The 66256-nt window shown below is 42.0% G+C and overlaps 5 protein-coding genes and 1 long non-coding RNA gene across 9 annotated transcripts in view; 4 read left to right on the forward strand and 2 right to left on the reverse strand.

The window, feature by feature from the left end:
• The first annotated feature begins 987 nt into the window (after window positions 1-987).
• On the forward strand, window positions 988-8139 carry LOC121709491 (proteasome maturation protein). Its single transcript, XM_042092918.1, has 6 exons — window positions 988-1101; window positions 1802-1902; window positions 2994-3054; window positions 6375-6476; window positions 7394-7487; window positions 7939-8139. Exons 1-6 carry the CDS (start codon window positions 1099-1101, stop codon window positions 8004-8006), a joined length of 429 nt encoding a protein of 142 aa, XP_041948852.1. The 5' UTR covers window positions 988-1098; the 3' UTR covers window positions 8007-8139.
• A 107-nt stretch (window positions 8140-8246) lies between these two features.
• LOC121709489 (aristaless-related homeobox protein) lies at window positions 8247-14164 on the forward strand. 2 transcript variants are annotated; one of them, XM_042092917.1, is made up of 6 exons: window positions 8247-8448; window positions 12200-12653; window positions 13062-13107; window positions 13226-13530; window positions 13832-13886; window positions 13987-14164. In XM_042092917.1, the coding sequence occupies exons 1-6, from the start codon at window positions 8379-8381 to the stop codon at window positions 14125-14127; spliced, it is 1071 nt and encodes a 356-aa protein (XP_041948851.1). In that variant the 5' UTR covers window positions 8247-8378; the 3' UTR covers window positions 14128-14164. The 2 variants fall into 2 exon arrangements, with proteins under 2 accessions (XP_041948851.1, XP_041948850.1); XM_042092916.1 differs by lacking the exon at window positions 8247-8448 and adding an exon at window positions 10949-11958.
• On the reverse strand, window positions 8352-10606 carry LOC121709488 (sperm-associated antigen 16 protein). Its single transcript, XM_042092915.1, has one exon. It carries the CDS (start codon window positions 10536-10538, stop codon window positions 8715-8717), a length of 1824 nt encoding a protein of 607 aa, XP_041948849.1. The 5' UTR covers window positions 10539-10606; the 3' UTR covers window positions 8352-8714.
• A 9557-nt stretch (window positions 14165-23721) lies between the features above and the next one.
• pcyt1bb (phosphate cytidylyltransferase 1B, choline b) lies at window positions 23722-32362 on the forward strand. 2 transcript variants are annotated; one of them, XM_042093712.1, is made up of 9 exons: window positions 23722-23908; window positions 24420-24592; window positions 27688-27787; window positions 28340-28456; window positions 28731-28882; window positions 29276-29354; window positions 29545-29687; window positions 29898-30086; window positions 30674-32362. In XM_042093712.1, the coding sequence occupies exons 2-9, from the start codon at window positions 24452-24454 to the stop codon at window positions 30887-30889; spliced, it is 1137 nt and encodes a 378-aa protein (XP_041949646.1). In that variant the 5' UTR covers window positions 23722-23908; window positions 24420-24451; the 3' UTR covers window positions 30890-32362. The 2 variants fall into 2 exon arrangements, with proteins under 2 accessions (XP_041949646.1, XP_041949645.1); XM_042093711.1 differs by lacking the exon at window positions 23722-23908 and having other exon boundaries at window positions 24365-24592.
• A 2892-nt stretch (window positions 32363-35254) lies between these two features.
• Window positions 35255-36802, forward strand: LOC121709440. The gene is made up of 4 exons (XR_006031954.1): window positions 35255-35292; window positions 35703-35770; window positions 36221-36287; window positions 36566-36802. It is a non-coding gene; the product is annotated as an uncharacterized LOC121709440 (long non-coding RNA).
• A 23911-nt stretch (window positions 36803-60713) lies between these two features.
• The window catches only part of LOC121708438 (neuronal migration protein doublecortin-like), a 32498-nt gene continuing 26955 nt past the window's right edge, over window positions 60714-66256 (reverse strand). For both annotated transcript variants that reach the window (XM_042091077.1, XM_042091076.1), the window contains 2 exons: window positions 65546-65643; window positions 60714-65236 (listed from right to left, as the gene is read on the reverse strand). In XM_042091077.1, coding sequence (XP_041947011.1) covers window positions 65180-65236; window positions 65546-65643 — 155 coding nt within the window. In that variant the 3' untranslated portion in view covers window positions 60714-65179. The remainder of the gene's footprint in view (window positions 65237-65545; window positions 65644-66256) is intronic.

A 66256-nucleotide genomic window follows, 5' to 3' on the forward strand; every position in this document is an offset into this window, starting at 1 on the left:
GTCAAAATGACACGATAAGCATGTGTGAGTAATAGCCTACGAGTGATTTTTATCGAGGGAGCTCCAATAGATAAGGCTATTTAACCATAAGTAATGACCCATCGGTGAACCTGAACAACTTTAGGTAAAACTTACGATTGGTGTAGCTACTTTCATCTAAACAAAAACTTTTCAAATGACTGGCACTTGCCTGCCCAATGTTCTTTCTGTTATTTTTTTGTTTTGTTTTATTGGCTGTGCACCTCTGCATTTTAATCATTCGCAATGACATTCATGACGCCCCCTCAAATTGAGCTACACTGCCCACACAGCGTGTTGAATGCGTGTAAATCCTGCTTTTGCTATTGTTATTGCCATGTTTTACGTGTGGTAATGAATGAAGCCTTGGCCTTACGCACCTAAGTATGTGGAGGTGCGAGTGTGACAATTTTTGCAATGATGTCATTAAAATAGCGTCCCCCCACTTTAAAAATCCCCGCTACACCACTGCAGTTTAGGCCTACTCAAAATGAGTAAAACCAAATTTGGCGAAATCTCGCCAAAGCTGCATACGAGCCACCAATTATAGCTTGACGAGCCGCGCAGTGACTAACACTGCTAGGACCTGGCTGCAGGCATGAACTGCAAATAATAGTGAATTGTCCTGTGAATAATCCTGAATTTGGTGTCGCATCTATCTGGGTATAATGTCAGCTGATATTAGACATGTCAAGTGTGTGTCAGTCAGTAGTCAATATTGCAAACAAAATTTTGGAAAAAGAGGGGGCACCCGGATTTGAACCGGGGACCTCTTGATCTGCAGTCAAATGCTCTACCACTGAGCTATACCCCCATCTGCAGTCATAGGGAACATTTTATATATTTATAGCTTGTACTCTAGTATTCTCTATCTTTATATTTTAATGTATCTTTGTATTCATGTAACAAAATATGCATATGTCTTGCGAGAACATAAATTCGAGGGTGAAATACACAATTCTACACTATTCTTCAAAACACAGAAACAGAGCCTGTTTAGCATGAACGGATGTGACTGTTTGAACCGGAAGCATTTACTATTCCCGTTTCATTTTGTATCCATCACACAGTTTAGGAAACATGGTAGGTGTTGTTACAGTTATTAGTTCTTTAATGTGATTTCTCTTTTAATGTTTAAACCCCATGTTGTTGGCATAAGTTCTGTATTTCAATGCCTTTTGATTGTTTGGTTCATTTGAATGGCAATGCATTCTTATTGGAGCAGGCTTAAGTCAGCTACGTAGTTAGCATAGCTACCTAGTGATGCGTCATTGTGTCTTGCTAGCCTTGTGTTGTTTGACGTTATCATTAGCTGATATTATCTGGTGTTTGCAATGTTTTTTTCCGCAAATATATATATTCATTAGCTAACCGTAAATGCGACATTTTGGATGAAGCCAGCCCTACTACTCTGGCATTTCTTCATGCCTTGTCACGACAGTCATGTTAGCCAGTGATGGCCATTAAGCGCGAGCCAGGTAAAGTTGTATTAAGCGCGAGCCAGGTAAAGTTGTATCAACGAACTAAGGAGATGGCTGTGTGTGGTAATTCTTTAATTGATCTCCCTGGTCTTTACTGTATTATCTTACGCATGGTTTTTACATGGTAATATCTATTACTAAATGTGTAGCTAAAATGGCAAGGAACGTTAATGAGTGAAACTGAAACTGCGTATAATACGTGACATAACTAATAGTTTAACTTTCTAGTGTCCTGTATTGTCATGTACGTACTTAAATAAAACTAAATCCTTACCATTTTAAACTCTTCCTACGTTACTTAGAACACTCGTGGGCTTCGCTCTCAACTGAAAGACAGTGTCCCTGTCACGGGGCTTGCTCCTCAAGCAGGAGCCTATGGGGTCCAGGACACAATGCGCAGGGGGTAAGTTTTGGAATACTGTCTTACATTTGCAATCTGTGATGTCTTGTATGTTGGCAGCAGTAGTGACTGGTGATTTATAAAGTTGAGGATAATAAGGCAAACTCATTTACCAATGTGCATTCACCAGGTAGGCAAAACAAATAGGTCCAAATTATTTGGTGAAATAACCAATGAAAGGAGCAAAGTGTTCTATAGGAAGATTTTATGTCGCATTTATGTCAATAATATGTCACAAAATCAAAATGATTAAATCAAGCAGTAAACACAATGTGTGGGCTACTACAGAATGTCAGAGACCCGTCTGACCTGTCTGATTATGAACAGCTGCTTATATACAAGGATTTGTTTTATTTGTATGCACCATTAAAAGCTACTCACATCTTGATTTTATAGAAGCCCCCACCCTCTCTCCGATAGTGCTCAACAGTGACCAACTGCTCTATTTCTGCAATTGAACACCTAATGAATTTTCTCCATTGAGAATTTGATTATAAGCCATACATACAGACTTTTTGAAATCTCAAAAGAGAAAATGAATGGGAAATTAACTTAGTTAGTTTAGGAGACACTTTTATCCAAAGCAACCTGGACTTGCTGCGGTGGGTTTAGGTTTTTTAAACCCAGGCTGACCCCCACTGAACACAACATTCTCTACTTCCTTGATGAGGAGAACAATCCCCTTTGTATCTTCTCAAGCTGCTATGAAGCACTGCTGAGAGAGTCATTGAAATATAATGTTTCACAAATTATTTTTTAGAAAGAAAATGAAAGGTTTAATGCAACATGTGAACGTGGTATCGATTGTATCAAGAGAAAGACTGCAACATTGGTACACTTGTTTTGAGGAGAACAATTTTCCATATCCTCCTCTGATGGACCACCTCTGGTTTGCATGCTATGCCAACATTACTTTTACAGCATATTACACATTTTGAGTTATTTGTGTGATGTGAACTACTATTATTTGTGAAGCGAGCAACACTGAGTTTGTGTTGTACATGACATTGTATGTTTTGCAATAATTCTCAGATGGTTATGCACATTTTTGTCTGAAATGTTTCGCTGTACTGAAAGCTATGTCACGGTTTCAGATTCTCCAGTGTGAAGAATGAACTGCTCCCTAGTCATCAGCTGGAACTTTCAGAGAAGAATGTGAGTTTCTCTGTATTATATATTATTATTGTTATTATGTATTCTGTTGCCTACAAAATATGTAAGATCCATGTAACAGAGCATCCACAAACCAATAAGTTTGGTGAAGTTTATAGAGTTGAGCTCAGAGGAATAAAAAATCATCTTTTGGAAATTGATCTAATGCCTTAAGTAAAAAATGAGGAAATATCCAGCCTTTAAGAACAGCAATTTTCTTTTTGTGAATGAATAACGTATAGTAAATAAATAAATGTTCTTCCTTAAAATACAGGGAGCATAAGTATTCACAGCCCTTTGTTAAATTCCCATAGAGGCAGGCAGATTTTTATTTTTAAAGGCCAGTTTCATGGATCCAGGGTACTATACATCCTGATAAAGTTCCCTTGGCCTTTGGAATTAAAATAGCCCCACATCATCACATACCCTTCACCATACCTAGAGATTGGCATGGTTTTATTTCAGTTAGCCTAATAGCTGGTTTGATTGCATTGAGAGATGATCTTATGGAAAGTACCCCATGCCAATCGTGAGACATGGTGAAGGTTATGTGATGATCTGGGGCTATTTTAATTCCAAAGGCCAAGAGAACTTTTATCAGGATGTAAATTCCCAATTTTTTTTATTTTTTTTATTCCTCTTTTTAGTCAATGGATTCATAAACGTATGAGCTCAACTGTATAGTTCTGAGCATAATTATTATTGCACACATAATTGTGTGTTACAGTACCCTCCAGAATTATTGGCACCCCATGCTAAAGTTGACTAAAATCTGGTATAAAAAAATAATCTGTTGGTGATTTATTGTAATCTCACAATGAAAACAAATAGGAAAAATCCAACCTTGAAGGGAAGCAAATTTGTTTTGAGGAAAAGGAAAATCTCATAAAGAAATGAATATTTTTAACAAAAACATGTTGCTTACAATTATTGGCACCCCTGCTTATAATACTTTCTTAAGCCTCCCCTTTCCAATAAATATATTAATGTAATATTCACCTATGACACCCCATAGAGTTGGAGAACACAAAGCAAGAGATTCAAGACTGTTGGTCTTTACAAAAGATGTATTCTCCTCTTTGACTCACCCCACTGTTTTTCTATGGAGTTTAAATCAGGCCACTAGATGGCAATAGTCGAAGCCTGATTTTGCGTTCATTAAACCATATTTGTTTTGATCTGGACATTTGTTGTGGTTCAGTGACCTGATGAATGATCCAATCATGACCAAAGTTTATTATCTTGGCAGAGATTGACAGATTTCCTTTAAAAATGTTCAGGTTTTTCATGTTGTTCGTGATGCCATGCACCTTAATTAGATTCCCAAGGTCTTTGGGAATAAAACAGCCCCACAATAGCACAGCCTCTCCATCATAATTGATTGACCCTTTCTTTTACTGTCTATGGTCGCTAAGCGCCGCCCTTAGAACGCTGATGAGCCAATGACAGTCCAGCCTAAACGGGACTCGGACATCAGCTCGGACAACTCCATAGGAAACAACGGGGAGGAGGCATAAAATGACAAATTAATAGTTATTTATGAAGTTTATTAACTCAAAAAACCCCGACGGATAACCATGCTCAAACGTTTTGCAGGGGGACGTGTAATACTGATAGCGGTACCCCGAGAGGCTAGAAAACGGGGTATATTTTCATCAACAGTAGCCTAGAGGACGTCTCTCGCGTTGGCAATAGCTCGACGTAATGTAGGCTACTAAGCCAACAACGTGGGCACAGGTTCCCTGTTAAATCCCAAGATGAAAATGCTCATTAACCAACTACTATATTCTTACTACATGAAATATTAACGTAACCTAACATATCTTAGTATAAATCTTCCACTAGCTAGCTAGCTAGCATTAACGTCAGTGTTTTTTGCACAGTGATTTGCATGGCTACTCGCCACAACTGCTTGTCACCTTGTATGTATTCTAAAGTTTTTAATACACCCTTCCATTGCATAATTAAGTCCCTTTTGATAGCTTCTGGAGGAAAGTAAATCCTTTTTCGACCAAAATGTCCCCAAAGCCTGCTTTCATATACTGTCAGCTGCCATTGTCCACAATGTATTTCTAATCAAGTCTGGTTTGTTTGTCCGAGTTTTCACACGGTAACAATGGGGTGCGGGGCTTAGCGACAGGTCAAATATTAGGTATGGGGTTCTTTTCAGTATAGTCATTCTTCTATGTACGCCAAACACACCTAAAGTGTTCCTAGCCAAAGAGCGCAATTTTCATGTCGTCTGACAATAGACCACACTTCCAGACAAAGTCACTGTACCATTCAGTAACTCCTGCCGTTTACATTGGTAATTAAATGACTGGACAAGCGTTTACCTAGCATTCCCTCTAAATAAGCTATTTGCAGTGAGGTCACTTTTGAAGATTGTTTGGGAGACTTGGTGACCCCAAGATGACACCTTTGTCTGTAACTCTCCAATAGTGGTCCTTAGGCAAAAAATTACATATCTTACCATCCTCCATACTGTACGTGGGGGCGAGATAACCATGGGTCTTCGTCCAAGCATGTTTGTTACATTTCCAGTTGATTAGAACCTTTTAATCATTGTTTTAACTGTAGGCCTACATATTGGCATTTTCAACAAAGTACCTAGTTTGTATAGACATTCACTGACTTACAAATGTCAACACACTTTCTTTTTATTTAAATTTAGTGTATTCTCTTGTCTTTCTGATGTTGGAAAACGACGGAGGATTTAGCTTCTGTGTCACTTTATTTTCATACCTTAGTGAAAAACAAAGTAATGAACTACCTCTGAAAGTTCACAGACACTCTGATTAACGGCTTCTTCACACAGTTGCGTTCCGTCAACGCATGCCAGTGGGTGTTCCCGACGCTAGCTATGCAAATTACTTGAAGTATAACCGTAATTTGATTGGTTGGTGCCGTCCGTCGATTGGCTTGATTGGCCGGTGCCATCTGTTAGTGCTGTTAGGTTTTGTATGTAAGATTTTCTAGGGGTTCCAATAATTGTGAGCAACATGTTTTTGTTAAAAATATTTATGAGATTTTCTTTTTTCTCAGAATACATTTCCTTCCCTTCAATGGAGGATTTTTCCTTGTTGTTTTCATTGTGAGACTACAATGAATCATCAAAAGATTATTTTTTATGCCTGTTTTTAGTCAACATTACCAAAGGTGCCAATAATTCTGGAGGGTACTGTATGTATCTCCGAGACACTGATCTCTTTGGACTATTCTACACATGATGGTTGTCCACTAATATTTTTAATGTTTATTTCCTATTATTGAAATAATAATTATGCTGTCAGGCCTGATGGTTGAGCACTTTGTCTTCACAGTTCCAGCTCAACCAAGACAAGATGAACTTCAGCACTCTCAGAAACATTCAGGGTCTCCACGCACCACTTAAACTGCAGATGGAATACAGAGCAGCCAGACAGGTATGGACTATCTGGGGTAGTTTGTCCAAACTATCGCACCAAATGTTAGTACTGAACCAAAAAAAGATTCCCTAATTTTTCATCACACTTAGGCCCCCTAAAGAGTTTTTTTAACATCGTTTCCATAATCATTTTGATGGCTCATAAACTCTTAATAGGACGAACGGCACTTCTGAAAAGATTGTCAATGGCCTGGCTCTGATCCCTGATCAGCTATTTGAGTCATTATATGGCTGATATCTGTATTATATTAGTATTATATATTGCATCCCTAGACCACATTTACATTGTTTTTAAATGTCAATTCAAACTCCAAGTTAACTTTATTATCCCAAAAAGGGATATTCAGGTGGTCACGGTGCAGAGACACGTAAGCGTATCCCGATTATTATACGGCTACTTGCCAAAACGAAAAATGAACTCCATGATAAGTCTTTTTACACTTATTTTGTTACCGTTTCGTCGTGGCTTTTGCTGAGAAACAAATAGTTCGCAACACACGCTGAACTTGAATCAAACATTCTTTAGAACACAGCTGATCAACCGTCTGCTTTCACTTTTGAATGAAGTTCCAAGCACAAACTCTGTTGCCATTGTCAGCGGTCATTCTTGTTTTCAATGGTCCTTTCCCAAGAAATAATGACCGCTAGAACTTTCGGAAATTCCATTCAAGTCAATGGAGCATTCTACTTGCATTGTGAAGAGCCGTATAATAAAGATGGATAAATACACAAATATGCTGTCCCCAACCCCACCTTCCGCACACATTCTCTGCAGACAATAAATTAGCCTAAAATGTGTCCAGTGTAATAATGAGATTTAAGAATTCAGTGCAGTTTACCATTAAATGGATGTATGAAGTAATCACACACCCCTGCTGGATATAAAATTGATATGTTTCTGCTTCTCTTGATTAGATCCAGCGCTTACCATTCCTGCAAAGCTCCAACCTGGCCCTTGACACATTGCGTGGTAGTGATGATAGCATTGGCTTTGAGGACATCCTCAACGGTAAGAGACTTGGGTGGGGCAAAGACATTTGAGGGGGTAAATGCATGAAGTTGTTTTCTGAACATTTGTTTTGTACACCCCTTATTTTTTATAAAGCTAAGGTTCTGTTAACCCTAATCCTTACCAAGTGAATGGGTGAAATTACAAACAGCCAATCATGTTTGAAGTCTCACTTCACTGCTAGCCAGTGTTGCATACACAGTAGCTCTGTTAAATTGGCCTGAAATCTAACTAAACTAAAACATCTGGTCTGACTGTATTAACCAATCAGGAAGTATTCAGGAGTGGGGCATCCCTGGCTGCCATTGTGCTTCTCTGCTTACAGCACATTGAAACGTCTGATGGATGTTAACATGGGCAATATCACTTACAGCAGCCTTAATGACTTATTTAGTGACTCAGCTTTTTCTCTAATTTCCTTAAAATGTGGTGTTTTTCTTTTTTCTTGCAGATCCTGCAACAAGTGAAGTGATGGGAGAGCCTCACATGATGGTGGAGTATAAATTAGGCCTGCTGTAATTGGAAATGGATAGCATTTGAGTGATTGGCTATTTGAACTAATTGGAATAAATTGTACTTACATCCCCATAGACGTCACTGTGTACACAAACTTGAAGTATGTATTTGTAATAAAACTGTTCCATATCTATTATATTTTGTGGGGGAATATTTTTGTTTCTCTTGTTTGTCAGTCCTAGCATTAAGCTCCCACTGTAATTACTGTAGAAGAGAATGGAGAAATTGGGAAACACTGTGGAAGTGAACACTGTTTAACACACACACCAAACGTATTTGATCTGTCTCATTTCTACTACTGTTCTCTGGCGGAATGGTCTGATGGTGTTAAATGAAACATTGTCAAGAGACCTTTGATAATAGCTTTAATAGAAAATGAACAGAAGCCAGCAAAAACATCTTCAAACTTCACAAGAAGTGTGCCTTCATACAGTGCAGTACCCAGGTAATTTGAGTGAGCTTCACATGCATGTTTCCAGAGAAATAAAATTGTATTTATTGTTTGTAAAACTCAAAATCGTAGAAAATTGTCACCTTCAGCAATATAACAGTCTTAAATATACTAACTGCTTGCTCATTTATGATGAAGCATAGAGAATAAACACAAGGAGCGAGGTTGACTTCCAAATGTGTTGTGTTGCCATAGCCATCATGGTAAACACAATTTCAAACACCTTTACTGATATTGTACTTTATTATTAGGTATGATTTTTATGACCAAACTAGAATGGAACCATCAGATCCTGCAGACATTAAAATATTTCCTTTGTGATCAAAAATTACACACTGCACTGCATCCTCATGTCCAGTCAGACTTGTCACCTGCGACGAGGCGAGGTCAACCAGCTTTACTGTGCTGTCGTTACTGGCCACAGCCAGGCTTCGCCCACACGGACTGAATGTCACCTGGTTGCTGGGGTGAGGTCCGGTGTCCACGCTAAGCATCGCAGAGACCTTTCTCACGTCCCAAAGCTTCACCACCCCATAGGAGTCGCAGGAGGCTATGGTGTCCCCAAGGCTGGTGAAAACGGCATGGTTGCAAGAGTGCTGGTGGCCGTAGAGGGTTTGGGCACACAGGCCTGTGCGCGCGTCCCACAGTGACAAGGTCTTGTCAGCAGAACAGGTCAGGAGCGTGTTGGAGAATGGCAGGAACGCCACGCTGTTGACCGAGTCGACGTGGCCACGCAAAGTGTAGCGGCACCTCTCGCTGTTCAGGTCCCACACCTTGGTAGTGTTATCCATGGAGCAGGAGGCCACAAAGTCTCCGCAGGAGTGGAAGGAACAGCCCCAGGTGGCGTGGGTGTGTCCCTCTAGCGTTAGAACGCAGCGGCCCTGGGCGAAATCCCAGATCTTCACAGTGGTGTCACCGCTGGTAGTGGCCAGACCTCCACCGTTGGGATGGAAACAGCAACTGGAGAGCCAATCACTGTGGCCCTCCCCTGTCATGATCATCTCCCCAGCAGGCAGTCCCCACAGGCGCCAGCGGTGGTCATCACTCGAGGTGGCCACAATCATCTTGCGGGGGTGAAGTGCAAGGCAGCTGATTGGCATACTGTGGGCCTTCACACAAGTGGTCAATGAGCAGCATGGGCTCTTGTTTCCCTGCATTAGAGCCTTGATCTGGTGAAGGTAAGGGTTCACACGGCTACTGGCAGGGAACTCTGAATCCTTGGGGTGTTTAGTGTTTGGGCTTAGATCTGTTGCAGGGTTGCAAGGACTTCCAGTGTTCTGAGGCTTTGTTCCTTTCTCTACATTCTGCTGAGTTTTGTCATTTCCTTGCTTAGCTACACAACGTAACGCTGGAGATGAGTGCGCGTTGCGCAAAGTGGCCTCCAAATTGTGCACGTGGCCAAGAACTCGATCCCTCTCCAAACTGACAAGCATCTTTTGTTTCAAGGACACTTGGTACTTGTCGGTTAGCTGCCGAAGAGCAGGTTCATAGGATGCGTAGTGTTTTTTCAGTCGTTTGATGTCTTCTATTAGTCGGTTTTTTTCCTGAACCACTCGCTTGTGTTGCAAACGATGGAAGTCCCTCTCTTTGTTAAGTTTAACGAGCGTTTCAGCTGCTTTAAGGGCTGCTTGCTTGTAGCTGTCTCGTTCTTTCTGAACATTTCTGAGCTCGTTGTCTAGGAGCTGGTTGTGAGAGTAGGCATCAGGAACAAAATCCACCTGGCCTATTTTCAACAAGCCTTTTTGCTGCATTTCGTACCACTCTGTTTGGAAGCAATCTAAAGTCCTTGGCATGCCCATTTTCACCAGGAAGTTACGGAAAAAGTCGTCAACTGCCTCGGGAATATGAGAAACTGGGTGTTTTGCCGAGCTAACCCTCTGTATAATCAAGTCATCAGCGCGATCTCTCACAGCTTTCACAGCAGCTTCTAGATCTTCATCGCCTTCGGTCATGCTGATCATGTCGTCATCAGCCAGAATTTCTTCGTATTGATAGTCATCCTCAGAGTCCAAGGGTATATAGACCTTTTCGAGATAATATGGCCCATCGACCGATTCTTCTGCAGTTTCATGTTTTGTTTCCATTTTCACACCGCACGCCCAACAAGTCAGTGATACTTGTTGTGTACTGTTACCATGGTTACATTTTCCTGATCCTAAACAGAGAGCATTCAGGAACTCTTTTGGCAAAAAAGTATAATGGTTGTCCTATAAAATGAAAGCCTAATAGCACTTTTCAAGCACAAGGTGCTTTAAAGACAACACATATAGGCTATAGCTAGCGCTTTTCAATGCACAGACTGTAACCCAAAGCGCTCCAAAGACATTAAGCACTGTTCTTTGTGCTTGAAAAAGTGCTATGTATTATTATTATTATTATTATTATTATTATTATAGGCTATTAAAAAGTAAAAGATAAAATAAGTAGGCTAAGGAATAATGTATAGAACGCCGGTCATTATTGGGAAAATAAGTCCCGACAGGGCGAACCGGACCCCGACGCGCAGCGGAGGTTCTAACCGGCTGAAAAATGTCCTAGGTAGCCTAAATGATAACGACTTGCGTGAAACTGCTCACAGCTGTATCTTTAACACAGACCAACCAGGAAGATTTACTGGCGGTCCTGTGAGTCTTTCTTACAGATGGCCTCAGAATTTATGAATAATTGTTCCCAGATATTTACTACTGGTCATCAAATTCAATGAAAATCCCATCAATGCAGGTTTCTATTGTTAAAATAATTTATTGCCATTATTATTATTATTATTATTATTATTATTATTATTATTATTTCACGAAGCCAATATGACTAATTGGGACTGTTCATTTTTAACGATAATGTTGTCATTGTTGTAGGCCTACAGTAGGCCTACAACAATGGACAAAAGCATCAGCCAACCATGACCATAACTTAAAGTCCACAAGGTGGCGAGATTTGACGAGAGGCGAAAAAGCACTAGAAAGCTTGCACAGCTCGCTCATTCACGGACCCAGTGCTGAATTTTTGTACTTGCAAACTGTAGGCCAAGCCTATATCTGTGCTAGCATCTGTCGTGAGAGCCCGGTTGGGGCGTGCGTATACTCTACCTGGAAAGTCTGCGGGCCTTTATGAGTTCCATGGAAGCGTGGCCATTAGGATTTAGTGACATGATTACTGATATGGTGTTGGAGTGGCGCTAGAGATGCTCATGGCAACCAATCGGAGGCGCCTGAGTATGGGTACACATCCCTTTTGACAGTTGGTAATATCCACACAGTGGCATTGGCGGACTACTCGGAACACTAACGTGCGTCTCTTCAGGATTAAGTGCATCACTGTTTAAATTGGAATACATGAGTTGCGCAGGTGAGGGCGACACGCCCGAGGGTAATGCCGACAAGTGCAGGCCCCCTGGCCCGGTTTCATCCTACTGTATAGACAGCTTACTCGGTCGAAGAAGTCTCCCTTATTCCCACGCCAGGAAAAATCCTCCATCGCGCTCTGGGACAGGGGAACGACCTTATGGTAGGAAAAACTCCCTCGAGACCGAACAGGCCTGGGTGTGCTTTGTTTTTACGATATCAACTGATTAGGCTACTTTTTGAATTGTTATGCTTGGCAATTAATTCCCTCCTTTTTTTCCTTTCGATGTGTTCTATGTTAATTAGGGGTTTTCGGTTATAGAGCATCACGATATGATTTTGGAACTTTTGGCTATGAAGTAGCCTATAGCTGCATCTTCTTATAGGCTGTGTTTTCACTTCAGACCACACACATCATGACAAAGAAAGTCTTCAGCAACTGCATGGTTCAGGATCTCTTGCCGAACTCTCTGAATCCGACAAAGGTGTCCTTGACACGGGACGAATACATGATGAACACATTCCGAGCAAACCTTGTGGGTGCCAGAAGTCGTCCGTTCGTCGTCAGTCCTACCTAGAAAGCGCCCCAACGAACCCTGAGCTGATGCAGATGGGGCACAGCGTAACAGACGGAGTGTACAGGGACTCGAAATTGTCTCTCGGGGATGAGGATGCCCTGTGCACTGCTGGAGGTCTCAGAGAAGATGGGGACTGTGTCTGTATGTCAGCAGGCAGTGATTCCGAAGAGGGAGTGCCGAAGCGCAAGCAGAGGAGATACAGGACTACATTCACCAATTTTCAACTGGAGGAATTAGAGAGAGCTTTCCAAAAAACACACTACCCAGACGTGTTCACCAGGTAGTCGGATGATGATAAATATTGTCAAATGTAGATCTATTTAATATGGGGTAGATTTTTGATTAGAATGTGGAATAAGTCAAGACATTCCGCTCAGCTTTCAGGATAATCTACATTCTACATTCCTCTTGGTCTTGTCTTGCTTTAATATGTGAATGATTACACAATGCATTTGGTTTTCACAATATGTATTTGGCTCCATCATACAGAGACTATAAGCAGATCAGGAAATGTGTAAAATCGTTGGCTGGGGTTGAGTAAAGAACACAATACCTCCCATTAAATATATTCATCCAACTAATTCCCCTATAAGAAATTTGAATTATCCAGTACCTTGTGACCATATTTATGCAAATTAAATACCTCCAAGAAGTTATTGAGTTTTAACTCTTTTTCTTTTCTGTTGAGGGAGGAACTAGCAATGCGACTGGACCTCACAGAATCACGTGTGCAGGTAAACAGTTCTGTAGTCTTGTAAGTGCGTTGATTATCTTTGAATGAACTATACTCTCTACTATATTTATATAAAGATAAAATGATCTGAACTGTGGCTAATCCTCCCTCATCTCCAGGTCTGGTTTCAGAACCGTCGAGCCAAGTGGAGAAAGCGAGAGAAAGCTGGTGTGCAACCCCTGTCTCTAAACTTCCCTTTCCTGGGGCCTACACCCTCAATACATCCCATGGGTCACTATTTAGGTCGCGGACCGTTCCCGACCCATCTTTTCCCACTTTTGGACTCAGCATGGACTGACGGAACCACCTCTTTCCCTTTATTTGGCCAGTCTCTCGCCAGTTCCATCTCCTCCCTCAACCTTGGTTCTTTCCCAGTGGTATCCACGTCCAGACACCCCGCTGTCATCGGCCCCTCGTTTGGTCGGTAAGTGCCACCAACCCAGACGAACAGAACTGCTTCCACAAAGAAGACAGCATTACAATATAAGGAATGAACGTATTGAAATGGAATTGTTTTGCTCAGATTGCTTTACTGAATTTACAGTAACTGCTGTTAAATCTAACTATTGTTCCAACAAAAAAACAAGATTTTGAAAGACATGCTCTACTAAATGTCTGTATATCTGCACAGACATTAATGTCTCAGAGCCAATGAATTCATTAACAGTGTGCTGCATATGGTATATTTGAACATAATGTGCTATTTTATTTCTCTTCTAACTCAGTTTTTGGCTTTGCACGCATGTTTCTTCATACGGAGTGAACTTACCTGTTTTATGGGTATGTTGATAACCACCACCATAACCACACGTTAAACACCAAATGCCTGCCCTTTTTGTGTATTATTCTGGCGTTCTTCTCACTCCCTTCTTCTCTATAGGATATTCTCCATGCGACCACTGAGCTATCCAAGGCTACCCATACCTGCAGCAGTGGGCAGTCCTGTCCCTACCCAGGACAGCCTGTCCAGCTCTCGCTCCTCCTCAACACCTCCCTCCATGTCCACCTCCTCTCCTGCTGACCGGCGGGCCTCGAGTATCGCTGCCCTGCGCCTCAAAGCCAAAGAGCACTCTGCCCAGCTGACACAGCTCAGCGCAGCAGCCTCTTGCACAACCAGAAGGGAACCATGTTGAAAATTCCTCAATTTGCAGGCAAATTTTGCAGGTTTTAGAGTTGATAACTCATAAAAACCTTTGTTTGCGTGGTTATATTACACCTAATGCTTTCAGCAGATAATGACAGACATCTGAGACTGTAACATGAAAAGTGTGACTGTTATAGTTGTATGATTTGGGCCTTCTTATGATTACAAATCAACATGGTACATAATATTATTAATAACATAATATTGATTGAGCTCAGCCTTTTTTTGTGCTTATGGGGGTGGGGTTACATGAAAACACACCAACCACCTTAAACATGATGTAAGATAGTAAAGGCTGTACAGTATTTTGTCACTGGTCCATTTTCATCCCATATACTGTATATTTTGGTTTTCAAATACTTCAGGTCATGTATGTCCTTCAATGTTTTAGCAAATTCATTGTCAATGAAATTGTTGATGGATGCTAATTTAATATTTAACTGTGATAGAAGTGGTCTCCCAAAATATCCAGCTTGGGCCTATTATATACAATACTTCTTGTTTTTTAGTGATTGAAAATGTAGATGGCATACGGTGCAGTTCAGTAGCCTTCACAAGATATACATAAGGATCAGCATTCTATGATATAAAAAATTATGAGATGTCAAGGAACATTCAAACAAGGAAGTACAGTAGCTACTTGCACATTTGTATTTAAACTAACTTTATTCAACTGAAGTCCTCATCATTTTCAGATATAAAAACAACGACTAATACGGCTTAAAATGTCAATGAATTGAAATAATTATGAAGCAATTTTGGAACACCAGTCTGGTTGAATGGCTTTTGATATGGATGACGATTGATTTCTCAGTCAGTACCAAATGCATTTCCTCTCTGTTTATATATTGTAAAATGAATATTCAACTGTAATTATTTTGAAAAAGTGATTATTCTCTTTTCATCCTTTATTGTTTCACACCTATAATATGGCTTTAATAGTTCTGTTGTGTTCAGTTTATTGACCTAACTGAAGCCTAAATTGGTCAGAAAAGCAACAATCACTTAAATATGATATTTTAGCCAATCAACATTATGCAAATGAAATACATTACAGAAACAGAGAGAGCGAGAGAGAGATTGAGTGAGAAAGAGAGTTTGTGTGTGCGTGAGAGAGAGAGAGAGTTTGTGTGTGAGTGTGAGTGTGATGGAGAGGGACACACAGAGATATTGCTGCTGACAGAACACAGAGGGGTTGTGCCTGTGTTTGCAAGACTCAGATTAGCACCACAAGTTTGAGACTCTCATTACCCACCTGTCCAGATCCCTCCACCGAGAGGTCACCCTCAGTGCACACAAAGGAATCCAAACACAATGAGGTGTAAATACAGTGACCTTGGACAATGGACGTCCAAACTGGACATTTTCACTGAAAGAAAGTACCATCTTTTGACACATGGCTGTGTTATTTACAGAAGATAGATCATGTAAAAATCACTTTAAATCATAACTGGCCATGGGTACGCATAATCTGGGTCTTAACTATACATATGTTTATATATTGCACAAGGACTGTTGTCCAGTGATATAATCGAGAGATTTATTTCGTCAAAGGCAACCATTCTTTATTAGAAAATGTGACCAATGTGTATATTCAAACAAACAATACTCTCTCTTTCTCTCTCTCTCTGATTCTATATCTATATCTCTTTCATTCCCATCTGATTCAAGGGCATAGTGGTACTATTTCAAAAACATCACAGACTAAAGGCTAGGCGAAGGATATCCATTACCAAGTGACAAAACATGACAAGCTTCCTATATCTGTCTGTGTGTGTGTGTGTGAGAGAGAGAGAGAGAGAGAGAGAGATGGAGAGGGAAAGATGAATTAGCCCAGCTAATTATTTCACTGAGCCTAGGATTTTACAACTTAAAACTCACGACCAAACTCTGCCAGTCTGCGTACCAGAATACTTTAGTCTGTATTTCTCTACTTAAGTTGTCAGTTGGCTAGAGAGCACAACCAAATAACTCGATTCCTATCAAGCCATGCTAAGAAACAATGTCCCTGCTCACATATGTGACCATTCGTACACTCTTAAAACAAATGTGTTGTCCCTATCTGGACACAGAGATGTGTTAAAAAACAACGCAAGTTGTGTTATTTTCAACAAATATTGTGTAACAAATAAAAAAGGGAACAACACAAACTGTGTTGTCCCCATCTGGACACAGAGAAAAACACATTTGTTTTAAGAGTGTAGCCATCATATAATGACAAGTATATATAGATAGAGATTGAGATAGAGAGAACTATGGAGGACTTGATGACTGATGTTTTTACTCAGCAGAACTGAGTGGGATGGAGCACGTAGCGAGGACAGTGGCTCAACCTTTATTCTTGTCTAATGGGGATTCTCACTACAGTCTGCTTTGTCCCATTAAACACAGGCCTCATTAACCTCTGACCGTGTATATCTGGCCGCAAAGCCTGCTGAAGGTCTGACACCACCACAAAGGGGAGAAGAGAGGGAGAGAGAGCGAGAGAGAGAGAGAGTTTTTGTAGGTGTGTGTGTGTGTGTGTGGGTGGGGGGGGGGGGGGGGGTTATGGAAAGAGAGAGACGGTGAAAGACAAGCAGTTTGACCATGGCCTAGGAATGCTCCCCCACTGTGACAAGGCCCCTCTGTGCACACAACATGCCAGCAGACACACTATGATCTCATCACAAACATGTAGAGTGGAGAGTGGCAGAAAGGTCGCTGTTGCCAGATCAAAGTGAAACTAATGATTGTCTTTATTCTTCAGATCCATTTTACACATTTTCTCTCTCTCCCTCTCTCTTTTTCTCTTTCTCTCTCAATCCAAATTAAATGAGATATTACATGTTAAGGCAACATTGGTTACATAGTGTATTGTACAATCACATTTGCAGCGCATTTATCAACTGCACTATTTCTCTCTCTCTCTCTCTCTCTCTGTGACCCTGTCCATACCACACTGATGGCTGTGACACACGGACGTCGCCACATGCTTGAGCAGTGCTGTAATGGAACCCTAAACTTGCCCTGAGCCCACAAATCCCTGGTGATGCCGCTCTTATTTAACACAGCCGCCTGGGAGAGCTTTAGTGGTGGGATAAGCATTCAGGCCCTGACACCTTCGTAAATCAGGAGTCCCGGCCCTCCACACCCAGCCAGCCTACTCCCCCAGCTCCTAAAATGAGGGGGTTATCTGCAATAGTCACAAGGCGTTCAGAGCCATGTACTGCTTCTGACTATAATAACTACTATACATAAGAGTGCCATAGTTCAAGGCTTAAAAGTTTCCCTCAAGCACAAAATTTGATTTGCAATTGATCAGACTTCCTCATAGTGTTTCCTCAAATTTCATGTATTACAGTTTTTTTTCCAAGACAAATATTGTTGGAATAATTTTTAGGCAGGGCCACGGACAATCCCAAGGACCCCTTTATTGTAGGGCGGGGGATGAGGTGGTTTGGGGTGGAGTTGAAATTGATATTCTTATTGGAGACAAAATATCTATATTTCTTAATCTCAGTATCAATCAATCTATCAATCTATCTATCTATCTATCTATCTATCTATCTAGCAGCACTTCTCAAATTGATCAGGTTATCTTCATGCTGTGTCCTGAAAAGTAACTACCTGAAGTGATCCTTACAAGAAAGACCCTTTGTGTTGGATACCCTTTGTCCTCTCCCTGATAAACAAAGTATGGTCGTGTGCCAGTCACCAATGTAACGTACGTTAGCAATAATCCTGTGAGTGCTTTTCACTGCACCCATGCTGCCAGTCATATTACAGCTCTCAAAGTATTCTTTCGTGGAAGTAAAACATTTTGATGCACCAGATGATAGCTTGACCCAATTCTTCCTCCATGGCAGTTTCTTAGAAGAGCCCCACTCGACCCCACACAAAGCACTGACTTTCCACAGATATCCCATGGACCCCCGACAGACAGATGGAGGTTCCTGTGGAGGTCGAAGGCTTGTCACAATGTAACATATGTCTATCCTCATTATGTCTCCTTCCTAGAAATTCAAAGGCCACATTGTGTGGTTCTGAAAATTGCCAGCACACCATCTCAGACACTAGGTGACCATGTAACTGTTGGGAATGCTCATCCAAATTGTATTTCCACTGACCTATCAGGCCCAGCTATCAGTCACCGCACAACGTCGCCACTGCACTGTCTGTCCCAGGTTCCTCCGTGATCTGAGTTATGAGCCCAGGCGGGGTCGACATTTTCATTACCAGCCCAGTGATAAACAGATAATGGAGGTAATTAAACACTTGGAGCGCATGGCTAACTGGGCAGAGGTCAGACTGTACCTCTAGAAATCTGTGGCAGGAGGCCAGTAGTCATAAAGTTAACTCAATTATTCTCTGTCATTACTCCTAACATGATTCCAGTAAGACCCCAATGCATCTCGTGTTTGATTAAAACATCTAAATGGCAAAATTGTACTTTGACAGCATATTGCGTGTAATGTCGTCTAAGATATTTTGTGAAAGCGGAGATTACAGTGCTATAGCACAAATGCAAATACACAGAATTTAACCATTAAGAAATTGGTGGGACACTTGTGTGACATGTTGATTAATTACCTTTCAAGCCACCCCCTCCCGCACACACACACACACACACACACACACACACACACATGCACACAGACACAGACACACACACACACACACACCAGTTCAAATAAAATCTTGACATCTTCACTATTAGAAAGCAGGCCAATTGGCTTTTTGAATGAGGCCATGTCACAAAGGCCCGTAACAGTTCTGGGGAAGACCTCTTTATTCTGGGAAGCTCCAGCACTCCTTCTGAGCACAAAAGCACAGGTGCTCCCCCTCCATGTCAGCCACCTGCCAACATGATAGAGAGCCACTCAATTTACTCTGCAGACAGAAAGACAGACAGCAGACTGCCACTAAAATGGTTTCCCAGAAGCCAACGGTGGCTCCCGCTGGTGTGAATATGGCTGAGAGCCACAGGCTAAATGTGGCCCATGAACAGTGTAGCGTAGTGCTGGCAGGTAATTGTGATAATCTGCCCACCGGCATGCTAAGCAATCCCCGCGAGCCCAAGGGGCACAGCAGCCAAATGTCCACACTCACTGGACCACACTGACCCAGAGAGCTGTTCCCATCATCGGGGCAGTGGCAGTGTGGTGGTTAAGGAGCCTGAAAGTTATTGGTCCAATTCCTGGCTTCAACCGTGGTGCCCTTGAGCAAGGCACTTAACCCCAAGCTGACCCAGAGACAATGTAATCCCTTGTAATATAGTTGATATATGTAAGTCACTTTGGACAAAAAAAGTGTCTGCTAAATGTAATGTAATCATAGGAAAACCCTTCAGCATTCAGTGTGTAAACCCCTAAAATGTAAAAAAAAAAATTGATAAAACATGTTGATAACCTAAAGCCTAATGTTTTACTCATAGAGAGAGAGAGAGAGAGAGAGAGAGAGAGAGAGAGAGAGAGTGAATAAAGTCGCTATTAATTTTATTGCCTTCCTAGCAGCCAGAATTAAATTCAAATCCCTCAGTCTGGCCACAGGACTCTTATTAGATATGCACCTGATGCATATGATTCCTCACTAGTAGGATGATTTAATACTCTTAATTTTAGGATCTTCAAAAAGACTGTATACCTTGTATCTAACTAAGTAAATATAAAAAACAATCATCACTATACTAGTGTCAGTTTAACCACTGGGTTTAAGTGAAGAAGATTTGCCCTCAGGGTCCCCCTACTGTTGAGAAGTGTAATAATAAACAAACTAAATATGTGCCTTTGCAACAAAGTGTGAACATTACTCCAATATAATATAGAGGGAATGCATAGACAACAGTCTGTAGAAAGAGATCTCCGAATCCCTGTAGCATAGCAGCTCCTTTACATTTTGATTTCAGAGGGGTGGCACAGTTCCTATCCGAACAAAGAAAGTTGCTAGTCGCCTATAGGACGGCTCAGAGAATGGCAGAGGTGCTGTTCGTCCTGTTTTGAGGTTATGTGCCATCAAAATGATTTTGAAAATGTTTGAAAACTCTTAAGGGTGCCTTTAAATAGCATCACTAGGAGTTGGGGTTTCAAGAAAGAATTCACAGGCCTCTGGTGTTCAAATACTCCAATGTGATGTTTCTGTTTAACTCTCACAGTGTAACATTTTAACACCTTGTTAGTGTTGTAACTTCTAACACTTTTATGGTAGTCCCCATATATACTCAGTGGTTATTGTTATTATCCTGTTAAATTAAATGTAATCATTTTTTTTAAATTGTGCAGTGTGCAGCCTCAAACCCAGCTTGGATGTACATGAGTTGGTGTTGAGTGTAGTGGTAGCTAGCTGGTACGTAGCTGTGCAGTAGGCCTATGTATGTGTGTTAGGTAACCCCCCCTCCTGGTGCCTTAAAGGAAAACTTTTTCACATAGATCTCTGTTTTCCAGTCACTGAGTACTGTCGGTACTGTGCTACCTACTGTAGCTCGAGTTGCTGCAGCCAACACGTAGAGCAGCCAGGCAGCTACAGTCTGGGGGGCATGATTTTTAAGATGCCCCCAGAGTGTAGCACTGTAGCTGCCTCGCTGCTCTAGCTGTTGGCAGGGATGGGCAAAAATACATCAAAATGTATTTTAAAATAGAATATCAAATACCATAAGTTTAAGTGTATCAAAATAAACTACAAAATACATTAGCCACACCATGTATCAAAAATAAAATACTGTAGTTTTGTATTTTGAAAGTACTAAAAATACTCTTTAAATGGATCATGATATCACTTTACAAACCTTCCCTATCTGTCTATTTAATCTATTCCTTCATCAGTACACTGACTGTGTTGATTAAAGGTGCTCTAAGCGATGTCACGCGTTTTTTAGGCTAAAACATTCTATGTCACTTACTCTAAACATCACCTAACCAACCGCTAGCTGTCTGTGTCCTGAATACACTGTAAAAAAACACAATCTCTGTGGACAGCTTAGGCTCCAAAAACGGCAACAAAAACAACCTGGACAAACCTAGCCCATAAAAACATAACAAACTGTTCCAGCAAATCAAAGACGAGATGCGCATTTAGGAGAGTTTCAATTGCACAGGAGGGAGGGGGAGGAAGTAGCGAGCTAGCTCTCTGTTTTGTTTGAAGGTCAACAGAAGTGACGTTACCCAGCATCGCTTAGAGCAGTGTTTTTCAACCACTGTGCCAGGGCACCCAAATGTCTCTCACTGGTCCAGAAAAGCAACTGTTGCATCAAAGAATTTATAACCACATGCTCTCATTGATTGTATGATTGCACTATTTGTGGTATGCAGGCATTGTACAACGGGGGCCCCATATCCAGTATTCACAGAATCATCACATATCCAGTTCATAACAACAATTAAATTAGATATAGTCACCTACAAATGAAACAGAGGGCGCTTGTTTAATTGAGCAGGTCTTGCATAGAAGGCATAATAAAGCCATATCTGTGTATTATTTGATTTTAGGCTATGGTATGTTTATTTTTTCTTTACACAGGATGTTAGTGTGATGTGGGACATTTTAAGTGTCAAAAGTGTGCTGTGGCACAAAAAAGGTTGAAAAACACTGGCTTAGAGCACCTTTAAGTGGACAGTGTTTGAAAGCAACAGCTTTTCTCTACCTACGAGACATGCCATAAACTGCAAAAAGTCAACAGATCAACTATGCTGACCTGCCTGTTACATCTCATAGCCTAAATACAGTATCAGAGATGCACTCAAGAAGTCACAACTGAACTTGTCAAGCGGTACAAAGTGGAGACAAGTCTCTGGCATTGTCAATGCATGCCCAGATTGAGCAATGTTGCAGGGCGACCACATAACCAGTTCCATATGTTTTGATTGGATGACTAAAGTTCTCAAAAAAAGTTGACAAAATACTATTTTGTATTCGTAATATTTATTTTAAATACATGTATCAGAAATACTGTCCATCCTGGTTGTTGGCTGCAGCAACTCGAGCTAGGTAGTACTGATTTTTTTGTGTTTGTGTTTTGTGTTTATAATCCAATTTGAACTTTAAACATGAACATAAAATGAAAAAAAAATAATACATTCTTTGTTACTTTTCTATTTAGTGTGCGTAAACTTGTCCCTTTTCTCAAAAGTAAATCTCTGTAGCTAGCTACACAGTGAATGGGGAGTTGGAAAGTTGATCCTCTGATTCTTCTTAGCAGAGAAGAGGCCTTATTTGATTTCTCATTAGTCTTACCAGAGTCCCTGTCATCAGTGTGTCCTACTGTTCGCATGCCTTACCAGCCTATGGTGTCAGGGTGCTGTCTGATCACAAGCAAGTGCTTATCCTACTTCATTTGTTTGGATTGCTTTCCTTGTGACTTTCCTTTGATAGAAATGTGAAAGCAACGTTTACACATGTTTTCCACTCTTACAGTAAAACCGTTATTGGTTTGATTGTGATTGACAAAGCATTTGCGCTTTACTTTTTGTTAAATTGTTTAATATGCTAGCTCATGGTCACTTAATGGTGATACAGTAAGACTGTATGGCCTGAAAGTGCCCTTGCTTACAACAAAATGTTGTTAAGTGTTAAGTAGCTTTCTGACCCATTATGGTCAATTAATATATAGCCAAATGTGATTGAAACCAGCTTGTAAGGAGACATCAAGATCAAAACAGAGCAACAACTGGAAATCCCAGTGGCTTTACTGAGAGTTATAGTGATCCGCACATCTCTTCCAACAAGAGAGTGCCATTAGTCAGGACCTCGTGCTCAGCTGTTCTAAGTAACCACAAGGCCCAATAGAAGAGATCCTTTATGGCATTAACACCCACACTGAAATAATCAGCCTCCTCAGCTCACAGCCATTCCCAACACAACGGTCTCAGCATATACACTCACGCCTTAGGCCAACATAACACATGTTATTGCTGTTGGGGTTTAGTTTAGTGATTGGTTGATTTAATTAATTTATATTTCACTTTGGTTTCTTAAGAAATATGAAAACTAAACAGAAAGATGAATGGATCAGTATGCAGACCTTTTGGCCCAAATTGGATGTTAACTTGGCCACCAGTAAATTGAAGTGATTAAGGCTTGAAGGCTTACTTGACAAGCATTTTCAGTCATAATATACTGACCGAGCACCCTTGTGAAGTGACATAATGAATAGTAAGGTTTTTTTTTTTTCTTCAGACAAATAAAAACACGTTTGTGCATGTTATAGGGTTGCCACATTTGATTTGTGAAAAGCCATTTCATTTGAAACTAGCAGAAATTATAATCAGAAGTTAATTTTCACCAAAAACCGGGACAATTCGTGTCCCGGAAAATATTATTAATTATCCTGGACAGTCACTCAAGTAGCCTACATGTGGCAAGATGAGAAAGGATCCATTATGGATTCTATCAGTAGCCTACTTCTTAGAGATAAGAGCTCTACTGACCTCTTCTGGTTGTCATCGTGTCCGTCTGAACTGAAATATCAGACCACTCACTCATAACCAGCGGCACCACCAAAGCACCTGTTTGGAGGCTATAGGGGCGCTTAATGTAATTTTAATAATGTGTCCCCTTGGATCATTTACCTTGTTTCATTTAACTTTGAATTTTATTTTGCTCTACGTTTTCAGGCTGACTGTAGGCTAACACCAGCTCTGAAAACGTCCACATCCAAATTCCAATCAGATTACATAGGCTAATCGAGGTAGGCTGCTTTTGTTCTGAGATGTTCTTTGGGTGGCTTCACAGTTTGTTTAGGTCCAAAGTCCAAAACTGAGTTTACCATAGTCTCTATATTATAAGCGTTAAAAGTCAATGATAGGCTACTGTAAGCCTACATAGACTATTTCATGGACTCAGGTGAAATTAATGGGGAATGATAAAACACAAATGAATAGAAAGGAATAAAGCTCTTACGTCTATTAAGGCCGACTGCGATGAATGTTAAAATCCAAAAATAAACAAATTGTAAGAACTAGCAGTGAGGAAAGGATTTGTCACTGTGATATGCGCCCATTTTTTTTTTTTACCAACCTTTGCCACTGTTAAACTAGTCAAGAGACTGGTTATGTTGTCTAAGGATTTCGGCAGTAACGTGTCAGTGTTAGAATGGACTTTGTACTCTTGACGGACCAATGATGTTGAAGAGACCGACAATCAATATCAGTGGAGGACACTACAGCTCTGTTTCCACTACAATCTGATACTGCTTTCAGGCAAACGCAAGACAGACCTGTTGCGTTCCAACATGGCAGGAAAGAGACGGAATGGCCCGAGAGCCAACAACGGCAGCAGGGGGGGCGGTGGTGGTGGTGGCGGCGCGCAGAGGCAACCCCAGCAGCAACCCCAACAGCAACAGCAACGTCGTCGCCGGAATAAACCACGACAGGTGGGCTATGATTAAATTAAGTGGTCTGCATTAATTCAGGCTATATTTATGAAAAGCAGGGACATATTCACATGTTCTTTTATATGAGGCTGCTTCTCAATAAGTCAAAGGACAGGACCGTTCTCCTGTCCTATAAAATAACTAAGTCGCAGTCTGTTCAGATATGGAAGAAACAGTCTAAGCCACATCCAAAGATTTACTTATTTTGAGAGTGGCCAATTCTTACTGACCAACAACTGACAAATAAGCACATAGAAGGGTATTCTATTCATCTTAAGGCTTTAGGCTACGGAAGTGTGTATTGCACATGTGATCTGTAGCATTTCACTGGAGTTAAATGTCCTGTTGGCAACTCTTGCATAACCTTAGAACTCATGAACGTGCAGCATGTCTGACATTCCAAGAGAAGTATAGGACCAATGGATTTTAGTGAAGTTAAATTGAGGTAACATCTCAGTATGAGGCCTATGATATTCCTCAAGAGCAAGTATTCATGTCAATGAAACTGCCAGTGTCATTAAAATGACAAGTCTTGACACCATCGTTTATGAACAATGAACTTTCATTTTGCCGACCGGCAATGAATCAAATGGCTTTGTCATGTTTTCATTATGACTTTATTCTCTCAGTGTTTTCCAATGCAATAAAAAGGTTGTACAGCAATTTGAAAATACAGTAAAGTTACACATTTCTGTAGTTAGGGGAGAAAGTGAGTGCAAGACACTGAATATGTATGTTTCTTATTTTTACTGTATATGCTCTTTGCAGTTGTACAGCATTGTGACAGAATTTTAGCCTAGAAATCTAGACGCACCCTAGCGGCGGCAAATTAATTTGCTCAGCCTGTACGTCTAGTATCAAACCATAGGGATTTCTATTGGCTGACGCCGTGGACGTCATCCAATCACAGCGCTCTATTTTGTTAGAGAGTCTTAAGACGGGCTTAACAGGATAACGACAGTCCTGCGACAGTGAACAACAAGGAAGGTGGCTATGGCGAACGAAGAGCGGTTGTTTGAATCGGCGTTGGCGTCAACTTTGGAGGAGTTGGACTTTTTTTTTTTGTGAAAGTTGAGCAACACAATGCACTTAAGTCATTCCTTTCGAAGAAGGATGTATTTGCCGTTTTGCCGACCGGATACGGATATGGTCGTAGCGCTGGCCTATTGCATGCCTAGGCAGTTTGAAAGACAATTCTCTGCCCACCCCTTGGATTAAGCGAGGTGAATGGTTCAATTCCAGACTATACATTTCAATGATAGGATGGCCCACCAGGCTAACAGAATTTATGAGGATGAATGAGGATAGTTCAACAATTTTGTATGTAATGACTCAAGCAATGAAATGAAGACTAGTTGTATTGGGAACGATTCAGCATCCATAAGTATAGTTCATTTTGACTGACATGACATAAGCAAATGATAATATTATAAAACAGCAGAGAATTGTTTGAAAGCAACTGATACATGTCCAAAAGCATTTGGAATTTGTTCAGAGGAAGGAGAAATTGCTACTATGATGTGCACAAATGACTAAATGTTGTGGAGGTTGAACTAATAGTTAGTTATGAGAATTTTCATTTTAATGTGAGAAAAGCACCAAAGCGACTGAGAAAAACTGTAAGTTGTATTGATGTTTAGTTTGTTCCATATCTGAGGTTACATCTTCATACTAGGCCTGTGATATCATTATGTTGTGCTGATGTTTAGTTTGTTGCATATCTACTATCTCATTTAGCCATTAAGTTCAAGATGTGTGATTGTTTATAATAAGAACACTCCATATTGAGTGTTCAAATTGCACTTTTACAGAAAATAGTAAAAGGGAGAAATAATTAGTGATGCTGGATTCTCTTAATACATTTCACATTACCTTACATTGAAGAACTGTGTAAGTCTTTCGGTTTCACAAATTATACATGAACCAATCAGCAAATCCTATCAGAAACAGCTGAGGGTCCAAAGGAGTATGACAACATTACTCATTACTGTTTATATATGCTTACAGATAACTGCTTTGGAAAGCTGTATGTGTGAGCTATCACTAAACGTCTTATCAAAACTTAGATATAAACCATGATGACAATGTGTGCAAACATTCCGTCCAGGTTTTCTAATAGTAAAAAAAATAAATATTTTTTTGCTCGTATTGCATTCCCTGTCCATCTCTGATACACACCAATCTTTGTCTATTTCTTTTGTTGTTGTTTTTTTTAATTTTTCCCCTTTATTCAGATAGGACAGTGAAGACTGTCAGGAAGCAAGTGGGAGAGATGGGGTGGGATCGGGAAATGACTGTGGATCAGATTTGAACTCAGGTCCCTGTGTGCACTTGGACCTGACAGTGGTATGGACGTTGCAGCCAATTCCACCACAGCTCTCCCCTATGTCTTAGCTTTAACATTAGTCTGTTAGGGGTTATGTAATGGGCTTCAGAGTCCATTACCTGGGTGTCATGATCATTCAGATATCTGTCTGGCACAGGCGCTCCAACAGATGAGGTCAAACTGAACAGCTCTACTTGGAACCGATTTGGCATGAACTCCTGTCCTCTGGGTCGCTCTGTCTCTGATAATTACACACTCGGGATCAATTCCAAGTATTACTTCCAATCTTAGAAATAAAGCATTCCTTTAGTTCCATTGGAGCACCAAAAAATAGTACTAGGGATTATTAATTGCAAGCTTTGAGAAGCATCGCAGCTTTAATTACCATTCAAATAAAACATTCTTTATTTTAACAGTTCAGTGGAATCTTTTTAAAGAAGCTTCACAAAACCCTTTCAGACTACAGCTGTAGTCAGTCAGTATAGAACCTTTCAACGGCATAAACAAACATATGCATTCCTAAGGCATTTCCAGTGGCACAGAAAACAATATTGAGCTAATGAATGAGGACCAAAAAAATTTTTTTTTTAAGACATTACATTAAAGCCTGAATCATTTTCATTTCAAAGTGTCTCTGTTTGAATTAAACGTTTCAACAGGAAATCCTCGAGGAACAGATTGAAAGGGTCTATACTGTATTATATTGTTCACAATGAAAGGCCAACATCATACTTTAATGCATCTTGTGTCTGTGTCATTTCTCCACTAGACATTGTCACAGCCTGCAATCTTTGCTAGGGCCAAAGGCAGTGAGATGGCCATCCCTTATGAGAGAGTGACACTTGAGCAGGCTCGCAGAGGAACTCCAGGTCAGTCTGATAGCCAACAACTGTAGGACTCTTCCTTCCTTAGATGCATCTTGATTGGAGAAGCATGTAAAAAAAAATGGACTCACTTTAATTTGGAGAAATGACGAATAAGAACATAATGACTATAATAAAGGGGAGACATAAACAAACATGTGGATATTAAATGATGTTTTCTAAACAAAGTTCGGGAGGAGCCCTTAGGGATGATTGACAGCAATTAAATCACCTGTCTTCCGCCGCCAGGCTATTTAAGCCGGCCTCCTTATCCATACGTCACACGCTGCGGCACTCGCAAAATTATCCCTCCTCCTCCCCCTACTCCTCCATTTCACTGATAGCCCAGTTACACATCCTCCTTACATTGGGGGGTGCAAGCGGCCATCGCTCTAAAATCGCGATCTCCGCTTCAGGCATTCCATGATCACCAGCTACCATGCCAAACACGCGCTTAGCTTATTCACTCAGTATAGCAATCATGCCGACGGGCGAACTAGTGAACATGAGTTGTGTGTGTGTGTGTGTGTGTGTGTGTGTTATTTTTTATGACTGAAGCGGATCGGCCGGTGAGAGTCTACGCAGATGGCATATTTGACCTATTCCACTCTGGTCATGCCCGTGCTCTGATGCAAGCCAAGGCCCTGTTTCCAAACACACAGCTAATAGTAGGAGGTATGTGAAGTCACTTGCTAAATACTGGTATATACACAGTTACAGTACTTGCATTTGTGTTCTTGTAAATCAGGAGAGTCCTTAAATGGAGATTATTTTGTGCTTGGCTGTACTGTTGACTGTGAACCACGAGAGACAGAGTGAGTCATTGGTAAAGCTGATCTCTTAAACGCAAAAGCATTAACTTATATGTCTAGGCCATGTTGATTTATCGTGAGGGATCGTGTGTGTGTGCGTGTGTGTGTGTGTGTTTGTGCGTGTGTATTTCTCACAGTATGCAGCGATGAACTCACACACAAGTGTAAGGGCTACACCGTGATGACCGAGGGTGAACGTTATGAGGCCTTGCGACACTGTCGCTATGTCGATGAGGTGGTCCGTGATGCACCCTGGACCATTAGCCCTGAGTTTCTAAAGATGCACAGGGTAAGTCTGTCCTTCTCACCTTTTCTCTCTTTTTCTCTTTCTTTTTATCTATTTATCTTCCCATTGATCTATATCTGAAGAGCTCAGATGCAAAACCCTCTAAAGCCGTCTGACCACATTTCTTTTAAATGAGCATTTAAAATCCGGTTCCTATAGGTTTTTGCATAGAAATCGATATTTCAGACCAGGAAGAGAGTGTTATTTGATGTGTTTTGAAGTTAAATTATTTGATTAACGTATACTATGTGAGGAGAGCATTCACTCACCATCTTTATCTCATTTTTGACGTAGGTGGCATTTAGAGGCTTTTGCATCTGAACCCTTCATCTGTCTTTCTCTCTCTCTGAAGATAAGACACACTCCACAGAGATGCATTCATTTTTTTTGTCACAGATTGACTTTGTGGCCCATGATGACATCCCATACACATCAGCAGGATCTGATGATGTCTACAAACACATCAAAGAAGCAGGTGCAGTATGCATGTTGTATCACTAATACAACCCTTTTTTATAGCACTAATACAACACCTTTTGGCAGTTCAAACTCATACATAACATGAAGACTCTTGAATTGTTTAATTCCTCATTTTTTGTTTATTCTATGGGAATGTTCACTCGTGTGTGTGTGTGTGTGTGTGTGTGTGTGTTTGTGTGTCACAGGAATGTTTGTGGCTACTCAACGGACAGATGGAATCTCCACTTCTGACCTTATCACCCGGATTGTGCGAGATTATGACGTGTATGTGCGTCGCAATTTGCAAAGAGGTTACACCGCCAGAGAACTCAATGTGGGATTTATCAATGTAAGTCAATCATTAGGGCATTGCACACCTGATACTATATTTTGTGCTATTACACTGAACAAGATACCCACATGAGTTAGATTTTCATTCTGCTTGAGGTTTTATCTGCCCTTCCCACTCAATCAATTACATCTTATAGTGACCAAAACTATAAGGGGCCTCTCACTGAGGAACCCTGACCTGACCTGACTGATATCCCACTAATTCCAGGACAAGAAGTACCGTCTGCAGAACCAGGTGGACAAAATGAAGGAGACGGTGCACACCCTGGAGGAGAAGAGCAAGCACCTGGTGCACCGGGTGGAGGAGAAGAGCCATGACCTCATCCTGAAGTGGGAGGAGAAATCCCGCGAGTTCATCGGGAACTTCCTGGAGCTGTTTGGGCCTGACGGAGCCTGGGTGAGTGTCCCACACATGACAAGTCTCCAAAAGGCATGCGCACACATCCAAGTGGCCTAAACTTGGGGTGCTGAACCAAAGCAAAAAAGTCACAGCAATAACAACGAAAATGACAAAAAAAATGCGCCCAGGAAGCTCTGACGAAGGAATTGCCCCGAAATGTCATGTAGTTAAATATTTGCTAGGGAGCTGATGGGGGAACTGCTTGTGTGCCATGTCTCATGGCGCTTTACAGAGCTTTAACAATCAGAGAAGGCCCATGAGTAACAGGGGCGAGGAAGAACTCCCTGGAATTGGAGATACAAGTAGGAAGAAACCTTGAGAAGATCCACCTTTTTTTGAAATGTCATGTAGTTAAATATTTGCTAGGGAGCTGGGGGGAGCTGGGGGGAACTGCGGACCTTTTTTTGTCGTTATTGAGTGCCCCACGCACCAATCCTAGAAAATAGATTCAGTGCCATGTCACTTATACACGTACCATGGAGAGCTGCTGAGAGCATCTTCTGTGTTTGGTATGGTCATCAAAGGCATTGGGGTATCTGTTGAATTGATCGTCTCTCTTCCTCTTCCTCTCCCTCGGCGTGCAGCACATGATTCAGGAGCGGAGTGGACGAGTGCTCCAGGCCCTGTCGCCGTATCAGTCCCCCCGCGGCTCTCCAAGCAGCAGCCCCACCAGGGGGCGCTCTCCTTCGCCCCCGACCCACTGGCCCCTCCTGCGCTTCAGGTCACCTCCACCCACCCCGAAAGCACGCCGCAGAAGCCCTGGAAGCCCTGGAAGCGAGGGGGATGAGGAAGAGAAATAAATGTGCCAGTCTTATATGTACACACACACTGACACACGCACCGACACATATACACACAAACACACGCAGACACACACACAAACACATCAATGCAAGCAGGCAAGACGTACTCTAACTCAGCCACATGCAGATGCACACACGTGCACACATACATACATACACACCACATACAGTATAACCGTGTGATGTACAAGCACCAGCACAAAGATAACATGAAATGCACTTTGCCTCTCTGACTCAAATACATTCACATACAGAAAGAGTAGCTCCTTAGGTGCATGCATGTGTCTCCAAAACTAAAACTCATATGTATTTATTCCTATACTGCATGTACAAACTTAATGACGGATATATTTGATTCTGGATATTGAATTCCTTCATATTTTTAAACAAAATAAATTTAAACATTTAAAATGTGATATAATTCATATTATTATATTTATTATATTTGCAAAACAAAGCACCAAAATCAGATATGTCATCAATGAGAAAATGCTTTTCATTCTAGGACTTTATGATTGATAATATGGTAAATTGGTATTAGCATGTGCCACACCATGCCATTTTGTGTTTTTGAGATTATAACGTGTATGTGCGCTGCAATTTGCAAAGAGCAGCTGGAGAACTCAATGTGAGATTGATCAATGTAATGCTCTGATGTAATGTAATGTTCTTGTAATGCTGCTATTATACTGAACCTCAGTGCTACATGATTTAGATTTCCTTCTGCTTGAGATTTTTTCCATCCTTATTGGGATAATCAACCTCACTTGATCAATTAAGTGACCAAGACTGTGAGGAGTGCTATCATTGAAGAACACTGACTTAACTGATATCTTATATTGAGGCCATATTTAGGAATCTCTACATGTCAACCCTGGTCTGTGGAGGATAGCCTGTTATGTAACTTTCTTACAAAGTCAAACCAGAAAACACACTACCAACCGCTGTAAGTGGACCATTAAACAATCTTAACAGAGCTGAAGGAGTTTATCACCCAGTGTAAAAAAACATCTTACCATTTTAAACTTACTTTTACATTTATCTGAAGTGACCCATTGTATTTGCTCAATTGTAATGTGTACATCAGTTTTACGACAAGTAAGTGTCTAAAATGAATAAAGCATGCTCATCTGTAAGCATAACATACAATACAACCCAGCTCCTGGCATTTAAGCATAACTAACATTACAAACAAATGTGAAAACTTTGGCCAACAAAACGGATAGCTGCTTGATTATCTCAGTGTTATTGCACTGAGGCCTATGCTTAGAAGTTACTTATGTGATTCACATTCATCTTACATGATTCTGTTGGATAAATAAATTAATGTGGCAAAATATGTTAGTTCAATGTAATAACATTGTGTTTTAAAGAGAAACATGTATACTTTGTGTAGTTCAGTTATTTGTAGGTTTCAGGAACCTTTCAGCTATACGGGAAAAATCAATTAAAGTGGTCGTTCAGAAAGAATAATGTTCTGCCCTTTGTCTGTTATTACAACATTAACAGTATGAACCATGTACACTGTAAAATAGATTTAATCTGACCCGATGTTTCCACACACCTTCTTAAAATTCAATGACTTTTCAAGGACTTCCCAGGTCCAATTCCCTCAAATTCAAAGACCCAACAGTTGGATCAAGATGAATTGTTAGGCTACAAATTGTTTACAATATCTTTATAGCTTTACAGAAACTTACAGACAACATTTAAAAAAGAGAGAGGCTTGAATGTGCCAACGCTTATCAATTGTGCTATTTTTCAGTGATGGCTGACAAAGTAGGCTAGTTATCTTGCCTTCTCTAACAGAATATAGAAATGCAAACACTTTTAATTACTAATGTCTATTTTCAAACATTTTCAAGGCCTTGATTTCCCCCTCATTTTCACAAATTCTCATGGCTTTTAAGGACCCGTGGGAACCCGACTGACCGTTAGAAGGTGCATTTGCACAACACTTGCTTGTTCTCCTTTTTAGCAACACTCGCAAACATGATGCTGCATCTTGAAATATGGAGATAAAAGGTCAAGTGTTCCTAGTGTCCATAAAAGATAACAGGACTGTCCCACGCTTCAGTTGATTTCTGAGCGATGCTTGCCTTAAATGGAAATACCTTTGCTGAAGTTTTCCTGTGTGCCCAGTAAATATTCAGTTGAGCACTTGTGATTGAAGGTCCAGGTTGACAGAAAAAAATAAATATGATTTATTCAAAAATTAGGAGCATGTTCTTAACCACACTCAGTAACGTTCATGTCAGTTCACAAAAGACTATCAGGATCTATGGTATTTTGAGCCCCTGCACCGTCAACTTCAAGGCATTGCAGTCTGGAAGGCGCTAGGGTTAGTCAAGGGTTAGTGTTAAGGTTATGGTTAAGGTTTGGGTTAGGGTTAGGGTTAAGGTTAGGGTTAGGTGCCTTGAAGTCGACGGTGTGGGTCCAAAAGACCATCAAGTGACTAGTGCCTTTATCCTTATTATTTTTACTATTTCATGACTATTTATTCCTTTATTCCTAATTGTCGACACCACAAAGCTTTTCCAGCTGGAGAGTGCTGTTACAGAGGCTGTACAGTGCAGTACGTGCCCCTGTTGAGGCACGTACTGCACTGTACAGGCCTGCTCAGGGATAACAACAGACAGCTTTTTTTTGGGGGGGGGGGGTGTCTTGTAATGTATAGCCTATAGTGTCGCCTGCATCTCTACTCCCTCTCGTTTTAAAAAAAAAGAATGTTTATGTAAAAGAATTTAACAAAAGAAGTGAATCAAACATGTAGTGTTAACCAGGGGGTTAGTAAAGGATATCCCAAGTCTTTAAATGCCAATGTCAATTAAATTAACTATAAATGGGATTTACTGTATTATAGCCTGTTACCCATCCAAATGTACTTATAATTGTTGTTATAGACATGATTAGGTTACTGTATATTATCCTATTATTATAAACACAAAATATTGAACTTTTTACTACAGTCGACACAGCTGCCTGGTTTTCTTATTATTTTGCCACATGCTGTTTATCGTTCATTTGTGTGTCAGTGCTTCCATGTGTGCATGATACCGTCAATTACGGAACAGTGTTTGGCTAGTTTGATGAAAGGGCATTGTAAGATCTTCATCAAAACTTTACTGCTAATCAATATGAAAGCAAGATGGACTGAGTGTATTCCAGGACATCTCGCAAGTGGCTCTATTCCTCCATTCCTACTGGAATTCCCATATCCTTTTACATCACAAGATTACGACTATTCACAGATATGATGAGACCCACAACAACTGGATATATGAAACAGGAATGGTTGACCTATTGCAGTCTCCCCCCATAGCACCTGTTGCCCTATAAGTCTGTATCTCGTCAGTACTGTACAGTACTTTTTTTCTTTCTATAATTTATAGCATTCTTTGTTCCTTTGTTTGATTCCTGAAATATTCCTTTGAAGTTGGCAGTCGATTTAAATGGCCTTGATGGTTTTAATGAACATACCATTTAAGATAGGCCTAATCCATGTTGTTCAAAGTTTAAAAGATAATGCTAAGCAATATTTGAATTTAAAGATTGTGATTTTGTTTTGATACAACATTCATGCTGTGATTTTACATTCAACTGACATTAACATTCACAGTGACAGTAGGGGTCAATATGCACTGTTATGCTTGGTTTTTAAAATGTTACCAAAGTGCACCTATTTTATATGAGTGGCAAGACTAAACGACATCAAATTTGTTGATGTCACTTACAAAGTACATAATATTTTGGGGCAGAGATATGGGGTGGGTCTGGGATATTACCGCAGGTCAGTACCTGGGTCCCCGTGGGTGCTCGGACCCGTTCATGGTACAGGCGCTAGCCTGTTGCGCCACAGCGCTCCCCCTGCTTGAAACATTTTTTTATCCTGGATGTAATACATTTTTGAAAAACTACACAGGTACTGGTACAAGTACACAGAATGTCATTACAAATTACTAGATAGATAACATGTCCCTTTATTAAGGCCTATTCACACCAAGAACGATAACGATAACGACATCTTTAACCATACCGATAAAAGTGTTCACACTGAACAACGATAAACAGAGTATCTCCTTGTGTTAATGAATGTGACGGATACAATTCGATGGGTTCTGATTGGCTATTAGCTTTTTATTGTTCTGAAAATTTCTCTGAAAGTGATCCCCAATAATATCGTTCTTCATGTCGTTATCGTTATAGTTTATGTGTGAACGTCGTCATTCATATTAACGAGAACGATATTTATTTATAGTTATCGTTATCGTTCTTGGTATGAATGGGCCTACACTGGAACCACGTGTTTTGCTGACTCAGGCTCCCAGTAGCATAAAAAGCATCAGTCTTGAGTCAAGGAGGCAGCCCTTTAGAGACACTCTGAAGAGCTACAGCTACAGGTGAGTGTTGACTTTTACAAATTGTAATTTGTCTGTAGAACAAAGACACAAATTATAAAAATATTGTTACCTTCATGCTTGGTGAAAAAGTATGATAATATATACTGTATAAACTTATTTGTGTGTGGCCTAAGTGATAATTACTGTATATGTTATGTATAGTATAACACAATATAACTGTATAACCATATATGTAACTGAGCTGCATTTGATGGCATTTTCATTTTTTGGTTTGGCTGACTTGTTGTTCTTTTAAATAATGCATTTTCAATTACTTTCACACATAGTGTGAATGTAATATAAGCTAGATTGTTTTTCACACCAAAATGAGAAAAGAAAACTCAATATGTTGAGGTACAGTGTAAAGTGCACATTGATGATGTAAATATGTGTTATTCATCTTTGTTCAGGTTTCAAACAGATCACTGAGTCTGTAGCAGAATTTCCTCCCTCCTGTATTGTACCAGTACCAGTATTGGTAAGAAACATGTGAACTGTATCATCCCGAACAATTAATAATGCAGTTATAAAAAATAAAAAATATATATATTTTATGAGGGCTGAATGAAATTACCTCTTAGGGCAATACTTTAATTGCCTATACCAAAATGCATGCTCTTTAAAGTAGAATTACAATATTCTTCAATTAGGCTCCGTTTTTAGATTTGGGTCTGAATTTCCTTCTCACTATGGACAGTAATCATAGATATTACACATTTTGCAAACCTTTCAACTTCTGACACTCCTTTCATGTACAGCTGTGACATTTTGTGACTAATGTGATCAAATCTTGTGTGTCATATGCATGATTTTGATTCTTACAAGTCTCTGCTATTTATGGGCCATATTTAACAAAAACAAAAAATGGTTAACAAATATGCCATGTCACGTACTCAACTACAACTCACTGGTTGCCACATCTTTCCAGGAGACACAAAGAGAGCAAAATAGATATCTGGGGATCACAACAACATTGAAAAGGTTAAGCGAACAGGGTAAGTGATAACACTAGGCCTAATTGTATGGATAATATGTTATAATATGTATGGAATGATCCAATTATTGGAACAATTACAAATGAAGAGAGATACTACCATAGTGTTCACTACCACTGTGTAACCAGTTTCCTGGTTAGAAACCAATAAATAAATGCATGTCAAAAACTGTATTTTCCGTATGAAACACATGCATCCAAGTGGAGTATGAACTTATCACACTGAATATAGTAGTTTCCGCCTGTTCTTCTCCTAATGCTCTATAACTTTCTCTCCAGTGCAAAGCTGAAATCAATGGCGTATCAAATGAGACTCCCCACACTGTTGCTTACCTTTATTCTCTGCTGTGGAGTTATTGATCCTGGAGACGGCGTGTATTCCCTGCCACACCGCATCAAACGTTATGCACCTGAAGTGATTCCTGACCTGTCTACCAATGATATGACATTCATAGCAGTAAGAGATCCCAGGCGCATAACAGAACCCCATAACCAGAACCAGAGAACTCAAGCAGGGGATTTAATTAACAATTGGCGAGATACACACCTGGGCGAGGGACCAAGTAACAACTTAGTACACTTACCAAATGTGCAACATAATCGTCAACTCCTTCGAATTGATCGTCAGGGATCGTTTGACCAAGGACGTTATTGCAACTTCCAAATGCAGATTAATGGGCCACGTCCTCGTGGAGCGAGCACCACGGTGTCAGCGATCATAGTCCCTAATAGTGACAGAGTCACAGCAGAACATATGCGTGCGGCTTTCCAATATAGTTTAAGAAACCAGGCCAAGGTTTGTTTGGAACTTGGCACAACCGACAGCTCACCCAACTGCCAAGCGAATGATGGAGGTGAAGCTAAAAACAAAGGTAACAAAACTAAAGGCCCAGGGAAAAATGGGGGTGGAGACAAAGCTAAAGGTAATAAAAAAATGAACTCTCAAAATAGAAAGAGAGGACAGGTTGCCTAGTTAGCAGATTCTTTCTACCAAAGTGACTTAGAGCATTTGAAAATCAAACCTGGGTCGACATCTAGAGTGTCGCAGTGATCATTACAACATATGCATACATTATCAAAAGTCAGTGTTGGGCAGAATGAGTGCAATAAGTCAGCATAGATCTATCTATTAGTAAACTCCATTTGCTTAACATTTCTTTATCAGATCAACTAATCACTCAATAGGGTGCTAGAATTGTCATCAATGAGCATGCATTCTGTTTTCATTCTTTTGCTCAATTGTGAATGCATAGGCCTGCAATTACTTTAAAAAAAAAAAACTTTTGCATTTTTTATTTTTATTTTAATACATTAAAAGTTACTTGTTACTTCTTAGCAAATCAGTTCATTGCACATCAGTTCATTGCGTGAGCAGTTCGTATGTGCAGTATGAGCAGGTCAACATGACCGATTATGTAAGGTAATGCAAGTTACCATGTCCTATGTGACTTAAGAAAAATCACAGTGTATGTCCTGCTGCTTTAGGCTTTATTCTGCATGTGTATTTTGTATTGTAACATTTCAACCCTTTGGTTTGAGTAATAAAGCTTTGTAAGGGAGACGCACTGTGTCACTGGTTGTGTTTTTTTTCTCTTCTGCTGGTCTTTTTCGGTGCACCTTCCTTTTAGCCTATATTCTTTCATCGAGAGGGTGTTGTAATCAGGTCTGTCAGTGAGTCTGTCTGCTTACAATTTGAAAAGTACTGGTCCGATGTACTCTTATAAGATGCAAAGGGTCACCATATTTTTCGATTCCTCCTAAATAATCATGTGTAGATAGATCGTACAATTTAGATTTTGTGTTTCGTATGGAGACATGGTGAGCAGAAGGCAGCAGTGCTACAGTTCTCAACGAGACAGCATCAGCAAATTTGAAAAAAAAAAAACTGGCAAGTAAGGTGGTGTATGTGCTTCACATGCTTTCCAAAACTTTTAGCAAACAGCAAGTACTATGGAGAAACACCATGATGACAGAAGTTGACAGAGTGCAGAAAACTGAGCAGAACTGAAAGAGAAACTATCAAAAATGTCTCCGACTGATCTCATGCAGTCTCCTGTACAGTATACAGGATATAACGGCACTGCTCCTACACACTGCAAACTTCCTAATCTTACCAAGGATGTTAGTCTCTTTTCAAGTCAAAAATATCTCATTACACTTATTGAATATAATGGATTTTCTCTTGGTGGACTGGTATATTTTTCACTTATTGCAAAAAAATGAAAATAGATATTTTTTACTTGAAAAATACCTTGTTAGGTTTGGATTTTTGCATCAGCTGGTTTTGATGGTGTATTTCCCTTTGATATTTTTGTTTCCCAAAAATAAATCACGCTTGTCAATTTGTCTCCATCTCCTACTCTATTCCCTATTCTTGCAACTTTTGTGTATGTAAATGAGTGTGTGCATAGTGTGCTTGCTTTTGTGTATGCATGCTTCTCTGTGTGTATGTGTGTATGTGTGTATGTGTTTTGACTTGTGAGTGAGTGTGTGTGTGTGTGTGTGTGTGTGTGTGTGTGTGTTTATGTGTGTGTAGGTGTGTTTATGTGCGTGTGGGTGTGTTTATATGTATGTGTGTGTGTGCGTACGTGCATGTGTTTGTGTGTATGCATGTGTGCATGCCTGTGTGAGTGTGTGCGTTTGCGTGTGTGCCTGTGTGTGCATGTATGTGTGTTTGTGTATGTGCGTGTCCGTGCGTGCGTGTGTGTGTGTGTGTGTATGTGTGTTTATGTATGTGTCATACCTGCAAACTAGTTGCTTTTCGGCGAGGGGGGGGGCAATTTCTCATAGTCTGGAGTGAGACTTTCGTCGATTTCATGCAAGATTAATAGAGAGAGGGAAAGTGATAGGCCACTTGTGCTATTTTTGCAGACCTACAGTACCTATCAGTTGTTTCTGAGGGCGGGCTTTATCTCTCTCACTTTCTGTTACGCATAGCCTGCCTGCAGCAGCGATATGATGACCAAGGAAAATAAGAAAATGTTAGCTAACAAACACATGCCACATGCTAGGCTACACTAAAGTGTATCTCTGACTATAGACTCGAGGTATAACATCACATTGTTAGGCTACTTTTCTTCTGCCCTCGGTGGGTTAAATGAAAGGCTTGCTGAGATGCTGAGATCAATATCTATACTAAGACTTAATGTTAAGTAGTTTTATTATGACCGCCTCTAGCGAAGTGGTCATATAGTGATTGTCAAAGTTTTTTTTTTTTTTCCCGTCATCTACTTTTTGGTTAACGATACCCGGGACACTGAAACACCGGGGCACATGAAATTTGGTGGTTATGTAGCCCCACTAGACTTTTACGGAAAATTTTGTTTGGTCCCCGGGGGCCACTCCCCCCCCCCCCCGGGCCCCCCGGGCCCCCTGGGCCCCCCGAAACCCAAAAAATGCAGTTTTTCCTAAATAACTACTACTCGAGTGATGGAGGCCAGTTTGATTATTGATGTATTTGTAGAAAACCATAAATGCGGTTATAGGCTACCAAGCAAATTGATAACAGCACTAATTGTATCTTTCAACTGTCATGCCATTTGCTTGTGACCATAACCTAGGCTACTAACAGGAGAGTGAGTTAGCCACAACACGTTCGCTACGTGATGGTTTTTAATGGAAAATATATAGGCTACCTGAAAGATAATCTGTCTATGATGCATCCTAAACACCGGGCTTTGACATTTCTGCTCAGTCTCAAAAAGCATCTGTCAAAGTTCATTCCCAAACACCCATATAGGCTACTTCAATCCTCTATTTTCAAACGTGATTCAAGTTAGGAAGAGCATGGCTCAAAGTAAAGTAGGCTAACTAGGACTGAAACTATATAAATTCGTCAGTGAATAATTTGTGTCAACTCAATGTAGATTTATTAACGCACCCGTGATGATCTACATCTCCATTTAAACCAAATGTTTTAGAGCGCACGTTGAGAGATGTATCCAGGGCAGGGCTGTACCTACACATATTTGTTGCACGTGCTACAAAAATCATTCTTTGCGATGGATGAATTAGTACCAACGTTACACCGGTCCGATACAGTTTTGCCTATGGCTATACCGTGAGAGTGAGAGGCTTTTTGTTTGTTCGAAGTGCGTGTTTAGGGTGTGAGAGGGGAGTCGATGTGCTTTGATTCCAGCATGGTAGTTGTAGTCTATGCGATTAAAAAAAAATCGTGTGTGTGAAGTATCCAAACAATGATAACGCATTCATTATGGCTGCTTTAGCCACAGACCTTGAGCTACTGTACAATGGGTTGGGTTCCATTTAGAAGTATCCACTTCATTCGCGCTTCCCGTGATTCAGTGAAATGTATTAGGCTATACTACTGATATGCAAAACTATTAACTTTTCGCAAGGTGGCAGCTTAAGTCCGCTTGATACTGTAAGCCATTGATTCCCAAAGGAGATTTTATTTGGGTCGCCAGCATAGCCTAGTGACAATTTATGTTGTGTAATAGGCCTAGCATAGGGCCAACCTTATATAGCTTATAGTTTGTTAACAGTCACGGTTTTGTCATAACTCCCTCTATGCATTTTTGCATTTAGAATAGCTCTGAAACCGGGGGGGCGAACACGTCGCAGGGGGGGCGCCAGTTTAATTAAACAATATTTCTATCGGGCGCCTACCATGGAATAGGCTGCCCCACTAACACAAAACGTTAAGGGAACGTTCGGGAACGTTAGTGTATGGTTCCCTAAAGGTTAGTTCGAACCAAACCAAAAACTAACGGTTAGGGAACGTTCCCTAAGGGTTCTAACGTTCCCTAAACGTTAAGGGAACCAACCAACTAAAACGTTCTCCTGTGGTTGCACAGTACCTTCACACAACGTTCCCGTTTGGTTGTCTTTGGTTGTTTTTTGGTTGTTCTGCGGTTTTGAAATGTTTATTTAAACAAGCTCCATTTCAGTTTTTGAAGTAGCCTAACATACAAAATGTTTGCAGTCACTTGATTTAGATCCACTCAAATGATTGGTCTTATGAAATCTAAGTAAGGTAAACATCATATCAAGATAATATTTATTTTAGGCTAATATCAATTTTACTAAATAAGTTGCAACCTTTAGATAACGTTAGGGGAACGTTCAGGTAACCAAGAACTAACGTTCCCGGAACATTCAGCAAACTTTCCATGGGAACCAAAACTTACTCAAAAACTAACCTTCGGGGAACGTTTGGGAATCAAAAACTAACGTTCCCGAAACCAAAAACTATGGTTCCCAGAACGTTTTGGGAACCATAAATTGTTAGCTGGGTGGGTGAACTCAGGCTGATCTGCCGGCGATGATTTCTTTTTCGATTTCTTAAAAGACTGAGCTTGGTCTGGCGAAAGCCAGACTAACCATGGACCTCATAGTTGCAAAATACAAGGGAACATGAATCAGCCTATTATTTGCACGAGCAATAACGGACAGTAGCTCTTCAACTTGGCGCGTTAAAATGTGTACAGTATGAACAGTCTAGCAACGCATTTCATGAAGGCCCTTTTGGACATGTCAGTTATTTGCACCACTGGGTAAAACTGCATTTTGTTTTAGACTACTGGTATTTAATTTGTGCATTGACAATAAAGCTGAATATCATATGAACTAGATGACTAAACTTATGCATATGTAGAAGAAGAAACATTCACAAAAATCCATGACATGACCTCTCTTCTTGATAGCTATTGAAAACTGCATGGAACTGACTGGTTGGGATTGTTTTGTTTAATAATAAATAAATAAATAAATAAATACATTATGCTGCTACCTTCTGCTTTTCCCAAATACAATGTAGCCTACAGGTGTACCTTTCATCAGTCCAGTTGCAATGGATGGACTGTGATGAACTGCCCTACTTGTGATTGTTTAGAGATTTAAAGGTTTTATAACAATGCTACAAATTTTTTGGCAAGTGCTACAAATCTATTCACCTTTGCAGCACCAGTAGGCTACTTTGTGTGTGGCCTGCAAACACACATTCCAAACAAGCATACACAAAAGTTTCAAGAGTGGAGGACGGAGTAGAAGATGGAGACAAATTCATTAATATGATTTATTTTCGTGGAATGGATGTACAGGACTGAGCGGCGGTCATATTTTGTACCGCTATGCGGTACATCTAGTTGACCAAGGGACCATAGAGTGTTTATACCTATTTGTTTTGTGGTTTGGTACCTTATATCTTCTTCCTGAGGGCAACATTTCATACTCGTCATAGAAGAATATAGTAGAATATATTCTGTGTCCTCTGCTATCTTTAGTCCTTGCTTTCTGACTGTTGCATCAAATAGTTCTTGCAGTGAGGTGGGGGGGGATGCCATTGAATCCATCATGGATTCAATGGCAGCCCTATAAAATTTTAGCATAATGTCTTTCTCTATGCCAAACACTCTCAGCCTGGCTGAGATGCTGGCTGATCCTTAAACATAAAACATCAACATGCTGGACCCATTTTAATTGAGAATCAAACATTATATAGGTATTTATATGTGGTTACCTGTTCCACTGCCTCCCCGTAAATTGTCACTGTGTTATGGTTACCTATTGATCTGGGGTCAAAAATTATTTCTTTTGTTTTGCTCCCATTTAAAACCAAATTATTAGATTCACAACCCTGTCTATCTCTGACTGGTAGACAGAGGCGTCGGAATCCTGCATCATCAATGAGAATGGTTGTGTCATCTGAGAACTTGATTATAATTATTTGTAAGATGATTTCTGCATTCAAGTGTATATAATGTGAATAACAGGGGAGAACTAACACAGCCCTGGGGCACTCCAGTGTTGATGATCAGTGTGTCAGAAAGTCTAGAATTAATTTTGACTTGTGTTCTATCAATGAGTTTTAGTTCTATCATGTTTTAGTATGAGATGTGATGTAGTGCTTAAGTGCTACACTAATGTTGTAGTGCTACACTAATGTTCCTTCTCAATAGTTTTATATTCCCACACAATAATTTTGCGTTCCCTCGTAATACTTTTAAAATTGGGAAGGAATGCAAAACTATTGGGAGGGAACGCTCTCCTTCGCCCCCGACCCACTGGCCCCTCCTGCTCTTCAGGTCACCTCCACCCTGGAAGCGAGGGGGATGAGGAAGAGAAATAAATGTGGCATACCACATACATACGTACATACAGAAATTCAAACACTTTTATTACAAATAAAAGTCTATTTATGTCTATTTTCAAACATTTTGAAGGCCTTGATTTTAACCCCTTATTTTCACAAATTCTCATGGCTTTTAAGGACCCGTTGGAACCTAACTGACTGTTAGAAGGGGCATTTACACAACACTTGCCATGTTCTCCTTTTTAGCAACACACAGACACGCAAACATGATGCTGCACCTTAACATATGGAGATAAAAGATCAAGTGTTCCTAGTGTCCATAAAAGATAACAGGACTGTGCCACGCTTCAGTTGATTGCTGAGAGTCGGCTAGTCCTCTTGTGCCCAGTAAATATTCAGTCCAGCACTTGTGATTGTATCCATGTAGGGTCCAGGTTGACAGAAAAAATAAATATGATTGATTCAAAAGTCAGCAGCATGTTCTTACAGTAATCAAACTGTAGCCAGGATTTTTCAAATACCAAGGTCAGGGGCAAAGCTAGACATTTTGGGGTGCCCCAAATGCTGCAGGAGTCCAGGGGCATGCCAGAACAGAAGGCGGGCCAGTCTTTAGTATTTCTGTCCGTCTCAAACTACATTAAAATGGTGTGTTTAACAACCAGAATTTGGTGTGTTTAACCACCAGAACCAGAAACCCCCAAATCACCGTTTATATCAAAGTCTGACCTAATGATTTTAAGGGTCTACGTACTGTAGGCCGGGGTGTGTGTACACTATAGGTAGGTAGCTACCATGCACGCACACACACCATCCATTTCAACACACCTCCTAGCAGAAACTGGTTCCAACAGACAGGTTGTTGCCTCATTATTGAATGACGAAGAATGAGTCGCATTGTCTATTTGTCTAGACTTTTGCTACCACAACTACCATGTATTTGCAAGGAATAGCTCTGTTGGTTCCCTTGTGGTAAGATCTTTTGATTGTTTTGGTTGGCTGACCCACAGCTGTGCTGATGCAATTGACATTGGTCTATGCAAATGCTGTCACAAAGCTAATGTTAGTTGAATAGGGTTAGGGTTAAGGTTAGGGTTAGGTGCCTTGAAGTCGATGGTCACAGCGCTGCCTTGAAGTCGACAGTGGGGGCTCAAAAGACGTGTGTGTGTGTTTGTGTATGTGCATGTCCGTGCGTGAGTGCATGTGCATACCTGCACACTACCGCTTTTCAGCAAAAAGGGGGGGGGGACTTTCGTCAGTTCAGTTTTACTTGCACAGACACACACATTGAATGGACACTCCACTAGGCTACCATTTAAATGTATTTGATGATACCAAATAGGCTGTATCTTGATGGGGGACATTTTTAACTTCATATGGGATGGGCATTTTTAGTAGCCTGGCGGGCCATCCTATATCATTGAAATGTATAGTCTGGAATCGAACCATTCACCTCGCTTAATCCAAGGGGCGGGCAGAGAATTGTCTTTCAAACTGCCTAGGCATGCAATAGGCCAGCGCTACGACCATATCCGTATCCGGTTGGCAAAACGGCAAATACATCCTTCTTCGAAAGGAATGACTTACTGTAAGTGCATTGTGTTGCTCAACTTTCAAAGAAAAGCACTAGTCCAACTCCTCCAAAGTTGACGCCAACGGTGATTCAAACAACCGCTCTTCGTTCGCCATAGCCACCTTCCCTGTTGTTCACTGTCGCAGGACTGTCGTTATCCTGCTAAGCCCGCCTTAAGACTCTCTAACAAAATAGAGCGCTGTGACTGGATGACGTCCACGGCGTCAGCCAATAGAAATCCCTATGGTTTGGTACTAGACGTACAGGCTGAGCAAATTAATAGGCTACATTTTTAGGCTTTTCCCCCCGAAATTGCACTGTGCCTACTTCTGAGGCCACTGTTCCCACCTAGTTTGGCCTACCATCAAATGCTTGACCTCTTTAGAATAGCTGTGTGAAGTACTGGCACAGAGCTTATTTCTGCCTGATAACAAGCATCTCTGAACTGACCTCATTTCAGCCTCTAGGTCACTTGCTATGACTTTAGAAACACAACTGAGCCCTAGCACCAAGTTCTTGTGAAGCTTTGTGCAAAAGTAGATCAATATAGAATGAAAAATGTGTACTTAAGACCATTATTTGCCAAGGTATGCTTATGCATTTTGTAAAATGCCCTATGGAAACTCCCTATATTCTACCAGAAAGACTCAGTAGACAGAATAGAATCAGTTAACGATTTAATTAGTAAAGGAACGGCTTGGATGCAAGCATGATAGAGTCCTGAATAGGTAACAGTCTTTGGCGTAGGCCCCGTCTCGGATCCGTCCAGCGATGAGCGGATCTCGTCTCCTGCCGATGGATGAAGGCAGGGGCGGGGAGCCTACCCCCCACGACGAGACGGGGACCAACTGGTGGCGGTGGCTGAAGGAAGATGTGGTAGGCAGACCGTGCCCGATGGACGTGGACTGCTGGCAGAGGTGGCTGGAGGGGAGGTGGAGGGGACGTCAAAGTCAGCGTACTGAGAAGCAGAAGCAGTGTTAGGTGGTACATATTTAAAGAGCCCACTGAATTCCTATAGGCTAGCGCTGATTGAATGAGTGAATGATCAGATTGCAGGGCTTTCCCGAAAGTAGGCAAAGCTAAGATTGGCTCCGTGTAAGCATGGGAGGAGTAAGCTACACTACGAGTCTTCCTAGTAGAACTTTCGCTGAAGCTATCATTTCTACCAGAAAGACTCAGTAGACAGAATAGAATCAGTTAACGATTTAATTAGTAAAGGAACGGCTTGGATGCAAGCATGATAGAGTCCTGAATAGGTAACAGTCTTTGGCGTAGGCCCCGTCTCGGATCCGTCCAGCGATGAGCGGATCTCGTCTCCTGCCGATGGATGAAGGCAGGGGCGGGGAGCCTACCCCCAAAAGGATGAGTGATGCCCGCCAGGGCGGTGACTCAGTAATCTGGTTCTGAGAGGAGCAGAGACATTAGTATACATACAAGATGAATTAAACAGCATGACTGGGCCGGGGTGAAGACGTTGTGCCAGGACGCCGACAGAATTTTAAAGTAGCTAGGTGTTAACCATAACCTAGGGTTGTAGTGGGGCCCGCAGCATGCTTTCGCTTTAGTGGGATTTAGAAGCTTGACGAGCTGGGCAACCAGCGTCTAGGGCAACCTAGACCAATGCGGCGGCCGGGCAACCGGCGTCCAGGGCAATCTGGACCATAAGCACTTCACGATCTGGGCGCCCAGTGACTAGCGAGCTAGTACATCGTGACGAGCCAGGCCACCGGCATCCAGAGCAACCTGGACTTTAGTGCTTATGCGAGCTGGGCAACCAGCGTCTAGGGCAACCTAGACCACGAGACGTGCCGGGCTACCGGCGTCCAAGGCAACCTGGACCATTAGCTGGGCAACCAGCGTCTAGGGCAACCTAGACCAACGTGACGGCCGGGCGACCGGCATCCAGGGCAACCTGGACCGAACTGGGCAACCAGCGTCTAGGGCAACCTAGACGAGCGTCACGAGCCGGGCAACCGGCGTACGACGCGACCTGAACCATGAGCTGGGCAACCAGCGTCTAGGGCAACCTAGACAGACATGACGGCCGGGCAACCGGCATCCAGGGCCACCTGGACCAAACTGGGCAACCAGCGTCTAGGGCAACCTAGACGAGCGTCATGAGCCGGGCAACCGGCGTCCAAGGCAACCTGGACAGTGAGCTGGGCAACCAGCGTCTAGGGCAACCTAGACCAACGTGACGGCCGGGCGACCGGCATCCAGGGCAACCTGGACCGAACTGGGCAACCAGCGTCTAGGGCAACCTAGACGAGCGTCACGAGCCGGGCAACCGGCGTACGGTGCGACCTGAACCATGAGCTGGTCAACCAGCGTATAGGGCAACCTAGACCGATGTGATGGCCGGGCGACCGGCATCCAGGGCAACCTGGACCAAACTGGGCAACCAGTGTCTAGGGCAACCTAGACGTGCATCACGAGCCGGGCGACCGGCGAGAAGTGACCTGAACCATAAGCGTCGAACGAGCTGGGCAATCAGTGAAAGGGCGACATGCCCATGGCTGAGACTAAATCACCACAAGCTACCGGCATGCTGGGGCCCAATATGTTTCAGCAATTAGTGCAAGGCGAATGCCAGAATTTAACCACCGCCACCAGGATTTGTGAAGGTAAAATGAGGTACCTGAGTTAACATGGGAGAGCAACTTCTGAGCATCGAAAATGTCAAGAGGAGTTAGTTTGATGCATCCTGATGGATGACGTGGATAGCCCTTTTTGGCCGGCAGTCTTGGCTGCGCCGATGCGGAATGAGTGAGAAGTGAACCTCTTTGAAGAGGTTACATTTAAGCAGCACGTTAGCTAGATGGCTGCTGAAAATCGGGTAAAGTGTGAGCCGTAGTTTAAGGTAGTGAACGGGGACCAGGGAAGCAAAACATAGGGTTAAAAGGTTAAACATGATGTACTCAGGATCAATGCAGGGGAATAGAGCTTGTGGTTGCAGATGCTTGGGACCGGAGCAATGAGTTAGTTGATATGGGTGCTTGAGTATATTCGCATCGAAGTCATGTGGTTTAATATTTAGGATAGATAAGCATTATGACTAGTTTTGTAGAAGACTAGTGCTTGTGAAGCCAGATGTGTGTTCTGGTTCGATAGCTCACCTGCAGCGGCTAGAGTGAGATGAATGCATGAGCTGCAGACCCAAGGCCAAGATGGATGCGTGTGAGCTACACCTTAGCACCTGCTCTTGGAAAGCCCCCCAAAATAAGATGAGCAGCATCAGTAATGCAAGGGAAGCATGATCTTGCGACGTAGACAAAGGACTTCAGGACAATTCATGCCTGTATGTGACAGGAGGAAGAAACATATGTTACTGAAATATGACGAGACAACGAACAGATGAGTGCTGGGGTACCACCATGGCGCTTATGCATCTCAGAGTGCAGAGGAGCTCTGAGAATGACTTAACGCGAGCTTGCTATACCAGCTGCACCACTGTGGCAGGATAGTACAGTTTAGAACTGGCTGCTGGAGAGACAATGAGTAAAGGTAGCAATGAGGAGAGAATAAGCAATACATATCGCCCAACTGGATGCAGAAATTATATTAGTCATGCGCCAAGCACTGGCCCCTGAGTGAGTGGAGGGGTGTGCATCCACGCGACATTCCATGTGGCCAGGACATTTTTAATCAAAGCGACTGACAATGTACCCTGGGAATCCAGAGTTCTCACGGAAGCATTTGCTCAGGGAGAGACTTGAGTCTGGCAAGGAGTATGATGCACGTAACTTTTGCCCCTTGCATCGCGGGGAACCAATATATGTGTAGCTGATATAGCGGGCCATAGGCGATCTAAACAGATGACAGACGTAGTGTCATCCAATTGCGTCGAAGTCCGGAATCAGGCAGTTAACATTGACCGTATAGCGGTATCCTGAACCATGAGCTGGGCAACCAGCGTCCAGGGCAACCCAGACAGACATGACGGCCGGGCAACCGGCATCCAGGGCCACCTGGACCAACCTGGGCAACCAGCGTCTAGGGCAACCTAGACGAGCGTCATGAGCCGGGCAACCGGCGTCCAAGGCAACCTGGACAGTGAGCTGGGCAACCAGCGTCTAGGGCAACCTAGACCAACGTGACGGCAAACAGGTTAAAGCTAAAACAATTCTCCCACAATGCCAGTGCAATTAAAAACAATTTACAAGGTAGAGCACAATAACGAAAGTGCATCAGTGAGTGCCGGTTTTACACAGTCAAGAGTCAGTTCTAGACAGGTGATAAGTGCTGGGATTAGGAAGGCTAGTTTTAAGCCGTGCTACAAGAGGAGATATCCTCGAAGGCGCTGGCCTTCGGGAGATTTGTGAAGACGGAGGGATGACCCCCCCTCCAGTATGAACTGGAAACATGATCCACACGATTGCGTGATTCTGTGAACCGGCACTGCCATCCCTGTAAGAAAGTAGATGTTAGTGTGATATGTGGAACTGCTTCTCCATTGACGAACTGCATCCCCTCAACGGAAGAGGGGAGGCATGATGCACCTGCAGGGGTTAGCAAATTAAAGATTGGGAGGAGAATGTAAAAGGAACTTGCACGTCCTCCCTGGCGCGATCACTTCGGGTGAGCATATCTGCCAAAAACAAAACAGCCAAGGCAAAATGGAGAATGGAAATTAGAGTACACATTATTTGCAGAGGATCCTGCTAAAACAGCAATTCGAGTCAGCAATCAATGTGACTGATGGCGTGACTAGATGGGCTGAAATCACACGGACACGCAGAGACCCGTTGTCTAAAGAAAGTGCATGAAGGGGGCGGCGTTGGCCTGAAGGAGACTTGAGTCTGCCAGTGATGATGGACCGCTCCGTTTGACCTGCGAGAAGGAAGGAGTGGTTAGACAGGTGACATGTAGCATCGTCATCGGTAAAACCAGCCAACGGCTACGTTGGTAGTCGTGATCAACGAACTTCCAGCATAGGCCACCATTTAAACCACAACTAGCAAAATGCCGACATAATCATGGACAGCCGGTAACCATTAAAACCAATATATGGAGTGCTGAAGCGACCCGCTGGTGGGCAGTGAGCAAAGTGAGGCCTGCCATAGAATTCCTAGGAACCCAATACACAATACGGAATCAGAAAAGACATTTTAACCATACAAAAGACACTAGAAGGATATGTTACATACACAAATGACACAGCTTCTTAATTAAAAGCTCAACCATGTGGGCATGAGCCCACACTGTGGTGTCAGCTCATGAACACTGACATAATACGGGCATTGAAAGAAAACACCTATTATTGCCTAGATAATAGCTTGTGTGACATACTGGCAATTGATGACCATGGGCCGGCGTGCCGTCATTTTGGTTCGAGCTTTGGTGTAAGACCCCCCAAAATTGAGAACCCAGATAGCTGAGAACGTCGGGGACGTCACGGCATACCTGGGACATCGCAGATCAGCGGTAGCTGAGAGTAGTTTGAGCAACGGCAAGTGCATGCAGAGAATCACCCGAGGAAGGCCGTGTAGACTTCCTACCAGAAGGTATGGGACGCAATCCCAGATGATTAAACGAATGCAACGATGAACTGGCTTCCCGCAGCCATGCACAAGGAGTGATACCTGAACCGAAGGTCCAGCAGACGAGTAGCCTAGCCTAAAGCCTATGCAGCCCAACGAGCAGCGAGGCAAATTAAGAGGCTACACAAAAATACAACTGGTTTGACGACGCTCAACCAAGGTAGACATCGAGATAACCACAGTGAGTGTAGGACATCAATTAAACAGGTCTTAATACAGGGTTGGGTTCAACGGCGCGTGGTGCAGGCCAGCAATTTACAGCACGAATCGCAAGGATTATAAAATCAGCAGGAATTATGTAAGGAGGCTTAAGTGAAAGTTAAACCATGTCAGACAAGTCAGTTTGCTGCCCGCCGAATATCGTTGGCAAGCAGGTTGCATGACTGTGGGTAGAGTGTAGCCCAGCTCGAGGAGCTTGGGAAGAGAGCACGATAACCTTACCAACCAGACGCTGAAGCTTGAGAAATTGTTGCCGAACACGACATGGGCCTGCAACAGAGTTGCGCGAGGACGGCGACCCGGCAGTAGGCTATCGTGAATTGAAGGCTGCAACAGCGTGAGCGTGACTGGCTCCGATAGGCAGAGATTAGCGATGAAGCGACATGCAGTGGTCCTGACTGAAGGACGCACAGGTCTGAACAGCGCAGCAAACGAGCGCGGTAGGATTGTAACAAGTAACGCCACTGAGGGCAGAAGGGGCGAATGTAAAAAAGCAGAGAGCCCAGGTCCACGCGGAAGCCTGAGCTAGGACGTCAAAGTCAGCGTACTGAGAAGCAGAAGCAGTGTTAGGTGGTACATATTTAAAGAGCCCACTGAATTCCTATAGGCTAGCGCTGATTGAATGAGTGAATGATCAGATTGCAGGGCTTTCCCGAAAGTAGGCAAAGCTAAGATTGGCTCCGTGTAAGCATGGGAGGAGTAAGCTACACTACGAGTCTTCCTAGTAGAACTTTCGCTGAAGCTATCATGGACTTTTGGTAACCCAAAATGCATACTGACAATAAGCCTTACTGTGTTATGTGTGGCAACCTCTTGGTGTAAAAGCATAATCCTGGTCTCAAATGAAAGGTATAGCTTGTAGAATGACTACACAAACTATGAACTAGATGTACCGCAGAGCGGTACAAAATATGACCGCTGCCCAGTCCAGCACATTTTTTCCACAAAAAGAAATCACGCTGAAAGGCCTATATGATTCTAACTGCCTCACTAAATTGCATTATCCACACTCAATTCTCACTGGTATCTGCTAGACAACAAGTACCAAAACATGATTAGTTCAGAGATTTCACATGTAAAATTCATTTTATACAACCCCACCTCCATCTTGCCTGTTCATAATCCTGAGAAATTCTTGATTGTTTGTGTTATGTTTATGTTATGTGTGTGGGTGTGTGTGTGTGTGTGTGTGTGTGCCTGCGTAAGTGCCTGTGCATGCAAGCGTACATATGTCTACTGTGTGAGTATGTGTCATACGTATGATTACTGTGAATGTATGTGTGTGTGTGTGTGTGTGTGTATCTGTTTGTGCAAATGTGTGCACATGAAATGGGTTAACATGACCCCTGGAGGCAAACATACGGAAAAAAATGGTCATCCTAGGCCCTACAGTTCTCAAGATATTCACAGAGAACTGTGTCTGCCCTACCCTCCTTTCGGGTCCAGTCCAGCGGCAGGGCTACGGATCAAAACGAAAAATGACGGTTCCATGCTATCCATGTGGGGGTACATGCCCACCAAGTTTTGTGTACCCCGGTTTTTCAGTGTCCCGGGAATCCTTGTTGGTGTACGTCACTAAATGTACACATAAATTATTTTATTGTAAGGCCCCCCATGAACGAAAGTACACAAAACTTGGCATGCATTCGGAGGGTGTCATAATGATCCTACACTTTTAATTTCGTGCAGTTTTGACCTTGTCAGCCAGAGATATTGTAATGAAAACACCTAATTTTTTGCTTTTTAATTTTTAACTAGATGGGTTGACATGCCCCCTTAAGACCAACATACATAAAAAAGGTGGACCTCCTAGGCCCTACGGTTCTCGAGATATTCACAGAAAACTGTCTCCGGCCACCTACAGGCCAGTTGGTGTATAGTAACATAAATTAATTTATTGTGTGGCCCCCCATGAACGGAATTCCACAAAACTTGGCGTGCATACAGAGGGTGTCATAATGATCCTACACTTCCAATTTCGTGCAGTTTTGACTATGTTAGGTCACAGATACCTTCAATTACAACACCTCAATTTTACTTTTTTGTGTTTAACTAGGTGGCGCTATACATGAAATGAGTGGTTATGGAATGGGTTGACATGGCCCCTTCAGCATACACAAAAAAATGGTCCTCCTAAACCCTACAGTTTTCAAGATATTCACAGAAAACTGTGTCTGCCCTACCCTCCTTTCGGGGGGTCCAGTCCAGCGGGGGGGCTACAGATCAAAACGAAAAACGATGGTTCCATGCTATCCATGTGGGGTTACATGCCCACCAAGTTTCGTGTACCCCGGTCTTTCAGTGTCCCGGGAATCATTGACGGAAATTTGGGCATGCGAAAAAGAAAAAAAAAGAAAAAATCTGACTAAACCTATATGACCGCCGCTTCGCTGCACGGCGGTCATAAATGATAACCCAAAAATCACCATGCCAGACAAATAACTTGCTGCAAAGTGCCTGCCAGACACCCCTCAAATGCGGCCTCAATATACAATATCATACAATTGACCAAGATTAAATGTTGAGAGTACCACTTCAAACAGTTTCTGAACCAATTTTGCACATCCACAAACAGGGGTGTAGTGATAAAAAAGAGGTGGGTAAACTATAAATTCTGTAATCAGGTGGACCATGACATGGTCACAGGTAAGGCAGACCATGGTATACCAGTGTGTATCTTGACCACATCGCTATAGGCTACCATTTGAGGAATACCAAGGGTATCACTAGGTGTTCCCTCACAGGCCACACAATCACTATTCAATTCCTACATTAATCTAAGTTCATTGTTAACTCCAGAAGGAATAAATATGGTTAAAGTCTGTAAAGTTTATTAAATCACGATAAAGAGAAAAAAAACGTCAGGATGTAGCCTATGTCAGAATGTAGCCTATGTCAGAATGACGATTCAGAAATCAGTGTATGTCCATTTTAAAAATCCATTCATTATCCAAACTCGTATACATGACATGCTGTGTGACTAATCTTTGATGCTTCCTGCTGACTGCCACAAGCCGATTGGTCACTGACACCATAATGCAGCGCAATATGGATAAACTGTGTTGCGCAGGCCAGGTTCAACAATATGAAACTAAAGACAATTGTAAAACGATATAAGATTAATTTAGAATTGTTTAGGAATGGTATGCTACTTAAAGGTAGCCTGACGTAGCCATACTCAATTCTAGTCAGAATATGAATCTGATTCTGCTCCATTGGGACATAATTATTGGGTGTGTTTCAACCGATACAGGGGGGGAATGCCTCTGCACTCAATTACATATAAGTATAAGTATATATACTCCCGTGAGGGAAATTTGGTCTCTGCATTTATTCCAATCAGTGAATTAGTGAAACACACACTAATCCCGGCGCAGTGAGCTGCCTGCAACAACAGCGGCGCTCGGGGAGCAGTGAGGGGTTAGGTGCCTTGCTCAAGGGCACTTCAGCCTACTGGTCGGGGTTCGAACCGGCAACCCTCCGGTTACAAGTCTGAAGCGCTAACCTATAGGCCACGGCTGCCCCATATTGGATAGACCTAACCAATCAGAGCAACGAAATAACTTACCGTGAGATGTAGGAAAAACACACGAACCATCCTTCTTCTCCACAAATGCCTTAACATTGTTTTCTGGTCTTTTGTAAAAGTTATTGTGCCGTCAATATCACACTCATTAGCGAAATCTAAGACTGTCGCAAATCCCTCGAACAGGTGGTCAATCAGAGATTTCAAACGAATGAGGGAACAACATGTCACAATGCAACACACTGTTTTCCCTTGATGAAAGTGAAACCATGAGTTTTCCCACATCTCAACGTTGGCCAAAGTTTTCAGAAATAATAGTTTTCAGTGATAAAACCTCATTGAAATAATATGCATGTTCCATATGGGGTCTTAGAAGCCATCTGTCACCTTCTAGCCACAGCGTTTTTGTTGCAAACATAATCAACCTAAGCATGCTCAGATGACGTGATAGACAAGGCACTGTTGCTCACCTGTCCATTTTCGTAAAGCCCGATTTGATTGGTCCGCCAGATTTGGGGCGAGCATAGTTGCTCCACAACGGATGCCAGACCGAACTTCCCGACCTCAAATGTTGTGGGCGGGACTAAGTTCGGCTGGAACCCAGGCTAAAGGTGGAAAATCACAATTTAGAGGTAGATAAAAAAAAAAAAAGATAAAAAAATTGGACACCTCTACTCATTTATGTGTCTTTATTTTGGCAGAACAAAATTGCAAACTAATTTTTATAACTCTGAAGTGTGTCAGTTGAGATCACAAGGCCACAAGGGTCATAGCTTTTACTGACAAGAAATGGGCTTGCCTGTAATCTCTGAAAAGTAAATAAAAATAATTATATATAAAAAAAATGGGCTTGCCTTATCAGTTTTTGGTTGACTACAGTGAACTTCAACTAGATGTACCGCATAGCGGTACAAAATATGACCGCCGCTCAGTCCTGTACATCCGTTCCGCGAAAATAAATCACACTTCAATTTGTCTCCATATTTTACTCCATCCCCCACTCTTGAAACTTTTGTGTATGCTTGTTTGGCATGCCTGAGTGTGTGTGTGCGGCTGCACAGAAAGTAGCCTACTGGTGCTGAAAAGGTGAATAGATTGTAGAATAGCCAAAGAAGATGTAGCATTGTTATAAAACCTTTAAAATCTCTAAACAATCACAAGTAGGGCAGTTCATCACAGTGCATCCATTGCAACTGGATTGATGAAAGGTCACTTACACCTGTAGGCTACATTGTATTTGGGAAAAGCAAAAGGTATCAGCATAATGTTATTTATTTTTTATGTATTTATAAACAAAAACATCTCTGTCAGTTCCATGCCGTTTTCAACAGCTATCAAAAACAAAGGTCATTTTTGGATGGATGGATTTTTTGTGAATGTTTCTTCTTCTACATAAGATTTTAGTCATCTTTAGTTCATGTAATACTTTATTGTCAATGCACAAATTAAGTAACAGTAGTCTGAAACGTTATTGTTAATGCACAAATTAAGTAACAGTAGTCTGAAACGTTATTGTTAATGCACAAATTAAGTAACAGTAGTCTGAAACGAAATGCTGTTTTACATCTAACCAGTGGTGCAAATAACTCACATGTCCAAATGGGCCTTGATGAAATGCGTCGCTAGACTGTTCATACACATTTTAACGGGCCAAAGTTGAAGAGCTGTCCGTTATTGTTCGTGCAAATATAGGCTGATTCATGTTCACTTGCAGTGTGTAACTGAGGTCCATGGCTAGTCTGGCTTTCATCAGACCAAGCTCAATCTTTTAAGAAATCAAAAAATAAATAGCGGGCAGATCAGGCTGGGTTCACCCAGCCTAGTCCATAGGCACCCGATATTGTTTAATTTTCCGATTGAGATATACACGCTCTGGCTATTCTAAATGCAAAAATGCATCAGGGAGTTATGACAAAACGGCAACTAACAAACTAGATCCTAATAGAAAGCTGTTAGCTTCCCTAAGCTACAGGTAGGATTATAAGGTAGGCCTATTTACAACATAAATTCTCAATAGGCTATGCTGGCGACACAAATAAAATCTCCTTTGGAAACCAATGACTTACGCCTTACAGTATCAAGCGGACTTAAACTGCCATATCGTGGCGAAAAGTTGTAATAACATTCACGCAGCTCCATGAGTCAAGGAAAGCGCGAATGAAGTAGCCACTTCTAAATGGGACCCACTACACAGTAGCTTAAGGTGTGTTGCTAAAGCAGCCATAATGAAATGAAGGTGTCATTGTTTGGATACTTCACACACACGTGCTTTTTAATTTCACAGACTACAACTACCAAGCTGGAATCAAAGCACATCGATTCCCCTCTCACACCCTGCACGCACTTAAAACAAAATAAACAGGCGTCTCAGTCTCACGCATGTATAGGCAAAACTGTGGGCTATCAGACCGGTGTAACGTTGGTAAATCTTCCATTGCACAGAATGATTTTGTAGCACGTGCAATAAATGACAGTCGAAAGATACAAACAGTGCTGCTATCAATTTGCTTGGTATAACCGCATTTATAGTTTTCTACAAATGCAATCAATCAAATGGGCCTCCATCACTCAACCAACGCTAACGGTAACATTACCTAGGTCCTTATTGATATTACAAGATTAACGTACCTGCAGTAAAAACCAAGCATGTCCGATAAACATCCTTACTTCATCCTCACTTACACTTCATGTGAACATCGTCCTGTCCTTATTAGATGTTCTCTGCGGTAAATTACAGTCCTTGTAGGAAGTGTCCATTGTTTTTCCAACCCACTTTTAACTTCCAACAAAATTACGTCTCACTGCAACGATGCGCCATCTAGTGGACAAACGACTACTTATCGCCAATACTGAAAATGCAGCCATAATGATGATGATGAATATTTTGGCTTTCTTTTGATCCTACTGAATTTGTAATTATGTATCGGCCGTTCTAATACCGATAGTATGTGGGTGCCTGTGTGTGTGCATGTTTATATGTGTGCACCGCCATTTACAGGCCAATGAGTGTACAGTCACTAAATGTACACATAACCTAATTTTATTAGCCCCCCCCCCCCCCCCATGGATGAAATTCTACGAAACTTGGCATACCCCCAGACCCCCAGAGAATGCCAGGTCAATCATACACATAAAATTTGGTGCAGTTCTGAACATCTTAACTGAAGATAGGGGCGATTAAAGCAGAATAATATTGCATTTTCATTTTTTACCGGGGGGGGGGGGGGGGGGAGGTAAATCACAAATGAGTGATTATGAGCCAGGTTGATGTGGGCCCTTGAGACCAACATACCATAAAAGATTCACAGAGAACTGTGTCTGCCCTACCCTCCTTTCGGGGGTCCAGTCCAGCGGGGGGGCTGCAGATCAAAACGAAAAATGACGGTTCCATGCTATCCATGTGGGGGTACATGCCCACCAAGTTTTGTGTACCCCGGTCTTTCAGTGTCCCGGGAATCCTTGTTGGTGTACGTCACTAAATGTACACATAAATTATTTTATTGTAAGGCCCCCCATGAACGAAAGTACACAAAACTTGGCATGCATTCAGAGGGTGTCATAATGATCCTACACTTTTAATTTCGTGCAGTTTTGACCTTGTCAGCCAGAGATATTGTGATGAAAACACCTAATTTTTTGCTTTTTAATTTTTAACTAGGTGGCGCTATACATGAAATAAGTGGTAATGGGATGGGTTGACATGCCCCCTTAAGACCAACATACAAAAAAAAGGTGGACCTCCTAGGCCCTACGGTTTTCGAGATATTCACAGAAAACTGTGTCTGCCCTACCCTCCTTTCGGGGGTCCAATTCAGCGGGGGGCTACAGATCAAAACGAAAAACGATGGTTCCATGCTATCCATGTGGGGTTACATGTCCACCAAGTTTCGTGTACCCCGGTCTTTCAGTGTCCCGGGAATCATTGACGGAAATTTGGGCATGCGAAAAAGAAAAAAAAAAAAAAAAGAAAAATCTGACTAAACCTATATCATAATAACAAAAGTGACACATGCTTCTCTATCTTTGTTGTCAGGTGCCCTCTGCAGGTCATGTCAAGTTCAAGTTTATTCGCCTTATTCTCCCGGCCAGAACAGTGTACACTTGCCATTACACCTCAGTCCAGCAGATGGTGATAATGCACTCTGTTTGCAAACTGCCAAAAAAAAAAGCTCACTGAAAAAGAAGGGTTCGCCAGAGACATTCTCTGGCGTTTTCTCATCTGTCTTTTTGTCTATCCTCCCTGCCTTCCTTCCTCCCTCCCTCTAGTCTTAGCCCCTCCTTCTAATTAATTTTGTGAAGGAACGATAGGAGGATGGAGGAATGGGAGAGTGTACATGCTTATGCTTATGGTTCTTAGCAGACGCTTTTGTCCAAAGCGACTTACAATGACGTCAATAAACATTTCACTATAACATAAAGCCTTATCAAAAATACAAATATAATAGACTAAATTAAAAAAAATCTGAACACAGAATAATGGCAAAAGAATAAAGACAACTAGTCTGACCTGAACCTTATAGAAGATCTATGGTTTATTGTCAAGAGGAAAATGAGAGACAGACCCAACCATACAGATGACCTTAAGGACATTTTCAAAGCAACCTGGGCTTCCATAACATCTTTCCATAACATCATTGCACTTTATATCTAATGAATCTAGAATATAGATATTAAATAAATTAGAGAGTAAAAAATTACTTTTACACAATATTCTAATTTTTTGAGACCCACCTGTATGGCAATAGCTAGAACTTACTTACTATACTTATACTTTAACACAGTAACTATACTATATAATATATACAGTAACACATACAATATAACTTTGAACTTTGCAGTTAATCTTTCTTTCCCAGTCCATAAGCTATAGCCCTTTAATCAATTACTGTAAATGAGTTGTAAGTCGAATGCCAATGTTTGAACTAACCTAAATTATGGTGCACTTGTGCTCTGTGAATGTTCGCATTTTTTAGTGTCATGTGGTTCTTTCATTATGTACTGAAGGTGAATCAATATACCGTATGTGGGGACTGCATTTCAGGGGTGTCTGGTGGACCTTAAGCAGCAGAAAATGTTTCTGGCATGCTGATGGTTGTACTTTGTGGATGTGCACAATTGGTTCAGAAACTGTTTGAAGTGGTACTCTCAACATTTTAATCTCGTCAATTGTATGATATTGTATATTGGGGCCACATTTGAGGGATGTCTGGCAGGCCCTTTGCAGCAAGTAATTTGTCTGGCATGGTGATTTTCGGGTTCGGTGGGATGTGCTTTTTCATTTCAAGGTGGTTTCATGTGGTACCTCCTTCGTTTGATCTAGGCCATATCTGAGGAGCCCTTTTTTGGTGTCTGTCGGGCCCTTTGCAGTGGATTATTTGTCTGGCAGGGGCCATTCAGTACTCTGTGTGACCTGGCTGTTTATATCAGGTTGGTTTGAGATGGTACTTTTGAATGTTTGATCGAACACATTTTTTCAGCCCTCTTTAAGGCCCCCAGGGGCCAAATGCAGCAGAGGGGATCCAGCAGACATCCATATCTGCAGGTCATACCCTGGATGCCCCTGTGCTCAAACGTTGGTAGTCTTTTCGTTTGATCAAAAGGCTCTGGGCTGCCGGACTATAAGCTACAGCCAAGACTTGTTGCCAAGGCAACAGTGCAAAACATCTGATGGCATCCACAAAAGGCAGTAAACCCACTCAAAGTGTTCATGTCATCAGGCCATAATGTCTTTACATCAGCCTACCTACAGATGCTCGAGGACCCCATAGAAATAAGATTGCTTTTGGCTATGCCAACATGCCACAGCCTCTCAAGTGAATGAGCCAGGTGTCTGTTTTAAATCTAGAACACAAGCAGCCAACCAGGAGGTCTGATTGAACGGCGGCCAGGGCTAAAACTGGAGGGAACACACACACACACACACACACACACAATTAGCTCCCTGAGCAGCTCATCAGGAGTGGAGCCAGCAGAAGGCTTAGATGGACTCTATAAAGCGCTACTCTACTGTGGGGAAACGAGTCCCACTAAATACTGTACAGAACAGGGGCGGCGATGTGGCGCCAGTCCATTCAAGTATGACCCGGGTCATTTCCTTATCCCACTCCATCTCCCACTCACTTCCTGTTCCTTTCTTTACTGTCCTGTCTGAGTATTGGCCAAAATAACATACTTTAAAAAGTAAAGTAAGTGGCAGTATGGAGGAGTGTTTTCCTACTGTGCACCTAGAAAAGACAAAACTGAGCTCACACTCATGCATTACTCATGAAGATATAGTGCATATCACAACTCTTGAGGATGCAGCCTAGTACACATCACACTTCTGCACTTAAGGATGCAGTGTTTTGAACACCCTGCTTTCTCCATGCTAATACCAGCTCTGGACACCAGAAGACCAAAGGCTATGATGTGCGACGCCTACACAAACTCATAACCATGTTTTTAAACGTTTTAACATTTCAAACTCAACACAAGGGGCAAAGTCACATCAAAGAAGCCGGGCCAAGAGACAGGCAGTGTTACCATGACAACAGCTTTTATTGACTAAAAGCAGGAAGTAGAACTTGAACAGGGAGAAGCGCTTTCATGGAAACTTAAAAACATTTTCAGAAGAACAATTTTGTTGCTGTTAGAAGCAGTATCTTGAAGTTTCATACAAACATTATGGTACAGAAAAACAAGACGGTACAGTTTGAAGCTCATTGCCTCCGTGACTAAAGTCGTTGGTGTCTGGTCGAGTGTACAAAAGAAAACAGAAAGGCACCAAAGGGAGAAGCAGAGGAACTGGTCTCCTCTTTTCCCTTGTTCATTATTCACCTTAAACATTTCTACTCATCAACTGTGGAGAAAAAGAGATTTGATTTCATTTTGACCTTTCTGTTGTCTACAGACATGAACAGACTGAGTTCTAAAGACAGTTAAAGAAAAAAAGAGAACGATTGCTTTTAGCTTTCTTAAAAACAATCATGAGGGCGAAAGAGGGGCATTTTATTGTTAGACACGGGAACAGACGCAAAGAGAGTAAAACCACTGACATCTCGACTGAACGCGGGCTGAGGGAGGGAGTGTGTAAAAACAGACATGCAACAGACACACACACACATACACACACACACATACACACACACACACACACACACACACACACACACACACACACACACACAGAGACAATGTTCAGAGCATGGTCTCCATATCCTGTGCTCCGTCTGACTGGCGTAAGCAACACCTAGCACTCAAACCCAGCAGCACACAGCACCTCTAGCTGTTAAATAGCTGCAGGTCCAACCTCCATCAATACACAACTATCACCCATACAGAGGCGTGGTGGGTTCTGCTGGGGTCTGGGCACCCTGTGGGTTCTGGACCTGTCCGGTTCCGAGGAGTCCGTCGACTGCCTGGTCTGACTCTGCTGTGACTAACAAGTCATTGTGAAGAAAAGTCCAAAAGTACTGAGTCTCTCTTAGGCAGGAGCGCAGGGCTCGTATTTAACATGGGATGACAAATACTTAAAAATACCATGGAAGTGTGCAAGATGCTTTGTCATCCTAAAACTAATGCTGATTATTATCGATTACTTCATAATTTTCCAAAGTCTTTTCATTCTTCAAAAAGGGGACAATCCATGCAACTACTGTTCCCACAGAAAAGCCTAAACAAACAGGTCACAAACATTCCTCTTAAAGGTGCACTCTTGTCACGCTTCATTCCTGATCTTAAACGGTAGTAGTCATATGGTATGCTCAACTCTGACTAGTCTAGGAGGACAGTGGGGTCTGTGGGCTATGGCTCCTCCTCCTTAGTGTAGCTCCTTCTATAAAGGCCAACGCCCACTAACGGCATCTGACGCGCGTCAAGTGACGCCAAAGTTTAGAACTACATTACTTTTAACAGAGCAAAGTCTACTGGTGGCGTCTGACGCACGTCGACGGCAAAGTTTAGAAAACGGTTCTATCTCTTGAGTCGTCGCCAGTGGACGTTGGCCTTAAGGCTCTTTTCAGCTCTCAAGTGAACCTGATTGGATGGGTTTGGAGATGCCTCCCGCTAGTTCTGCTCACGGTGTGGTAAATAGGGCGTAACTGATGACAACACCAATGCAGTGAAAAACACAACATTCTGGAGTGTAACCCTGCAGGAATATTTGGCACCTAAGAGTTCAGGAGACCTTTGGAGCTAAATATTCCAGAACAGGAACCGTGAGACGCGTGATGGATGGTTCTTTTGACATGTCTGGCAGCTCTCAATCACACCCTCCAGCTAGTCGTTTGATCACATGTAACTCTGTTAAAACTGGCATGGTGCTGTGAAATGTTTAGGTAGGTGAAGGTGGAGGTGGAGGTGAGCTTTAGCTGTATGTGTATCTGTAGGAGGTGTGGAGGTGTAGCTGTACGTGTTAAGCAGTAAGTGAAGGTGGAGCTGTAGGTGGAGGTGTAGCTATGGGTGGAGTTGTAGCTTTAGGTGGAGTTGGAGCCAGAGCCGTAGATGGAGTTGTAGCTATGGGTGGAGTTGTAGCTGTGTGAGTTGTTCAGGTGGAGGTGCAGCTGAAGCTGTGTCTGTGAGTGGAGCTGGAGGTTGATATGTAGCTATATCTGTGGGTGTAAGCTGTGGGTATGGGTGGAGCAGGAGCTGGAGGTGAATTGTGGGTGGAGGACAGCTCTAAGTGGAGGTGATCTGTGGCTTTACATGTAGGTCTACCTGTAGGTGAGCTGTACCTGCAGGTGTATCTCTAGGTGTAATTGTAGCTCTAGGTGTAATTGTAGCTCTAGGTGTGTGTGTGGGTGTAGTTGTAGGTGGTTGTAGCTCTAGGTGTGTGTGGGGGTGTAGTGGTAGTTGGAGGTGGAGCTGGAGGTGGAGGAGAGCTGCAGGGGCAGATGCAGGACTGCATGCTTAATGGACACAAGGGGTGGGGCTATCTACAGGGAACACGGGGGACATACAGAATCACTTGAGTTTTTCAGACTTGTCAAATCTGGGCCCTTCCGCTCAGTACAGACTTTGGCTTCTACAAAACTTGGAATCATTGCATATTTGAACGTGCCTAACAACACTTCTAGCAAGAGAGATCCACGTTTTTATATCAATTTGCAACAATTTCCACTGAAGATGTTGCAGAAAATTGACCAGATCCATATCTTTGCATATTTTGGTCTGTACCAGGTTGAAATTGGTCTCTTGTTTTAGTGCAACTGTCTCGAGTCATGTTCTATGACGTCACATTAATTTGGAGAGATGGTTGGTTGGTGTGCTTTAGTCATTTAATGCAGGGGGGCCTGATTGGCTGTCAGCTTTGGCGGTTTTATTCTGTACTGCTCGATCCTAGGGCAGGTGCTTCCTTTACACAAAAAAACATTTCCTTTAGCTTTTACAGATGAATCATCAATTAATACGACCAATATGGATACACATGAGATAATGTTGAATGTGAGGGTTTGTGCAAGTTTTTTTTTTCCTTAATTTTTATGGTTTTGTGTCCTGTATGTTGAATGTAAAGCATGACTGTACATTGTATTTACATAAACATAGCAAATGCTTCCTTTTCCGTACTAAAACAACCTGCCATCAAAAGACATTTGTATCCAATGGAAAAGTAAGGGTGCGCACTGAACAGAATGTTCTATGTAAAGTGATAATGGCATTCTAACGCAGTGTGCTTTATAAATCACTTAAGGAATCATTATCAAGTTCTAAATGTATTTCAGTTTATAAATCAGCCTCATCCAAATGTAGTTAGTGTCGCTGTGCAGGACGACCGTCCCTCGCGTGCGCCCTCAGGTGATGTATGTGCTGAGATCGTCGTGCTTCTCCAGGCATGAGCGGCGGACGGTCAAATTGTTTCTCGTTTTTTTCACGCCGTGTTTAACTGGTTGTATCTATGCCAGTGTTTTGGCTCACTTGAGTGCAAGCCAAGCCAACAACTATCAAAGTGGATAGTTGTACTATGTACAAAATGGATTTTCATTTTGGGTTTGTGCAGACTTGTTTTGTTTTTCTCGATTAGATCAGGATAGCACTGATGAAGAATGACTGACGGATTGTAAAAGAGAGTATAAGTGAGGATATCATTATTAAAACAGTTCTAACTGATAAAACTGATACTGTTACATTCTAGTGAAATCAAAGCAACCACCTCGGAACCACCCACTGCTTAGGAAGGCAGGTATCAACACTCTTGTCTCAGTATAAAACGTTACAAAAGCCTTTTTTGCAACAATAATAATTATAAATTCTGAATGAAGAATAATTAAAAAATAAAAACCCTAAAGGGGGTAATAAAGTTAGAAAATCATTAAAATCGTTAAAATGTCTTAGTCAGTGCAGGCACATAACTGAACTCACTGTGTTTTTGTGGCTGTAAGGTTGTTACCAAAGTGAGCATCGTAAAGTTTGGTATCAAACTTCCTGTCTCCATATATCAATAAAAAAACATTTCAACATTGAAAGGAGCCCAGATGAACATTTAAAAAATGAACAAGAAACAGTCTATGTAAATCCACTGGTGAAAACATCCTTAAAAAGACTAAGAAATACTGTTACTGATGACGTGTTAGGAGAAGAACGTTTCTGTTCTGTGTCTTTAGAAATCCACGGTGTTTATGATGCCAGTGATAATATATGCCCTGCATATATCTCACATAATGAAATGAGCAAAAAAAACAAAGACATTCAAAAGTATAATTTACAAAGTATCAGTGTTTAACCTTTGTGTGCGTGTGCGTGTGCATGTGTGTGTGTGTGTGTGTGTGTGTGTGTGTGTGTGTGTGTGTGTGTGTGTGTGTGTGTGTGAGAGAGAGAGAGAGAGAGAGAGAGAGAGAGAGATCATCAGAACATAATCAATAGCAAAGTGCCATTACTGATGCTGCCTGACTTCTCCCCTCTGGTGTAACCATAGCAACCGAGTGATGCTGGTGCTAGAGGCGGGCAGCAGCCGCAGCCACGCCTCATGGGCGGAGCATCAGAGGGCGGCCGGGGGAGTGACTGAGCGCGCTCACACCGACTCGCCCAGGGAGTCCTCATCGTCCAGAGACAAGGGCAGGTAAAGGTCCTGAGGACAGACAGAGAGAGAGAGAGAGAGGGAGGGAGGGAAAGAGAGAGGGAGAGAGAGAGAGAGTGAGAGGGAGGGAGAGGGAGGGAAAGAGAGAGGGAGGGAAGAAGTGATAGAGATAGTGAGAAAAAGAGTGCAAGAGAGTGGGAGAGAGGAGTGAGACAGAAGGATGTGTCAGTGAAGCTCAAAGAGTAAGGGGGGGGATTAGGGGGGCTGAGTTGACGCACGCACACACACACACACACACACACACACACACACACACACACACACACACACAGTAGTGGGGGTGGAGTGTGTGTGGGGTACCTTCTGCTTGCGGGTGCTCCCAGGGCTGGTCGGGGTGGAGATGGGAGACTGTTTGGAGATGGGAGTGGAGAGCTGACTACTGGAGCCAGTTCCATTGGCTGGAGGGAGGGGAGAGAGATCATGTCATTACTAATAACATAAACCTAATCATTTCTAATGACATGTTTAATCACTTAATCAAAAAGGGACTGGATTCAGTGGAATGAAAGTCAGTTTTATATTTTGTTGTATTTTGTTGTACTTTTCTGTTTTATTTATTGTGAGGGGTGCTTCCAGTCTTACCTTTGTAGAATATACAAATTCATTAACATCTTTAACCCTCACACACACACACACACACACACACACACACACACACACACACACACACACACACACACACATTGCACGCGCGCACACGCGCACACGCACCCACGCATGCACACACACACACACACACACATAGGAGCTCTACAGGGACATAAACCAAGAACTACAGTAAATGCCAACAGCCACCTGTGGGCTTGAGTGCTGAGAGCAAAACCCCCTCCTGTCCTCCAGACGCCTGTGCTGATGTGCTTTTGTCTCTATGGTGCTGTTTCTCTGCTGCTGTGCTGCTGTTTCTCTGCTGCCGTGCTGCTGTTTCTCTGTGCTGATGTGCTGCTGTTTCTCTGTGCTGCTGTTTCTCTGTGCTGATGTGCTGCTGTTTCTCTGTGCTGCTGTTTCTATGTG

Source organism: Alosa sapidissima, chromosome 5 (genome assembly GCF_018492685.1).
Source record: "Alosa sapidissima isolate fAloSap1 chromosome 5, fAloSap1.pri, whole genome shotgun sequence".
Lineage (NCBI taxonomy): Eukaryota > Metazoa > Chordata > Actinopteri > Clupeiformes > Clupeidae > Alosa > Alosa sapidissima.

Bases quoted from the DNA above. Each gene is read 5' to 3' on its own strand.
- LOC121709488 (XM_042092915.1), bottom strand. From the start codon at position 10,538: ATGGAAACAAAACATGAAACTGCAGAAGAATCGGTCGATGGGCCATAT.
- LOC121709489 (XM_042092916.1), top strand. From the start codon at position 11,787: ATGAGTTGCGCAGGTGAGGGCGACACGCCCGAGGGTAATGCCGACAAG. The intron at 13,531-13,831 runs GTAAGTGCCACC...CTTCTAACTCAG, and splicing joins ATCGGCCCCTCGTTTGGTCG to TTTTTGGCTTTGCACGCATG. The intron at 13,887-13,986 runs GTATGTTGATAA...TCTTCTCTATAG, and splicing joins TGAACTTACCTGTTTTATGG to GATATTCTCCATGCGACCAC.
- pcyt1bb (XM_042093712.1), top strand. From the start codon at position 24,452: ATGGCAGGAAAGAGACGGAATGGCCCGAGAGCCAACAACGGCAGCAGG. The intron at 28,457-28,730 runs GTATGTGAAGTC...TATTTCTCACAG, and splicing joins CACACAGCTAATAGTAGGAG to TATGCAGCGATGAACTCACA. The intron at 29,355-29,544 runs GTGCAGTATGCA...TGTGTGTCACAG, and splicing joins CAAACACATCAAAGAAGCAG to GAATGTTTGTGGCTACTCAA.
- LOC121709491 (XM_042092918.1), top strand. The intron at 1,903-2,993 runs GTAAGTTTTGGA...TCACGGTTTCAG, and splicing joins CAGGACACAATGCGCAGGGG to ATTCTCCAGTGTGAAGAATG. The intron at 7,488-7,938 runs GTAAGAGACTTG...TTTTTCTTGCAG, and splicing joins CTTTGAGGACATCCTCAACG to ATCCTGCAACAAGTGAAGTG.